Source organism: Humulus lupulus, chromosome 9, assembly GCF_963169125.1.
Source record: "Humulus lupulus chromosome 9, drHumLupu1.1, whole genome shotgun sequence".
NCBI lineage: Eukaryota > Viridiplantae > Streptophyta > Magnoliopsida > Rosales > Cannabaceae > Humulus > Humulus lupulus.
This window is the reverse complement of record NC_084801.1, coordinates 48,307,137-48,379,225: the sequence shown is the minus strand read 5'-3', so window position 1 is coordinate 48,379,225 and position 72,089 is coordinate 48,307,137. Positions and strand designations below refer to the sequence as shown.

The 72,089-nt window shown below is 39.6% G+C and overlaps 1 protein-coding gene across 1 annotated transcript; it reads left to right on the top strand.

Moving 5' to 3' along the window:
• The first annotated feature begins 35,590 nt into the window (after window positions 1–35,590).
• On the top strand, window positions 35,591–42,616 carry LOC133799682 (uncharacterized). Its single transcript, XM_062237681.1, has 4 exons — window positions 35,591–37,938; window positions 38,090–38,429; window positions 42,079–42,103; window positions 42,195–42,616. The coding sequence occupies exons 1-4, from the start codon at window positions 35,591–35,593 to the stop codon at window positions 42,614–42,616; spliced, it is 3,135 nt and encodes a 1,044-aa protein (XP_062093665.1).
• The last annotated feature ends 29,473 nt before the right edge of the window (window positions 42,617–72,089 follow it).

Here is a 72,089-nt window from a genome sequence, read left to right as displayed (position 1 = left end):
TGCACATGTCCGACCAGCAAATGCTTGTCCTACCAGCACTTGCATATGTCCAACATGCATGTGTCCGACCAGCACTTGCATGAGTGGTCAGTAGGAGATATGGGTCGACCAGATAGAGAGGTCTAAGTCAAGATTCCCAGAAACAGCTTCAACAAGAACCGGTCTTGGCGCGCGGGAATCTCTCATTCTTCCCACAAATTGGGGGTTTTGTTACATTTTGAATGTATTTTTTGTAATTTAAATGTAATAAATATAATAAAATATCCCGATTCTAGGGGATATCAGATGTATGATCCTAAGCCTATAAATATATGGCTTATGGGATTAGAAAAGGGGGCTTCTGCTTCTTCTTTTTAGACTTTTTGGGAAAATTTGGGTCTGAGTATTCTAGAGAGAGAAAGTGCTGGTATTTGAAAGAATTCTTGTATTTTTGCAATCTGTACTGAAGAAACTTAGTTGGCTCAGTCCATCTGATCTTGAGTACAGATCTATAATCACAACTCTAAGTGGATTAGGCTATTATCGACTGATCGGGGCTGAACCAATATAAAAATCTTGTGTGTTATTTACTTTTCTTGATAAAACTGTCTGTGTCGTTTAAATTCTCTTGAAGGTTTATCGTTTTTGACGTTCTCACGTCGTTGACTAAAAACACAGTCAACACCAGGGATCCCAAAACAATTACAATTAGTTACAAGAATCAGACAAGTGTGGTCGAATGGTGAAGAAGTATTAGCGCTAAACCAGATGAGTGTATATGCTTTTTTATCACTACAACATAGATTACACAAGTGTGGTTGGAGACGTTCTACCCCCAATATGACTCACTCAATTGGTTGAACCAATTTTTCATGCAATTGAAAATAAAAAAAAAATTTCCTCATCCACTAAGCTGCCATTGTGGTCTTCACTTTAAACCTATGTATTAAGAATATTTCAACTAAACTTATGATATTGTATTATGTAAACACAAGTTGCAAGATATTAACATGTTTGTATCAAACATATATCAATCAAACAAGTACTGACTCTTCTAATTAATCAACCATCTAAATAATATTTTCCCATACCTAATTGAGTTAGTGATTCAATCATCCCAATATTGAACAAATAAAATCTCTCCAGGGAAAAAAATATTAAAAATCTCATATAAAACAACTACAAAAATATATGTGAGTTACTTACGTGGTTATTGTTGCGTCTTACTCAACATAATATAAAAATCACTTAGCAGAAACACAATGTTTACGTTACTAAAATTGTAAATATCTCTCAAATTCATATTAAGTTTATGATCAAGTCCTCAACTGTACATATTTTTGGACAAAGAATTACTTTTTTGTCATACCTTTTAAACCTATATCACCAACAACTTTCCAAACGATCCACACAACCAGTGATTGCAAGTAAAAAAAAAAGTGAAAAAAAGAAAAAAAAATACCATAAAATTTTGACACTTGACAAAATGCTGGGACCCACATTGAATGACCGAGTCCTACAACTAAAGAATTCACCATATATATATATATTTATATATTTATAGTCTCACCAATATTCCCACATAATTTTGGTCATAAACATCATTCAAAACTAGAGATTCTATTTGGCATTGTACGATCAATCCAAAAGAATGAATCATGTCGATAGTAAATATTATTATTTTAAAGAAGAGACAATCAAAGAAATCTAATTATATCTACACTTTGGTATAGAGGTTGTAGATTGTGAGATATGTTAAAATTAAGCTAGCCATGTATACAATAATTTGATTTTTAAAGCAAATAAAACGTTTATAAAACTCGTAACAAAATAATTGTGACGTACACTATTTTCATCTTTAGGAGATTAATTATGAATTATGAATACTATACGATCTGCCTTTGAATGATTTGTGATGTTTAAAATTCATCTCGAATTATACACATTATTAAAACATGAGACTTCTATTATATTTCATCTTAGTGGCCAACAGAATATGACGTGACATTTTGGCCACTGATATAACATTACCACATCAATATTATGTGTAGAATAATTAGCAATTCTCCCGAACTTTGACTACTACCAAATCGTGCCACTTTTATTAAAATAATTAATTAAAAATAAAAAAAGATGATTAAAACCCTAAAAAATATTTTAAAATATTTAGAAAATTTGATCGTCTCCGTCGAGTCCTCCGAACGTCCATCTCGCTGTAGAATCTGGGGTGGTTGGGAAGGATGGAGCAAATCTAGAAGAAGAAGAAGAAGAAGAAGAAGAAGAAGGGGAGGAGGAGGAGAAGGAGGAAGTTGTAAAAACTTAGGTTTAGAATTTATATTTAATTTTAAGTTTAAAATATATTTATTTTATATTGTAAAAGAAAAGAAAAAGTAAATTTTTTTATTAATTAAATTTTCAACTTTCTTAATATTTGCAAATTTATTCAATTAATTTAAAAAATTTAGTATTTTTTTATATTCTTAATCTTTTAGAATGATTTTTTTTTTAATTTTGTAAGGTTTTAATTATTATTTTTTTCAAGAAAAAAATTAGATATATTTTTTTAAAAAATTTAATAAAAGAGGCACGATTTGGTAATGGTCAAAGTTCCTGAGGTAATATTGCCACATTAGCGACCAAAATGCTATGCCTTCATTTTGTTAGTCACCTAAGATGAAATCTAATCGAATTCCTACATTTCAATAACTTATATAGTTTGTGGGAAATTTTTAATATCGTGAATCATTCGAAGGGCACAATTTAAATCAGTTACAGTTTAAGGGGCGAAAATACTATTTATTATATATTTTTATATGAGAAATGATGTTTCGACGTGAAAATATTATGCGAGAAATATTATTTTCGAAATTGTCTCCTCTAGAAAAAATGATCGAATAATAATAATAATAATAATAATAATAATAATAATAATAATAATAATAATAATAATGAAAAGTTTGATCGAAATCAGGTTCAAGGTATTCTTTTTGTTCCATTTTGCTAAACGTAGGATTCGAATTGTCATTTAACAAAATGGAGCGATAACATTTGCACAATATAAGGTCCAAAATTGTATTTACTCTTCTTTAAATGATAAACATTTATAAGGTGATTTTCTTTAACTAATGAATAATTTTGTACTAATTTTTTTTAGAATGTGTATAAAAATATTAAAATTTCTGTCAAATTATTTATAAAATAATAGATAGAGGAAAAAAGAGATATGTATATAGTGAGCTTCTTAAGTACGGACATCACTTTTGTCCCTACCGGTAGAGGTAATCTTTGTTTTCGTCATATTGAGAAATTAATTATAACCAATTTTTTTTTTATATGACATGATACATTATAGTTATAGCATGTATTCAATTTGAATAATTTATGGTGTCAAAAATATACTTCAAATAATCAATACACATACTTATTTTTTTTCATACGCGTGTAAAACAGATTATTTGAATAATGATTTCGGTACCATCAAGTATTCAGAAATTATCTACAATATACACTGTTATATAAAAAAAAATATTATAATTTTAGAGATAATCTCCCACCACATAGGGACGCCCTGTTTAAAAAAAATGAAAATCAATTTTTACCAATCTTATTTACATTTATATATATATATATAACTAGAGATAGATTTGTCTCAAAATTCTAACATCTACAGAATGCAACACAAAATTTGGACGGAGAATGTTTTAGAAGTATAGTAGACAATCAAAGATGTATAGGTGCTTTTGAAATCTTGATGTATCATGAGGATATATCTAATCAATCCATGCCGACTTTGATTGGATTGGATTTGAATTTATTAAGTCATATATCGAATTTCAGTTTGAAGTATACAAATTCAAAATAGACATTTTGGGTTGATATATTTAGGGCTGTGACCTAGTTTCACAATTCAAATATTACTATAGTGAATATGTTTTTTTAATAGAATCAAAGTATATGTTTTTTCCTCCAAACATATGAATGTGTATACACATGTATATATATATTTCTATATTAATGATTTTTTTTAATAAGATAATAAAACAATACATCGCATGTAGAACACGGCCGTATTAACTACGTAGTACTTTAGTTTACATTTAAAAATAGTTCACATGCACTCACGGGTGATCAATAAATATATACCTAGGTAAAAGTATATATACCTAGGTAAAAGTACGTTGATGGGATTTTTTTTCACTATATGTACACAACTAGTAGACATTTTTAACGTGCATGAACAGTTAATTTACTGTACTTTTGATCAGAATTTTATTTTCTTGGCAGTCAATTATTAAATATTATTTTTCGCCTTATCACTAAGATATAAGATATTTGTAGATTTACTCTCACCACAAATATGAATATTATTATTGTATATGTCTCATAAGCAAAACATTTAGTCAAAGTGGCAGAACAGAAGAAAAAGATATTGTCTGAAACGTAGCCTTACAACACCGAGAGTTCTATTGGCGTCACATACAAACATACCTGCGCGATTTTTTTTTATGACCGTGTATATTGTAGCTATTTAGAGCATCTTGCAAATTTTCAGAAAATTTTGAATAGTTTACAGTACCGAAAACTAGGTTCAAACATGTTGTTTTCCATGCGCATAAAAAAAATTAGTCGCGCATATGTAACAACATGTTTGAACCTAGTTTTCAGTACTGCAAACTATTCAGAATTTTCTGAAAAATTTGCAGGATGCTCTAAATAGCTACAATATACACGGTCATAAAAAAAATCGCAGCAAAAACTGTTCACGGGTTGAGAACACTGAGAGCCCTACCGGTAGGGCTTAAAGTGAAGCCCCTTTAGGAGAATTATATAGGGGAATTCTCCTATAGGGGATTCACTTTAAGCCCTACCGGTAGGGCTCTCAGTGTTCTCAACCCGTGAACAGTTTTTGGCGCGATTTTTTTATGACCGTGTATATTGTAGCTATTTAGAGTATCCTGCAAATTTTTAGAAAATTCCGAATAGTTTGCAGTACCGAAAACTAGGTTCAAACATGTTGCTTTCCACGCGCATAAAAAAAATTAGTCACGCGTGCAACAACATATTTGAACCTAGTTTTCGGTACTGTAAACTATTCATAATTTTCTGAAAATTTGCAGGATACCCTGAATAGCTACAATATACACAGTCATAAAAAAGGTCGTGCCGAAAACTGTTCATGGGTCGAGAACACTGAGAGCCCCACCGGTAGGACTTAAAGTGAAACTCCTATAGGAGAATTTCTATATATATATATATTTATATAACCTGAAACAGTGAAAGCCTAAAGTGAAACTCCTATAGGAGAATTTTACTTTATATATATATGAGAATTATGCTGTAAGACTTCACTTTAAGCCCTACCGGTAGGGCTTCACTTTAAGCCCTATCGGTAGGGCTCTCAGTGTTCTCAACTCGTGAACAGTTTTCGGCGTGAATTTTTTTATGACTATGTATATTGTAGGTATTTAGAGCATCCTGCAAATTTTTAGAAAATTCCGAATAGTTATAGTACCGAAAACTAGGTTCAAACATGTTGCACGTGTGACTAATTTTTTTTATGCGTGTAGAAAACATGTTTGAACCTAGTTTTCGGTACTGTAAACTATTCGGAATTTTCAAAAAATTTGCAGGATGCTCTAAATAGCTACAATATACACGGTCATAAAAAAAATCGCCTCAAAAACTATTCACATGTCAAAAAAGACTGAGAGCCCTACCGGTAAGGCTTAAAGTGAAACCCCTGTAGAATAATTGTTATATATATATATTATTATTTATATATTATTATTTTGTGTGATATGTAAAAAGGATTTTGTTTTCTCTTGAAGAGTAGTCATGCTTATAAACAAACATTTTATTAATTGTGTGTTATTGCCTATATTATTTATTGTGAATTATTGTATACCTTTGAGAGAGAAGATTTAAGTGTGGAAAGTAGAGTATCGATTTTTGGGTTATAGCTAGGGTGTAGGGTTATTTCATATGTGCTCTTTTCTAGTATGTTAGGGAAAAAAAACAAGAAAAGGTCGATAATATGATATCATCTACTTTTGCACTACAATAATAGAAAATATATATGCATAGTGAAGTTTTAAAGTCTTTGATATTGCTTAGTAGTTAGTGAAGATATATATCTCTCTTATGTATAAAAGTGTGTAGGTAATGAAATTTTTCGGTTTTAGCATTTTTTTTTTTTTGTTAATTTTAGTTCAAAAAAAAATTAACAGAATATACTTTTAAAACTAATTAAAAATAGAAATAGATATTTGTGAATTATATTAATATAAATTTAAATTCAAATGTTATAAAATATCATTATTATAATAATATATAATAGAAGACTAGATATTTAATAATTATATTAATATAAATTTAAATATTATAAAATATTATTACGATAATAATATATATTTCTAATTTTTTATTAATTATATTAATATGAATTTAAATATTATTATGATAATAATATTTAATACAAGACTATATATTTAATACTTATATTAATATAAATTTAAATATTATAAAATATCATTATAATAATATATAATACATAATCTTAATTTTTATTAAAAAAATTATCATTTATGTTTAAAAAGTTATCATATTATATATATTTTAAAAATTATAATTAATATTTTGATTTAATTTTTCATTTAATATATTTATGTGATTATTTTATATATAGCTTTGTTTATTTATTTGACATTTATATGATAATGATATAAATTTAATAAAAATAATTAATAAATTTTATAAGTAAAACTAAACAAACGTGCATACCTTTTGTGACTTTTTGTGTTTCTCGGCTCGTGAATAGTTTTCGGCGCGATTTTTTTTATGACTGTGTTTATTGTAGTTATTTAGAGCATCCTACAAATTTTCAGGAAATTCCGAATAATTTACAATGCTGAAAACTATGCTCAAACAGGTTGTTGCACGCGTGATTAATATTCAGAATTTTCTGAAAATTTACAGGATGCTCTAAATAACTACAATAAATACAATCATAAAAAAAATTGCGACGAAAACTGTTAAGAAGCCGAGAAATACAAAAAATCACAAAAAATATGCACCAATATCTTTTAGGTATGCACCATAGCACTACCCTATATATTTTACCTATTATATAAATGGCTATCTAACGGTGTTTGGTATTTAACGGATTTTGGTATGGTTTAACAGAATTTGTTACGAATTTAACAGAATATGCTAAAAAAAAGTTAAATTTAGATAAGTCATCCAAACTGAACAATTGCTTCTATTCCCAAAAAATACAATAATTGGTTCTTTACACAATCAAATAATTAATGTTAAAAAAATTAAACAATACAACACTTCAGAAGTACACAACCCTTCAGAAGTACACATCCTTTCAAGAGTACACAACCATAAAAAATTTCCCTGATTTTGTTTTCATATATATATTTGGTGATTAGCAAGAAGTACTCAATTCATCAAAATCAAGAAGTATGGCCAAGTTGTTGATATTTACTACTGCTGATGATGAAGAGACTAGAAGAAACAATCGTGAAGAAGTGGTTAAGAAAATTATAAGAGATACAATGGTGGTTGTGAATGCATCGATTCGTAAAATACATATGAAACTTGATGAAGATGTTAGAGACGAATGGAATATGGAGGACATAATGAATGCATACACGTAAGTATATATATATGTAAATATAATATTCCCTTTTGATTTTCAAAGTTTAAACATATATTAATAATAGATTGCGTTAATTATATTTTAACATATTACCCATTTCCATGTTATACAGAGCTGTTTACAACGTTTTCTGTACGAAAGACATACATGGTTTTTGGCATTATGTAATTCGTGACTTTTATGATAAATATGAGAGCATTTTGACACAAATGATTTCAAACTATGTAAGCTCCGTGACTTAATTCATAGGTTTTTTTTTTACCTAGAATAAAAATGAAATCATATAGATTCTTTATTAAAAACATGATATTATTAAGTTTGTGTGTTGGTGTAGGTGATTCCTTCATTGGAAGATATGTACGGCAAAGAGTTCATGATTGAAATTGTGATACAATAGACATAGCTAGAACAATACAAAAGATATCTTCAGATAATATTTGCTCGTGTGGAGAAAGTTGCAGCGCATTTACATCTAGAAAATCATTCATTGATTGATATTTGTAAAACCCAATTCTGTGACAGGGTATATATATATGTGTTCCAATTATCTTAAAAGAAAAAGAAAAAGAAAAATTATTTGATTTTTTATTTTTTAAGTGTTGATGTTTTTTTTTCTTTTACTTTTCAGGTCTGGAATAGGTTCCACACTGAAATTGACTTTTCGGTAACTAAGATGGTAAAACAATCCTCGCCACCATTTCTTGTTTTTATTTAATTGTTTATATATTTTTAACAAGATAATAATTAATTATATGTGTTATATATAACACAGAAGGAGACATGGGTGTTTAGCAATGAAAATCCATTGAAGAATGACCTGATTCAATTCTTCACTGACATGGAGAAAGTACGTCCCAATGAACGATTTCAGACGACTTGTGATATTGTCAAACAGCAGTAGAATTTCGATCGTGCCCAAAATTATTGAAGATTTCGTTGGATTTTATATATGATTATGATAATTTTATAATGATAATGATTTTATAATGCTATAGCACATGCCTTGTATGTGCACATAACAAGGCACCAAATAGAGGCATCATGTTTTATATTTTGCTTCACCGAAATATAACGTGCATTGCACGTATTTTATACATAGTATATATATATATATATTTGAAAGTCTTTGTCAATGACACGTTGGATTCCGAAAGCATTGATCTCTATTTTTTATAGCAAAAGCATTTGTCGTTGCTAGTTGCTAATTGCTAATATTGACTATTGAGACACCAAACTTTGCTGTAAGTGAAATAGCAAGGATATTCTCAAAAAAAAAAAAAAAAAACAAACAAACAAAACAAAATAGCAATGATATACAGTAAAGATGTTAGTGAGAATATGTAATGTCATTATTGGAAATAGCTACGACTTTCAAGATTTTAGTGGCAATAAAATATTTAATAAAGCCTTTATTGTTGTAGTATGGTATGAAATCTTATTTTGCTCTCAAGTCTCAAATTTTGGTTTATTCATAAATATTTTGGTATCCTTCATATGGTCCATGGAGAAGACTGTATATTAAATTATTAATATTATAATTTCATGATAGATACAAACTGAAAATTATTACGTTTAAATTGGTTTTGTTTTGTTGTGTTTCATTTTTTACTATTTATTTAATTAGAATATACTCTCTCGACCTCTCGTTTGTCGATGTGGCTCTCTCTCTCTCTTGTGTCGTTTTCACGACCAAGTTGGCTTTTGTTTTCTTTCTTTAGTTGCCTGACATGGCCTACTCAAACACTGTTAGTGATTTTAAAGCCCAAAAGAATACAAGGCCAATACTTTCCCGGCTCGACTTTATACCTAAAAGATCAATCTCACTAAATTTTGTGAGAGTTAGCTTTTCGTGCTAGTGCAATAATGACTCAAATCTGTACAGAATTTCTATTATGTCTCAATAATTTGTGTACTTTATAATTCCTTTTGTCTATTTTTGTTAATATATATACTTTGCAGTGAAATGAAAAGAACTAGCTAAGTTTCCCCAAGAAAACTATAGTTTGTCGTAGTGTCACTCGACATTAAGACATGCTCTATATAATATTTATATCCACATTCTTCATAAGTTTAATAAAAAAAATTAAAGGAGAATTGGAAGAAATATATTTTAATTTACCTTACAATTTTTTAAAAAGAAAATTATATCTCACTTTCTAAATATTGGAAAAACTAATTTTTGGAACATAAAATAACAACGATATAGATTTCTAAATTTTCGAAATTTTAGTTTAGACTTTTTGATTGAGATAATCTGAAAAGATCTCTTTGTTTTGTAACTCCTTCAAAAATGTTTTCTAAGTTTAAATTTTTTCAAAATATTTCCAAATTATACTAAAGTACCTTCAAATTTCGCAAGTTAATTAATTTTAATTATATCGGCTCATTTTAATAATTAGAAAAGATATTAAAATTTGAAATATAAATGTATTATAATTAATTTTTTTTTAATAATTCTCTCCTTATTTACTTCTCTATATTGTTGAACAGCCCTCCATAACTACAGATACCCAAATATCAAACTGAAAAACCAAAATCCATATGAAAATTTCAAATTAGAAATCGAATAAATAAATAAATAAAAATCCCAAATCTATAATTCAAAACCGTTTCTAAAATCTAAAAACAAACACCAAAATGATTTTTATTCAAAATAAACATATCAAACCCAAAATAAAAAAATTAAATTAAAATACATTTCATAGACAAATATCAATCAAACAATAAGCTGCAAAAAAAAAAATCATACACTAATTAAGAACATATTCACAAAAGTTACATAGTTTTGTAGGTAGCTTTCGTTGGAAGTGATTAAAACAATAACCAAAAGCCATGCATCGTATGCATGAGATTCAAAGCTATCTTCAATCGGACCCTTTGAATGTGGAGAAAATTAATGAAGAGTTTGCAACCCGTTCTCACTATAGAAATTCCCAGGACAATTACTTGGCCTTTTTGAAACAAAAGGCTAAAGTTAGTTGGCTCAAGGAAGGTGATGACAATACAAAGCTTTTTCATCAAAGCTTGAAACAAAGAAGGTCCCTCAATATAGTTTATTCCATTCAGGACATGCATGAGAATTCGGTAGATTCTAAGGATGGGGTTTCTGAGGCTTTCCTCTCTTTTTTATAAAGATCTCTTAGGTTCTCAACTATGTAATAGAAGGAAGGTGATAGATCCATGATTAACATGGGGCCACTACTTTCTAACGATCAACAACAATTGTTCCTTTAAGACTATACGCCTAATGCAGTTAAGCGAGCTATATTTTCCATTCCTAATAAGAAGGCTCCGGGTCCGGATGGATATGGTAGTGGTTTCTATAAATCTAGTTGAGATTTTATTGGAGCTGATGTTAGTAAGGCTATTTTATTCTTTCCCCATTCAGGTCACTTACTTAAAGAGGTAAATAATACTGCCATTACACTTATTCCAAAAACTCAATTTCCAGCCACTGTTAGTGATTTTCGGCCTATTGCCTGTTGTAATGTGTTGTATAAAGCGACTACAAAATTGATTTGTGAGAGACTTCGAATTATTTTGCCATATTTAATTGCTCAGAATTAGGGGGGGTTTCATTCATGGCTGTTTCATTACCCATAATATCATGATTTGTCAGGATATAGTTCGTCATTATGGGAGGAAAAATGTGCATCCCAACTGGATGATCAAATTGGACTTGAAAAAAGCTTATGATATAGTTGATTGGGATTTTTTTAGAGGAAATGCATGTGGCGTTAAAATTTATAATTAAATTTGTGAAGCTGATCATGATTTGTGTGCGTACTCCTCGCTTCTCCTTGCTTTTAGATGGCTCTCTTCATGGTTTCTTTGAGTCTAAGAGGGGTTTAAGACAAGGGGACCCTTTATCTCTCCTTCTTTTTGTCATCTGTATGGAATACTTATCTAGAATCTTAACTAAGATTGCTTGTCAGTTTGATTTTCACTTCCATTACAGGTGTAAAGAGCTTAAATTAACCCATCTGTGCTTTGCAGATGATGTTATTTTGTTTTGTAGAGGAGACTATAAATCAATAGTTCGCTTACTGCAAGGTTTTAAACGATTTTCTGATTCTTCTGGTTTACAAGCTAATGTGAGTAAGTCAGCGATTTATTGTCATGGTATGATTGATGAAGAAGTGAACCGTACCCTCCGAGTATCGGGTTTTATCAAAAGTCGTCTTCCTTTTCGCTATCTTGGGATCCCGATCTGCTCCAAACGAATTAGTATGGCTGAGTGTAGTGTTTTGGCCGAGAAGATGATTCACAAAATTAGAATTTGGAGTTCTAGACATTTTTCCCTCGCTGGCAGGCTTACTCTTGTGAATGTTGTTCTAATGTCTCTTCAAATATATTGGGCTCAAATTATGATCCTTCCGAAGGTCTTGCTAGATAGAATTAATCAAATTTGTCATGATTTCCTTTGGCACGGTTTTTCTGAGTATGCTGGGCCTGGTTCGGTTTCTTAGGGGAGTTGTATGTAAGAGGAAGATTGAAGGTGGTTTGGGTTTGAGGAATATTGCTTATTGGAATTTGGCAGCTATTGGGAAGCATGTTTGGCATATTTCAATGAACAAGGAGAACCTTTGGGTGAAATAGGTTCATTCTGTTTATCTCAAAGGCCAAGATTGGTGGGAGTACACAACTCTTAGTGATAGTAGATGGTACTGGCAGCAGGTTGTGAGAATTAAAGGGATAATCAAAAGAAATTTTTCCAAGAAAAGGTTTGAGCAAAATTCTTATTCCATTTCCGAAATCTATAAAATCTTAATCAATGCAAATCACACCATATTTGTATATGCTGATATTTGGAGCAGAGCTATTGTCCTTAAGCACATAATTTTCTCTTGGCTTTACTTTTTACGGAGATTGAAAACTAAGGATCGAATGAGAAAGTTTGGTGTGGACATTGATCCTTACTGTTGCCTTTGTGGTTTGAAGGAAGAGTCTCATAATAATCTTTTCTTTGAATGTTTGTTTAGTGCTCAGTGTGTTCATCACATTCTGCTGTGGTTGAAAGTTCGGACTAGATTTTATACAGTTGAAGGCATCTTTAAATGGATAAAAAGAAGCAAGCTGAGTAGATTCAAGAAACTAATGAGCTGGGCTATTCTTTCAAGCCTTGTTTATCATATATGGAGAGTTAGAAATTTAGCTTATTAGGATGATATAGTTTGGTCTATTCTGTATACGATCAAAATGATCAAATTGACTGTTTATAATAGATTTTTTATATTGGTTTATTAGGTGTGAATATTGATGAGTTAGTTTGGTTCCATTCCATGTTTGAGTTGTAATTAGTCCATCTGAGTTGCTGTTTAGTTTGCTTCAGCTGCTGTATCTTTGGTTTTTTTTTTGCAATACAATTGACTCAATTACAAAAAAAATTGACAAATTATTGTAATTTAAGGAATTAATTACAATATTAACAAATATAAAGAAGAAAACTCAAAGAAAAATTTATGAAGAAAAAAATGTAACCCTAGAGCATGAATTTGATTTAGAAAAATCAAATTTGAGAACCAAATGTTTGACATAATTAAGATTGTTTTCCAAAATCTCTATTCCAAAGCCTTCCCCTTTGAATTGCTTGAGGCTACAACAATAGTGGAATGGGAATAATGAGATTTACAAGCCTTGGAATTCAACAAGTCAAGCAATTTTGATGAATTTCTTGGAGAAAATTAGTAATCTTGGAGAGCTAGAGAGAGAGAGAGGGAGAGTATAGAGAGAGAAAAAGAGGTGTGATCAATTCCCCCAAAATTCTAAATGACCCCTTATATATTGTAGGCATCGTCATTAGAGTTAACCAATGAGATTAGAGCATTTTAAAATTAATTTTGGAGCCAAAAAATGCACATGTACGGACGCCCCAGGTGATGTGTTGCCATTTAGTGGGTGATGCATCGCTTGGTAGGCGATGTGTCACCCTTTGGGTGGCGATGCATCGCCTGTTTCAGATTTTGGCATTTTTCACCTTCTAGGGACACAACATTTGAGAGCCTGTCCCAAGCCTCCAAAAAGTGTCTTAAACACATCCAAATGTTTCCAAAATTTTAGGGCACTCTTATATACCCCAAAGTATCACTTTAGACCTAATAATACAATTTTTAAACACTTACACTAAAACCTCAAATTTCACATCTTCATTATGTGAAATCGTTAGGATTTTGTACCACTTTGTGCAAAACCATTTTCATGATGTATTCTACCAATCCTAACATTCCCCTACTTGGTTAAATACAACCTCCATCTCTTTCTTAAAAAGTATTGGCGAATAAAATAAAGTATATTTCGTTTGAACTTTATCTTTGTGAAAACACTATGAAGCTTTATCGAAATACTTTGTTGTCTTAAAAGATTTAAGCAAATGTCCCTCTAGTTGTAGAATTAATTAAATCTTTCCTAAGAGATTTGGTAAACGGATTCACTAAGTTCTCACATGATTTGACATAAGAGAGTGATATGATTTCTCCTTGAATCAACTGTCTCACATAGTCATGTCTTAGACTTATATGTCTAGACTTCCCATTATACTCTTTACTATATGCTTTATTCATTATGGCTTGATTATCACAATGCAATGTTATGGAATTTCGATACGCAAGTATATGTGATTGTAAACAAGTAATAATAATTAAAGTAATGTTCGTTCCCACGAGTATTGATTATTAATTACCATTTTTCATCTTTAATTCTATTTGGTAAACAAATATTAGGCTTGAGAAATTTAAGTAATCAAATAAAGAAATAAAATAAAAATTTCAATAAAATAAATAAAGATAACACTCAATGGATGAAAAACTTGAAAGTGTGAAAAATGTAGAAGGACAGGGGTATTTGAATTCAAGCCCCAAAAGGTCGCTTGATCCCTGGCTGTTGATCACCTAGGGATAAGCACTCGAGTGTGATCCAACAGTCATAAAAAACGAGGTGAAAACAATATTCGAGTAATGGAAAGACTTCTCAGGTACGAAAAATACATCTCATTTAATGTTACTGATTGACTACCACGACAATAGGGAGTCGACACACGATACCCCTCTCCAGTGGTGTTAGTTCCTAAGCCCATTGATGGTCACTTCCCGAAGACAACGGCCTCAAGAGAGGATCCATCTGATTAATTAAGTCTCCATTGCCCCCGATAACGAGTGAAGACTTGGAGAGAAAATGTTGTCCATGTGTTCTTCATACAACAACATGCTCTTATTCTATTATGTTGTTTAAGTCCTCCTCAAAGCTTAAGGCCCAATAAAGTGAAGGGTCATTTCATCATAGCCTGTAACGACCCAAATTCGCTAATAAGGCTTACAGGTCTTGATTAGTGTGCCGGGAGGGCATAAATGAGATTAGAGTGAATACTATTGACTTAAATGTGTGAATATGTGATTGATGATGATTATATGATAGTTAATGATATTATGTGATAATATGAAATATTTATGTGATATATGTGAGAACCACATTATTATGTGGGCAGGTTCATAGGGAGAAACTCAAGACGATCATAGGGTCAGATAGCGGGAAAAGTCACAACGAGACTTAAAATATGACTTTGGATAAGTCAGAGGTATTTTAGGTATCGGGTAGCTGTTAGGACTATTGGGTCATGAAAATAAATATATGGAGATATATTTGAGGTTAGGATGTCTAGGCGGGAATATTGGGGGATTTTACCGTTTTGGGCTCGGGGACGGTTCCGGCACCCCGAGCCTTGGGATTAACTTAGCAATAAGATAAACTTAAGGAAACTTTTGGAAGAAAAAGATAAATCGACCAAAACACTTTTCCTCAGCTCTCTCTCTCTCAAGGAAAACAAAGGGAAGAAAAAACACTGAAATTCTAAGGGAAAATCAGCTGAAGCTTGGTGGATTGAGGGAATAATCTAGAGGCTTAGCTCAGGAATTAATCAAGACTAAGGTAAGGGTTAACCCATGTGTTTTCCAGAAGTTTGACTTTGTGTATCAACTGGTTAATAAGGTAAGCTCTTCTTCATGAATTAGAGGTTTGAGTTTGAGTTCTTGACTGGTTAGTTTTAGATGTTTATGTTCTTAGGTTTCAGAAATTAAAAAGAGAATTCTAGTGTGTGTTGGGCTGAGTTTTCTGTGGAATTGTGTTGTTTAAGTCATGTTAAAAGTGTTGGGATTGTTGGGTGTTGAAGTAGGGAGATTAAGGGTGGTTTTGGCTGAGGTTTTGAGCCTTGAAATGGAGGATTTTTTGGGTTCGAAGGGAAGGGCCGTGACTCTGTTCTAGAGCGCTGCGGTCTTAGGATGAAAAAGGGCCAAGGAGGCTCGGCCAAGGGAGGGCGCCGCGGCGCGTGTCTTTGCTTAGGATATTCTTGGTTCTGTTTTGAGGCTAGGGCCACGGCCCTTGGTTGTGCACATGAAATTTTGAGTGTTTTAGGCATGGGGATGTGGTCTAGTATGCTCGGGATTGATTTCTCCACCGTGCTTGGTGGAATTTGGATTCCCGGGAGTTAGTTTTGTAACCGGAAACCTATATTCGAGTATTAATGGAACCCTATACTTTGGTTGTGACTAGGTGATAAAGGCTTAGGCTCGGGAACGGATCGTGCTTGAGGGGCGTTGCTCGTCAATAACTGCAAAGATTAAAGGTAAGAAAACTACACCCAGCAGAATATTTGAGTGGGACTAAGGGCTCCCCTGATATATATATGATTGAAAGAATGGTATTATGCCATGTAAATTGTAAACCAATGGCCTAAGCGTGCCACGGTTAACTTGTGCAATTGGCATGGCTCGGACACTGGTATCCGAGGACAGCTTATTATGCACTGAGCTCGGTTTAAGCGGGCCGGAGTCAGTGGGTTAAACAGGGGGTACGGCCTAAGGTGTCGGCCCTAGTATTTGTGTAAATTGAATGTTGTATTTGGCTATAAATAAGATTTTTGTATAATCTAAGTGTAGATAAGGTTGTTTGAACCTTGGAGTATGATGTTTGCTATGGATTGAATAATTGAACATGCTTACTAGAATACCTGTTTGAGATTGCTATATATGTTGTGTATGTTGTTTTCTTGCTGGGCCTCGGCTCATGGGTGCTGCGTGGTGCAGGTAAAGGCAAAGGCAAGGTCGATCAACCTTGCTTGGAGAGCTCTGCAGGGTGAATGTACATGGCAGGCCGCTCAGCTGCCACGACTGAGGAGGTTACAGGGACAAGAGGACTAGAACTTTGTATTTTGCCTTAGTATGGCTAATGTATACTTTTAACTGTTGAGTTTTTCAAACCAGCTTTTAAACACTGATCTTTTGGGGATCCCTTCTGTAAACTGTTTATTAATCTATAAAATGTATCTTTTGAGACCAAAATGTCTTTTAATCCTAGAACACTTAAACTAATGACACGTTTTCAAATTAATGACTTGATTAGCAAGTCTTGCACTTTACAAGTACACAGTGTAGCGGTCTTGGCTATCCAGGGTGTTACATAGCCGGAGAGCCTGCTCGGGGGTCCATTTGTAGTGCTAACCCTTGAGAACCCCGGACGGGAAGTGATCTCACTAGTAGCTTCATGATTCAAGTGGACCTCCTTAGAATGTGATCTGTCTACCAAGATCCAAGGAGCTTCTTATCGCGGGAAGCAAACTCTCACGCTAGGTGTCAACCAGAGAGAGAATCGGGACTGCAAACACGTGCCTGACATTCGGTGGCTGCAGAGATCGTGCTGTCGATTTCGTACGACTGAAAAAGTGGATGTCCCAAGACACCGCCTAAACGTAGGGATACGTGAAACTAACCCCTGACAGTTCCTAAGTATCATCTTTTCCTAGGAGATCATGGGCTTGTAACCCCCGCGGTGGGCTCGTTGATAGGAAATTGGGGCCCAAAAGAGTAAATAGTGGGAAAAAGGCTTCAATTTTTACATGTAATCTTGGCCAATTAGGGAAATTTTATTGTAATCAGCTCCAATTAGTGAGCTTAATCTCCCTTAACCGCTTGTAAGTAGGGTTGGGGTATCACTTGTAAAAAGGATTCTAATTTTAGAGCATGCAAAAACGTTGCCTAAATATTTAGAGAGCTTGAACTTTACAAGTTCTTATTTCTAATACAATTCACTTGTGGACTAGGGTTAATTAATAACCTGAACCATGTAAAAATATTGTGCTTAATTCTTCTTTTCTTTAAGCTTTACCTATTTATTGGTAGTTGACGAAAAAACTAGTCAACAATTTTCATAAACATTCCCCACTATAAATCTTTCCCAGTACAAACATTCATATATGCTCATGGTATCACTTAAGGGGAGAAAAGATAACAAAGTCTTAAATAAGCTCTTTTACGTGGTTTCAAACAAATAAAAGAATCACATTAAGCTTAAAAGGGGTAATTAGGAATAATATTCATCAAGGTCGGCTTGAAAGGCTTAATCATTCCAAAAATTGACTGAATCATCTCCCTAAGCATGCATTGTCTAGGATTTCTTAAAATAATTTCATCAAGCATAAATATTCTCCAAGAAACAACCACCTAAAAATCATGATTAAGTGCTCAAGATGTGTAGTGAACCCAAGAAAATCAGAAGAACATTTATACGAAGCACACAGACAAGAATGACAACACATTTTCATCGGATTATACAACAAAATATTCACATGTTCTCTGCGGCTAAATCATCATCAGCTTGATTCACATAAACACCCTAAACAACACTTCACCAATAACATAAACTAGCAAGCAACAAACATAACTAACAAAATATATACACTAAGCATAACAACAAAATGGAGTCTCTTCCCTAAAACTAAAATTAAAAATTGTCGCCAATGTTTAAACAAAAGCCAAGGAAATGAAAACTTACCCGAAAGCATAAGCTACTTAAGAGGAAGGACCCTAATCCCCGTCCCCATCAAGTGGTGGATGACCAAAGTATAGTGGCTGTGGAAAATGAGGCAATTGACTCATATCTATGCCAAAGTGAGACACAAAGGCTTGTTGATACCCATGATGATAAATGCCCATGTCCACACTCCACTAATATTACTTCTGGAATGGGAGCTCCAATCTATCCATCCTAGTCACTAAGGAAAGTAGATGAGGTGGTCTAGACCGAGCTTGTGAAGTACTAGTACCTACAAGATCTGCACTAGAAGAACCGTCAGTAGACTTTGATTTCTTAATCAAAGCATTGTTAAGACACCATAAAGTAGAATTGCCTTATCAGTGTTGACAATAGTAATATATGAAGAAGGATTCAAATTAGAACAAATAAAATTCAACCATATGCAACCCTCGCGATTCAACAATTTAAAATGAAATCATAAACGAACCTATCATTGAAAGACTATTGACTCCCAGATGGAATCAAAGCTTATAAAATAGTATCATATGTACTCTCCTCACACAGTTGATCCCTAAGGTCCATATACTCATCACTCTTCAATGTAGGCAGCCCAAAGAGAATGTTAATGGTCTTTCTATCTAAAGGAACTTTATTCCCTCTAACTATGGTAACCCAAGAATTCTTATGCTCAAAAGCATTAGCATAAAACTCTAACACTAAGGGAACTATGGCAGGCACTGGTGGGACACTAAAGTGTATCCAATGGTGATTATCAATGATAGTCTTGTATTCTTATGGTACAGTAAACTCACCCTCCTTGTTGGTTTCAAACTCATTCTCTAGTATAGGGTTCCTATTCTTCCATGACAAAAACCTATATTGAGCATTGTGGGACATAAATATAGGGATAGTACTAGGGTCTAGTTGTGGTTCGATGTTCTTGTTCCTCTTCCTAGATGGGGCTATTTTCTCAAAGAATATTCATAAACACTAACTCAGCCACAAGAACAAAATTCCAAAACAAAATCACAAAATATATCAAAAAATCGACAAATCAAATCAATAATTTCAAAGCTATGAAAAAGTCCCTCAATAATCAATCAAACAACACTATAGCACATAAACCACTTTCAATGAACAATTTGGGGACAATACTAAACCACACTTTTTTTTTCTTAAGATGCAAATTTATACCCCAATGTGAAATATATCCTCTAAAATCAACTATACAATGACCACATGATCAACACACATTCAGAGGTATTAAATCCTAACAAACTCAACTTAGCACAAATTTCTAAAGATTTTCTCTAAACTCTTAATAATCATAAAATCAAGTGAATGCCCATAGCATGTGAACAAATCTTCATAACCAATAACAAGGAATCTGAATATTTCATCACACAATCAATACTGGCAGAAGAAATATTCAGAATTTCAAAAACTAGGGCAACAATTCCCAAATTGAAGAGAAAAAGTGAGAAATATTTACAATGTGGTAGCAAAGAGAAAAGAGAAGAATAAATCCAAACATAAAGGGAAAGAACGTACCAAAATCGGACTAAGGGGCTCAGATCCAAATGGAGGAGAAGAAATAAATTGTGGAGGAGAAAATAGGTTTGTGAAAAAATTGGAAAAAATTCGACTTTGAAATGTGTTTAAAATCTCCCTGTTCATTCAAGCGAGGGCGCGATACCCTATGGTCGCAATCACCTTACTCCTCCCAAAAGTCTATGTCAAACAACGTCTGGCACGATCATAGAACCCCTCACCACACTCGTGCTACTCTGCTACAAATTCCTTTCGTGACTGTGGCCATGGTCGCACTACCTGTATGGTAAGACTATGCCACTAGCTCCAAAGTATTTTTTTTTCATTCTTTTTCACACTTTGCACGGTTCTAATTACAAGAAAAATAGCTAAAACTAAAATACAATGTATAGTTCTTTGGTTAATGTCATTAGCTTAACTTGAATAGGATGTATCCCAAGGGCGATGTTGTTAACATCATTTAGCTAAACAATTACCTCCTCCCTTGACAAGTGTCAAGAGGATGATAAACTTAAACTAAATGTCTACCTACAAATCCACGACTGCTAGCCTTTCATCGCCTGCTATTTCACACCATGCACGATACCCCATTGTTGCGAACTGAACAAAATCCACGGCTGCCGCCTACTTCATTGTCGTCAACTGAACCATGTTCCACAACTGAGTACAAAAAGAGGTAGAGAGATATGAAAGACGTGAGATGAGATGATATGGGAGCTTAACTTCTTTTAGTGGGGCAAAAGAAAGAGACCCAGGTAGAATAGTGGAGGGGAGAGAGCCTTGGTAGAGTGAGGGAGAGATCTCAAAGTTAACAAAAAATAGAAAAGAGATAATGGATTGGTGTGGGTGATGGCGGTTGGGAAGGAACAGAGGAGAGAAAAATGTGTGTTACATTTAGGTTTAGGGTTAGGGTAAAATATCATGTCCTATTACTTTATATATATATATATATAAACAAAACTAAGTGTTTCAAATTTTTACATTTTACCCAAAATCCAAAAATATTTAAATATCAATCGAAGCCCAATTTGAAATATATTTGGATTGGACAGGCTTCAGATTGAAGGTTTTGGGCAGCGGGATGAACATATTCATTAGATAGGCTAGATTTTTCAGGCATGCTGTGCAATCCTAGATCTGGGTGCCAAAATTTGTACTCCATGAGCCACCAAGGCCTTTGTTCAAGCCTGTCACTGTCACTACTAACATTGTCCTACACTGAGGGCATAACTTAGATCGCATTGCCCCATGCCTCAATGTCGCCGCACACCATCACTATTGTTTCGTTCTTGCCACTAGCCATCGAAGCTAAAGCCCCTGCTGAGAGGGAGAGGGAACATGGTGATTAAGTGAGTGAGAGCAAGTGGGTGAGGGAAAGGGAGAGAGGGTGAGCAAGAGAGGGAAGACATAAATTGTGGGAAAGAGAAAAAGGGTGGTAGGCAGCTGTTTTGAGAGAAAGAGATAGAGAGGGTGGGTGTGTATAGGATTAGGGTAAAAGGGCATAAAAGGTTTTGGGTTGGGCTGCTTTGTTTTTTTGTTTGCTTTATTTTATTTTTAATAATTTTACATTTTACTAATGCCTATAGTATTTTTTTAGCGTCAATGATCTATTGATGGTTGTTGACCCTGATTTTGGTCAACGACACGGAGTCTAGAAAATGACAGAAAAGTAATATAGGGCTTGAGAAAATGATCTAATGGAAAAATAAAGAACACAAAGAATTATAGTGGTTCGGCCCCAGTGATTGGTAATAACCTACGTCCACTTGACACTATTCTTAGTATTGAGCTTCAAAGGTGTGATCAAAGAACTAGGGTTCCTCAGTTTCACAGACCTTCAAAGAAGAAAACAATACAACGATGGATAATAGTAATATAATTCTAAAAGAAAAAGATCGATCCCCTTCCTTGAGCTATTTCTTTAGTATTTATAGGCTCAGGAAGAGTTACATGAATTAGGAAATAATATCTATCCTTAATAAATGGATCTGCAGGTCATAATGAAGAGATATTCTCGGATATCATCACAACTATACAGATCTTTACATAAATGAACAGAGTATACGACCAGTCTAGTCATATATAAAACGTGATATCTCCATGTGGAAATAATCCTGGTCGATAGGCGAGCAATATCTGTGCCACGTGCCGGCCACGTGTTGAAAATCCTTGCCACGTCATCAACATCTATTTTTTGGATAAACATTTGCCCCCAAGTTTATTTATTGTGACCAGCAATAAGTAAACTTAGAAGACTAACTTTTCGTATGCCCCACGAAATCTGTCAGAGCCTCTCGTGCATTCTTGAAAACTGTGACCTAATCACGTCCAATCATGCCTTTTCAGTTTTCAAGAAACCTTTCCGACGGATGTTATACTCCTCCATGCCTTGAAAAAGGTAAGTCATGATTATCCTTTTTCAACACACCTCAGCTTCTATAAATAATCCCCACATTCTTCTTTTAACTCTTTACATGCCATCTCTTTGCCAAGAACTCTCAAGAACTATTTAAGAACCCGGAACTTCAAAGGTCTTCAGTCGCTTTGCTAAGGGTCCTTCGCTTGCAAACCCAAAGTCATTCCTTTTTAGAATCTTCAATCTTTATCCAGGTAAATTTCTTCGACGTTTAAACCCTTTGAGATGCCATGCATACTGTTTCTGTGCTCTGAAATTTTTTATGTTCTTGGGTAGAAATTTGTGAAGATTTTGTATATACCGTTTGATGCTTGATAGGGTAGTGTAGTTTTGCTCTGTAGAAGTTAGGAATCAATTTGATAGTCAGGATCATGGGTTTAGGGCATAAAATTGAAGTAAAAATTCAATTTAGGCTAGCTAAAAAACTGGGTTTTTCCCGACCCTTTGGAGTTGAAAAAGCTTTTTCCAGAAAAACTTTTTACTTTCACTTTTTGATCCATTTTTCAAAATGTTCGCATAAAACTTAGTGTTTCAGTTAGAATGCTGCTGGTCATAGATGCCAGCAACGTTATTCCAACTTTCAACATAAGCTCCCAGGCTGTGCGTCTTATCTCCTCCTTTGTCTGTTTGCAGTTTACATGCAAGACCCGTGGGGAGGAGAAAGACCCATCAACGACGATCTGCTAGCTCAACTGATCAAGGACGAAGAACAACCCTCGTCATTAATACCTGAAATTCCCTTTTCTCGTACTAATCCAAACGCTTCCCCAGTCTTGACCCAAAATATGGCTCGCACCAAAACCAAGGCCCAGAAAAGGAAAACCTCCGACCCTTCTCATCAGCCTGCTGTTTCGGCTGATGTTCCCTCGACCAGTGGTCGAGATGAAAATGCTCCCAACCCAAACATCTAAAGACATGCCCACCCTCGACACGCCATTCAGCCGGATGTTGAGTGGTATGTAGTTTCTGAAAGTAGGGTGATGATCAGAATGATCGCCAACTACTTAAGGAAATATAGTCTCTCAGGGGTGACCTTAGTCAAACCTAACCCAGACCAAAGGGCAAATCTGCCTGGAGGTGCCTGGTCGCGGTTTCACATTGAGGAAGGGGCCACCTTGCCTCTTCAATCATTCTTTCAAGGGGTGGCCAACTATTTTGGAGTTGCCCTCTTTCAAATAACCCCGAATGGATATAGAATGCTTGCTGCACTCTATATTCTATATAGCTAGAAGAAATGGCCCGTGCCATCGCCTCATGAGGTCAACTACCTATTCGACCTCAAATCTAACCCTAACCAAGAAGGCACGGGGTTCTTCCACCTTTGTCATCAGGAAACCAAGTGTACTTTCCTGATCGACACAACTCATATCTCAAACGTGGGGAGATACTACCAAGAGTACTTTCTCACGGCTGACATGGTCGCGGACAACCTGGCTTTCACACGAGGAGGTAAAATTTTCGTATTGCTAGCTGACTTCTTTATTTAGCGTTTTCCTCCACGATGTCTTAAAATTTTGATGTCTTCTAGGCCCATGGTTGCGACCGAACCCAACTCCGGACATAGAGTTGAGATCGGCACTCCTAGCCAGCATGGCTAATGCTGAAAAGAGTGTCAAGAATCTGGTTACAGAGGATAACCTTAGGATGGTTGGCCTCTGGGCCCCTCAACCAGACACGAGGGGGCCCTCGGCAGGGAGTGCTTGTGCGGAAGAGGAACCTGAGCAGCAACCTCAAGCGTCACCTCCATGGAGGAGACCGACTGGGGTTACGATCAGGGAACCTGCTGGCACTCCTCGAGCAGAGAGGCCCTCGACCCCTTGGGGAAAGGAAAGAAGAAGGCTACCAAGCCTGTCGATCTCTCTGACGATTCATCGAACGACAATGGTATAGTTATTTCGCTTTTAGACAATTTTCCAATTCCCTGTCATCTTTTTGACGGGGATGACAATTTAAATATGCTCCAAATTTAGGGCCAGACTTCTTCATGTCAAAGAATGAGTATAAGACTAGTAGAGTCTGTAGTGTAGTGACTAGTAATAATAGCTCGAGTATTTGACTTTGCAATCCTGTTTTGCTTCTTTTTCTGATGTAATGTACTTAGTCATTTATGCTATCTCACTTGTTCGACTCTGTTTTTGCTTTTCAAACATGGACTCCACCAATGTATTTGACCTCTACAGCGCTCCAGAGGCTGCCGCGGCTCCTCCGAGCAAGAAGAAAACCAATAAGAGACATCCCGGGGAGAGCAGCAAAGCTCCTCAGGCGAAGAAGGCCCGGAACGCAGGCCCTTTGGAGGATACACCTTCTACCACCACGACTCCACCTTCTCCCCGCGAGCAGCAGACTCCATCTGCCGCAGCCGGGTCGAATCCTTCTCCCACGGCCCCGACTGACCAACCTCAACAGGCTAACCCTGCCTCAACTGGGAACGAGATGGTTGGTCGCGCCTTCAAGATGATCAAGGAGAGGGTCACCAAGATTGCGAAGCATGAACGCTGCTGAGAGGCAATGACTGCTACAGAGGCGATGGGTGTTGACCCAATTCTGAACCGTGCCCTAAACGAGTTCACTAGTGTAAGTCATCTCTTTTTGTGAAAATAGGTCTTCGTTAGTTTACTGTTTGTCTAACTTTTGTTATGACTGCAGGCCATGCTAACCCTTACTGCCGGCCGCATCCGCCTGGGTGTTGTCACTGAGCAGGCCAGGACATCGGAGCAACAACACGAGGATGAACTCAAAGATGTTGAGGCCAGACATGCTGATCAGCTGGCGGCGGTGGTTGAGGAAAAGGCCCAACTGGCTAAGTAGTTGGAGGAGAAACTGAAGTCTCTGGAGAAAGCCCACGAGCAGAGAGACCAATACAAGGAGTCCAACTGCTTTAACTACAAAGTGGCCAAAAAACTTGAGCTGGACTTGATTGCGAGCAGGTAGGAGACCAAAACTCTGGAGGGCCGGGTCGAGGAGTTGGAGAAGACCAATGCTGGCAACTTGGAAAGGCACAAGAATGCCACTCTGAGATGCTTCTATGATTTCTGGAAGCACAACCAGGGGGCCAACTTTGACTATCTTCCCGAGAATGCGAGGGATGCCGAGCTTGCTCGCTGTGTGGCTCAGCTGGCTGAGGAAGAAAGATTGAGGGTCCCTGCTTCCCCCGAAATCTCACTGGCTGCTGGGATGGATGGTGCAGACACCGAGGCTGCGGGTGCTGTCGATCAGAACCTTCCTCAGGATCCTCCAGCTCCTCAAGCACCTTAGTCTTTCTCCCTTTATGTTTTCTTTTTTTTCTTTTTAACTACACGACCTACGGGTCATGATGTAAAGGCTATAATTTTTTGGTTTGCTGCACGGGCAACTTTTACTTTTATTTAAACAATTACATCTAAGCAGTTATTGCTTGCGGTGTAAAAGGATTCACTTTGATATTATAATATATTTGCATATTATTATAACATCTAATTGTTCGCATGACCGAACTTAGCATAGCACTTTGGTTTGATTTGACAAAATATCAAAATTTTGAAAAATACTCTAAGTGCCCTAGCATGCTTTCACTTATTTTGCTCATGTGTTTACATACCTTTTAATGGTATGCTTGGCTTACTTGTACTTGGTATGTCCCCCAAGTGATCGGGGAGCTTTAGGTCCTTGGTCACTTGTCTTGACTAGAACCTGCTCGAACATTACTGCTCGTAGCAATATGATTAGAATTATAATACAGCAAAACAACACACGTAATGAGCAAATACTTGTAATAAATACAATAGTTGGCAAGAAATGACTGGCTAAGCACAATCCCTTTTATTCTCATAGTAAATGGACTAAACATGTCTTTACGAGTGATCAATAAGATCTTACACGAAACTTGTAAAAAGTAAAATTTATACAAGCCAATTCTTTGAGAAGAATTGTTAACTGATAATACTTGCGCATGTTTTCTCCATTCCAATATCGAGGAACGAGATCTCCGTTTAAGCGTGCAAGTTTATATGTGCCTGGGTGAAGGACTTCATCAATCTGGTAAGGCCCTTCCCAATTTAGGCCGAGTACTCCAGAAGCCTGGTCGCGGGAGTTAAGGAAAACTCTTCGGGGCACAAGGTCTCCAACATTGAATTTTCTTTCTCGCACTTTAGAGTTGAAATACCAGGCGACCTTCTGCTGGTATGCAGCTACTCGGAGCTGGGCTTGTTCACGCCTTTGATCAATCGAGTCCAAGGATTCCATCAGTAGCTAGCTGTTAGAGTCTTGGTCGTATGTTAATCTGCGGTGTGAGGGTGGATCCAACTCAACAGGCAACATGGCTTCATACCCGTATGCTAATGAAAATGGGGTATGACCAGTTGTTGTTCGGTGGGAAGTTCTGTACGAGCACAGGACTTCAGGCAACTATTCTGGCCATGCTCCCTTAGCTTCTTCGAGTCTTTTCTTTAGGGTATCCTTCAGCGTCTTGTTAACTACTTCGAATTTCCCATTCGCCTGGGGATGAGCGACTGAAGAAAAGCTTTTGATAATATCGTGACGTTTGCAGAAATCCGTGAATAGATCACTGTCGAATTGGGTGCCGTTATCTGAGACTATCTTCCTTGGTAATCCATAGCGATAGATGATGTTTTTGACTACGAAATCAAGCACTTTCTTAGTCGTTATGGTCGCGAGTGGCTCAGCTTCGGCCCATTTGGTGAAGTAGTCGACGGCAACCAATGCATACTTTACACCACCCTTTCCTGTAGGCAAAGATCCAATTAGATTTATTCCCCAAACTGCGAAAGGCCATGGACTCTGCATTTGCTTTAACTCGTTGGGAGCTGCTCGTGGGATTTTAGAAAATCTCTGACACTTGTCACATCTTCGCACAAACTCCATTGAGTCTTCATTCATGGTTGGCCTGAAATATCCCTGCCTTAGGATCTTTTTTGATAGGCTTTGCCCCCTAGCGTGGTCCCTACAAAAACCTTCATGTACCTCCTTTATCAACTCTTTGGCTTTCTCCTTTGTAATACACCTAAGAAGTGGCAGTGAGTATCCTCTTCGGTGCAGGATTCCATCAACCAGGATATACCTACCAGCTTGCCGCTGAAGGGTCCTAGTTTTGTTTCTGTCCGCTGGTAGCATGCCGCTTGATAGATACTCTACATATGGCGCCATCCGTGTATCCGTCATCTGGATGACCAGAGTGGTTTCTGTTGCTTGGATGATGGGCATGGATAGTCGCTCGACGGACACTATGTTCAGATTGTCAGCGTCCTTTGCACTTGCCAACTTTGCCAAAGCGTCCGCGTTGGAATTCTGATCGTGAGGTACTTGCTGAAGAGTGTATCTTTCGAACTGGGCTAACAGATCCTTTGCTTTGTTCAAATAGGCGACCATCTTCAATCCTCGCGCCTGATACTCTCCCAAGATTTGATTTATGACTAGCTGAGAATCACTATAGATGTCCAGCGCTTTTATGTTCATATCCTTGGCTAATCGTAGTCCAGTGAGTAATGCTTCATATTCAGCCTCATTGTTAGAGGCAGTGAAGTTAAATCTTATTGCACAGTGAAATCGATGCCCTTCCGGTGTTATCAATATCACTCTTGCTCTTGCGTGGGATTCGTTAAAAGAACCGTCTTTGAAAAATTTCCACGAGGGTGCTTGGGTTTGACATTCAGGCGCGCTGGGCTCCTTAATCTGGTCGCCACCCGCGGGCTCCGTGAACTCGGCGATGAAGTCAGCTAAGGGTTGTCCTTTCATTGCTGCTCGCGGCAGGTAAGATATGTCGAATTACCCGAGCTTGACTGCCCACTTTAGTAATCTTCTGGCAGCCTCTGGCTTCTACAGGACTTGCCGAAGAGGCTGGTCGGTCAATACCATAATCGGATGAGCTTGGAAGTAAGGCCGCAGCTTCCTAGAGGCCAATACTAAGCAGTAGGCTAACCTTTCGATGGGGGGATATCTCAATTCTGCTCCGATTAGCCTTTTGCTTATGTAATAGACAACCTTCTGCACACCTTCTTCTTCTCTCACCAGAATAGCACTAGCAACGTAATCCGTGATTGCCAGGTAGATGAACAGAGTCTCTTTATCGACCAGCTTTGACAGGATGGGTGGCTATGCCATATGCATTTTTAGTGCTTGAAAGGCTTGTTCGCACTCATCTATCCATTCAAATTTCTTATTACCTCTTAGTAGATTGAAAAATGGGACGCACTTGTTTGTTGAGGCTTTGGACATCCTTAATCTTCACTGGGGACTTCATCTCGATCAGGGCTTTTATCTTCTCGGGATTAGCTTCAATTCCTCTTGAGTTAACTATGAATCCCAAGAACTTCCCTGATCCTACCCCGAAGGAGCATTTAAGGGGATTTAGCTTCATTCTATATTTATTAAGGACGTTGAAGCATTCCTGAAAATCTCATACATGCCCTTCTGCTTTCTTCGACTTAACCAGGATGTCATCGACGTAAACCTCCATGTTTGCACCGATCAGCTCCTTAAACATGTGGTTGACGAATCTCTGGTAAGTCGCACCAGCGTTTTTTAAACCAAAGGGCATCACTTTGTAACAGTATAGCCCTGTATCGGTTCGAAAGCTAGTGTGATCCTCATCAGGGGGATGCATATTGATTTGATTATACCCCAAGTATGCATCCATGAATGAGAGGATCTCGTGTCCTGCAGTGGCATTGACCAGCTGGTCGATCCTCGGGAGTAGGAAGCAGTCTTTGGGGCAGGCTTTATTTAGGTTTGTAAAATCCACGCACGTACGCCACTTGTCGTTCAGCTTGGGCACGGGTACGGGATTGGAGATCCACGAAGGATAAAATGCCACCCTGATGAACCCATTCTCCTTCAACTTCTCGACTTCCTCTTTCAAAGCCTTCAATCTGTCTTTGTCGAGCAGCCTTCTTTTTTGTTGCACATGCGGAAAGCTTTTGTCAATGTTCAGGACATGGCTGATGATTGCAGGATCTATCCCGACCATGTCTTTATGCGACCAGGCAAAGACATCATGGTTCCTCCTTAAGAACTCCACTAGTGCGTGTTTTGTTGTTGTTTCTAAGTTTTTACCGACTTTCACAACTCTGGTCGCATTTTCCTCATCGAGTTGGACCTCTTCAAGGTCCTCGATGGGGCCCACTTCTTCTTCAAAATCCCCAAAGCGAGGATCTAGGTCTCTATCCTCACTTTGGGCAATGCCCTATTTGGTGAGATTATCACCTGACCGGGCTTGAACATCAGTTGCCATTTGCAACTCTTTCCCAGTGGCATATCTCGATACACCCTTCTTTGCCTTGGTGATCGAGGTGTTGTAGCACTCCCTCGCTTCCCTTTGGTTTCCCAACACGCATCCTATCTCTGCGCCCGTTGGGAATTTCATGGCGAGGTGCCATATAGAAGTGACGGCTCGAAGGTCGACTAGAATTGGTCTCCCTATCACAACATTGTACGCTGAAGGACAATCAACTACTATGAAAGTGGTGAGTAATGTCCTGTTAGTAGGTGCAGTGCCGGCTGTGACTGGGAGTCTAATTGACCCCACTGGGGCGAGCCCTTCTCCGGAGAAACCATAAATGGTTTGGTTGCATGGCTCCAGGTCCTTAACGAACAATTTCATCCTTTCCAGCGAGGACTTATATAGGATGTTCATCGAACTTCCCGTATCGACCAACACCATTTTCACCATCATATTTGCGATTTGTACATCCACGAACAGCGAATCGGAGTGCGGGAATCGCACATGCTGGGCGTCATCGTCAGAGAAGGTGATTAGTTCCTCCTCTATTCAAGCCTTTTTTGGTGCACGATCCTCGACACTCATCATCTCGATGTCCTGGTCGGGGCATAGGGTTCGAGCATATCGTTCCCTTTCTTTTCCACTATCTCCTGCAAGATGCGGGCCTCCGCAGATGATGAGTAGGATAATTGCCACGGGAGCTGGCTGTAAAGGTGGCTAGCGTTGGCGTGCAGGCGCCGACTCGTTGCCAACCGGAGCCTCTCACTGAGAACCTTCCGTGGCTCGTACATATCTTCTTAAATGTCCCTGTCTTATCAGGAACTCAATCTCGTCCTTCAGCTGGTTACACTCATTGGTGTCGTGCCCATAGTCGTTATGATAACGACAGAACTTTGTTGAATCTCTCTTGGAGATATCTTTTCTTATTGGTGTGGGTCGTTTGTAGGGCACGCTCGAGTTGGTCGTATGGTAAACCTCAGCTCGGCTTTCAACAAGGGCGGTGTAGTTGGTGAATTTCGGTTCATACCGATTATTTTTGGGGCATTTACTCTCGGAGGTCGAGAGTTCGTTGCTCGCCCTCTTTCCACCATTCTTACCATTGCCATTCTCCTTGCCTTTGCCATTGCCATTAGGCTTAGACCAGTTGGCGGCTTTGGCGGGTTCTTCTTTAGGCCCCTTGTCCTTTGCTGGCGATTTCCCTTCATTGGAAATCGCGTCCTCGAGCTTGATGTACCGATTAGCTCTATCTAAAAACTCTTGGGTACTCTTAACCCCATGCTTCCTGAGGCTACTCCAGAGGGGAGAATGGCGCCTAACCCTAGTGGTTAGAGCCATCATCTTGCCTTCATCACCCACAGTCTTGGCTCCTGCTGCGGCTCGCATGAAGCGCTGAACATATTCTTTCAAGGGCTCCCCCTCTTTCTGGTGTATCTTGAGAAGTTGGTTCGCCTCGGTCGGGTGCACATGACCCACGTAGAACTGTCCGTAAAACTCCTTAACGAACATCTCCCAGGATACTATACTTGCAGGAGGGAACTTAAAGAACCACTCCTGGGCGGCATCAGAAAGGGTCACTGGGAAGATCCTCCAGTGAGCATCTTCAGAGACTTTCTGAATGTCCATCTGTATCTCAAAAATTGTTTACATGAGATACTGGGTCTCCATACCCGTCGAAATTTGGCAGAGTCGACATCTTGAACTTGCTGGGGGTTTCTGCCACAGCAATCCTTTGTACGAAAGGGGTGCCTCTCCTCCGATCTTACTCGATGTGCGATGTCCTCCCCCCGATCAGCTGCTGCACAGCCTGGTTCAGGGCATCGATTTGAGCGTAAACAGCTTCAGGAATTGCTGGGGCCTCTGGTGTCGGGGGAATGTACTCATCGTGCCTTTCTCGGTGGTTGTTGAGTACATCCCTCAAGTCATCGTCTCTTCGTCGCTGCTCGCTGGCTCCGAGCCAGCTAAAGACGTTATTTTGTCTGGGCTGCCCCCCAACATTATGGCCTTCTTGTCGGTCTTCTCTAGTTGGGGGGCTCCTGCCTCCACCTCTCTCTTCGTTCCTCCGACCAGCATTTCCTCTGCCTGAGTCAACCTCATTGTAGCCCTGGCCATCTCTGAACCTTGACTAGCTATGGTGGGACCGACTGTTTCCCCTGTTGCCTCCTTGGGCTGGCATTTCCCGAGTGTTAGGGGGAGGCATGCGTTGGTCGGTGGGTCCCCGTGCATTGTCATGCCGTGGGGGGCCCTTGACCGCAGAGCCTGTCTCTGAGTTCCTTATGTTTGCAGAAGGACGCTGCCCCCTGCTCGGTGGATGCGGCTCTTCACCCCCTCGACGTCTAGGTCTGCGGGGCTATTGCCCGGCCCTATTCTGCCTCGGGTGCGGGGGATTTCCTCGACCAGCCTGAGATAGAGGCTGCGTCTCAGGATCCCTAGGTGGGATATCATCCTGAGGCATAGGTGGCTGCTCCGGCCTCTGAGGGCTTGTTGGCTGGTATGGAGGGCTAGGATTGGGACCCCTTTGAGGTGGCCCGCTTGGGGGTTGATCAGGATGCGAGGCTGGCACAGTTTGATTCCTAGCCAACTGGAGGGCTGCTTCATGGGCTGCCATGGCATCCCTTTGCCGACAGTCCATCTCCGCCTGTCGCTCTCTTAGCTCTTGGCACTGGCGCTCTGTCTCCCTTTGTTGTGACGCCATTATCTTAGCGGCACTCTCCTGATTGGCCCTCAGAGCGACCAACTCATCTTGCAATACCCCCAGTGTTGTCTTCAGGGTCTCAGAGTCCACCTCCTCCTCATCGAACTCCAAATGAGGTTCGTCTTCAGCCATATTTGGGGGAGGAGGCTGGGATGGTGCAGCGGCAGCCTGTCCAGTCTTCTTGGTAGTCTTTGCCATTAGATTTTCTTGAATTCAAGTCTCTCAACGAAAGCACCAGAATGTTGACCCTGATTTTGGTCAACAACACGGAGTCTAGAAAACGACAGAAAAGTAAGATAGAGCTTGAGAAAATGATCTAATGGAAAAATAAAGAACACAAAGAATTATAGTGGTTCGGCCCCAGTGATTGGTAATAACCTACGTCCACTTGACACTATTCTTAGTATTGAGCTTCAAAGGTGTGATCAAAGAACTACGGTTCTTGAGTTTCACAGACCTTCGAAGAAGAAAACAATACAACGATGGATAATAGTAATATAATTCCGAAAGAAAAAGATCGATCCCCTTCCTTGAACTATTACTTGAGTATTTATAGGCTCAGGAAGAGTTACATGAATTAGGAAATAATATCTATCCTTAATAAACAGATCTGCGGGTCATAATGAAGAGATATTCTCGGATATCATCACAACTGTACATATCTTTACATAAATGAACGGAGTATACGACCAGTCTGGTCATATATAAAACGTGATATTTCCATGTGGAAATAATTTTGGTCGATAGGCGAGCAATATCTATGCCACGTGTCGGCCACATGTTGAAAATTCTGTCAACGTCATCAACAACTCTTTTTTGGATAAACAATGGTAAAACTCAATATATAGAGTATTTTTAGCGTCAGTGATCTACTGACATTAAAACTCAAAATATAGGAGTAATTTTGTTGTCACGTGTTCACTGACGCTTATAATTCTCACATTATAAAAAAATGTCAGTCAATATTTTTGAGCAACGAAAACGGATGACGCCTTAGGCTAGTTTTATAGTAGTGGATATTTAATTTTAGTTTATGAAAGAATATGCCTTGGTTGTATTTTTTTTGTTTATTAAGAACATTTGTTGATATTACTTTTTAGTTGCAGTTATATATATATTTTAATAGTTATGCTTTAGTTGATATTTTGATAATATTTAACTATTTCTTAGTAAACATCAACTTTTTTCTAGAAAATTTTAACATAAACTTCAATGATATTATTTTTGTTCCATTAATATCATTTTTATTTTGGCCAACTGTAAAATTGGAAAGAAAAAAAATTATGAAGACAATATCTTATAAAAGTATTGGACTATTAACAATTTTTTTCACCAGGCGTGCGGGTTCTCTCTAGCTTCTCCATGGCGAGGCGCAAGAAAGTTATCTAGAAGCCGGTTTCGATAGACAAGGAGAAGGTTGATTCAGGGACTGAGAATTTGGGTGAAGGGGATTTAGCTATCGATGGTGATATCCCTGCGTGTGAGGTGGAGGAAATATTCAAGGATTCAATGGATGATTTCCCTGAAATTGGAGGTTCGATGGCTAAAGATCTGAATGGGATTGCCACTGGGGATTGTGTTTCGGGATTGAAATGGAGTGCGCAGGAAGAGGGAGGCACTGAATTTCTCAATCAGGCCAAAGAAAAGTGGTCCTCGTTTAAGGATTTGTTGCCGAATCAAGGTGGTGCCCGTCTGTAATTTGCAGAGCCCATAGTTCAAAATGGGCATCGTGTTGCTCAGGTGGATCTTGAGGAAATTGCTGCTGAAGCAGCTATTTGGAATTCAGCTGTGGTATGCATGGTTTTAGGAGCTAATCCCCCTTTTGCAGTTTTTGAAGGTTTCATAAAAAGAATGTGGGGTAAACTAGGTATTGAGAGGATTACGAGATTGAATGCAGGGCAATACTCTTGTTCAATTCAGAGATGAAGTTACTAGAGACCTGGTTTTAGAGAATGGGGTTCTGCACTTTGATAGGAAGCCTGTCATTGTGAGACCATGGACCACTGAATTAGATCACATGAGGTTAGTCAAATCTGTTCCTGTTTGGGTTAGATTACCTGGTTTGAGTTTGCAATATTGGGGTTCCAAATGTTTGAGTGCTTTGGTGAGTACCATTGGGAAACCGATTCTTGTGGACAAGGTTACTAAGGACAGGTCTATGATGCAATTTGCTTGGGTCTTAGTGGAGATTGGTATAGCAGATGAAATTCCTAAGTCTATTCAGTTTTTGAATGAACGAGGGCAGTTAATGGAGAAATTTATTGAGTTTGAATGGTTGCCAACACAATGGAAGAATTGTAAGGTGTTTGGCCATACTGAGGCATTATGTACCAGGAAAAAGGTGGAGATCTGGAGACCCAAAGATCAGAAAATTGAAGGTGAAATTTTGGGCAAACCGTCTGCAGTGCTTATTGGTTCAACTAGCTCAGCTTCAGTGAAGGATTCAGATAGCATGGCTCAGCAGGGGGATGGTGGGCTGATGACTGCAAGTGTCCAGGCGCAAAAGGATGAGGACGTTGTGCTCATTGATCAACGGTCCAAGTCAGATCAGGTCGATGGGGAAAAAAAGTCAGAAGTCAGGGATATAACCATGGAGAAAGACTGGATCACGCCTAAGAAATTGGGTGGGGGGAAGAGATTGGTTACTAAGGCTAAGAACAAATTGCAAAATACCTAGTGTGTTACAGGATAGACAGTTGGAGGGTTTAAAATTGACTGGATCTGTAGGACAAAAATCAAATGGGGGAATTCCAAATCCTTAGCTGGAATGTTAGAGGAATGAATAAGAGGGATAAACAAAGATCCCTTAGTGCTTTTTGTAGGCTTAATAAAATTGGGCTGGGAGCTTTCCTTGAGACCAAGATAAGGGGAGAAAAGTTGGAAGAGTCGATGAGTTGTTATTTTGGTAATTGGACTTATTATAGAGGCAATAAGAGTGAGGGTCGAATTTTACTATTTTGGAAGAGTGATCTTTTCACTGTGGAAGTTTTGCAAGAAAGTGACCAATATGTTCATACCGTTGTTAAGGAGTTAAGGTCAGTTAGAGAGTATTGTGTGACTTTTGTTTATGGCAGGAACACAATTTTGGAAAGAGTTCCGTTATGGCAAGATCTCTCTTGCCTGAGTTTTCCAGTGAAACCTTGGTTATTGGTAGGGGACTTTAACTCAGTTTTTGAAGTTGATGATAGAATTGGGGGTCGTACTGTGTCTGCAGCTGAGTTGATAGATGCGCAAAGGTAGAAGTCTTTAGGATTGGTGGATGCTCTTAGGTCTATGGGATCTCATTATACTTGGACTAACAATCAATCTGAAGGGGCTCGAATTTATTCCAAGTTTGATCGCATCTTTAAGAATGAAGATTGGGTGGATTTGTTTCCTGACTCGGTAGCTGTTGTTAATTGGGATATTTGTTCTGATCATTGTTTCTGTATTGTTAAGACTATGACTGAGATGAATTCTGGTACTAAGCCGTTTCGATATTTTAACATGTGGGCTGATCATGATGAATTTAAAGCTACTGTTTTGCAGAGTTGGACCAAACCAGTAACAGCTCAAGGGCTTGACAGAATCATGGTTAAACTGAGGAGATTAAGGCCTATTCTGCGACATTTTAATAAGTTTGTGATTGGTGATATTGACCATAAGTTTCAGGTTGCTAAAGACACTTATAATATGGCTCAGATTCAGCTTCAGCAGGATATTCATTCGGCTATGTTCCAAGTTGAGGAACAACAGGCCTTGAGTAACCTGGTTCAGACTTCTAGGCTCTATGACAGCTATCTTAGACAGAGGAGTAAAGTTAATTGGCTTAGGTTGGGGGATGATAATACAACTTTTTTTCATGCTTATTTGAAAAAGCGGAAGGAGGTAAATCGTATCACTTCTTTTCTTACTGAAACCGGTCAGATTATTGATAATTATGAGGAAGTTGTGGATCATTTCTTAAGTCATTTTAGAAGTTTGTTGGGCAGTCGGAGTAAGGCTTCGGGGACCATTCACAGGGAGTGCTTCAGGCATGGTAATATTCTTTCTTTAGAGCAACAGCTGGATTTAATAAGACCATTTACTAAGAAGGATGTTAAGAGTGCTATGTTTAGTATTGGTTCAATTAAGAGTCCGGGTCCGGATGGTTATGGTGCGGGTTTTTTTAAAGCTTTGTGGAATGAGATTGGTGATGAAATTTCATATGCTATTTTGAGTTTTTTTCAGTTGGGTAAACTTCCTCAAGGTTTTAACGATGCTATGTTGTCATTGATTCCTAAAGTTGAGCACCCGACTAAGGCGGTGGAGTACGGGCCTATTGCTTGTTGTAATACTCTGTATAAGTGTATTTCCAAGCTGATCTGCAATAGATTGAATGTGGTTCTTCCTTGGTTAATTCACCAAAATCAAGGAGCTTTTGTCAAGGATAGGATTTTAGCTCATAATATCCTTATTTTTCAAGATATTCTTAAAGGGTATAAGAGGAAGAATATCTCTCCTAGGTGTATGATGAAAGTGGATTTGAGTAAGGCCTATGATTCCATAGATTGGCATTGTCTTGAAGATATTCTTGCTGCATTCTGTATTCCGGCTCAGTTTATTAATTGGATTAATATTTGTTTAAAGGACTCGGATTACTCTATCTTGATGAATGGGAGAGTTCAAGGTTGTTTTACTGGTAGGAAGGGTTTGAAACAAGGGGACCCGATGTCTCCTTTGTTGTTTGTTCTTGTGATGGAATACTTTACTAGACTTCTCATCCAAGCCTCTCAGAATAAGGAGTTTCGGTTTCATCCTAGATGTAAGAAGCTTGAATTGGTGAGCCTGTGCTTTGCTGATGATTTGGTGCTGTTTTGCAAGGGCACGAATAGGTCTGTTCAGATTATTACAGAGTGTTTCAAGTCCTTTAGCAGTGTTTCTGGTTTGACAGCTAATGTGGAGAAATCTAGAGTTTATTTTGGGGGTATGAATGCGGCTGAAACCAAGGAAATTCTGAAGGATATTCGGTTCTCTGAAGGTGAGTTTCCTCTCAAATATTTAGGGGTTCCTTTGAGACCTACGAAGTGGAAAGCAGGAGATTGTGCTGCTATTATAAAGAAAATCCAGCTGAAGCTACATCATTGGTCAAATCGTCACTTATCTTTTGCTGGAAAAACTCAACTTATTCAATCTGTTTTAATGGGGTTAAGAGCTTTTTGGATGAGTATTTTCCTTCTCCCAAAGAGTGTAATCTCTGAGATTGATCATTTGTGTAGGAAATTCCTTTGGGGTGCCAGCAAAGGTAATGATAACAGGAGTAAAATTCACTTTACAAGCTGGGATCAGGTTTGCCTTCCGAAGCAACTTGGGGGTCTTGGGTTTAAAGAAGGGGCAAAATGGAATATGGTCCTCTTAGCTAAATATTTGTGGGTGGTTTCCTCTAAACAGGATATCCTGTGGGTGAAGTGGGTTGATGCTATCTATCTTAAAGGGCAGAGTGTTTGGGATTATAAGCTTCAGTCTGATGTCAGTTGGTACTGGCGAAAACTTATAAACTTGAAGGCTATTCTTAATAGTGAGCTGCTGGGAAGAGCTGTTCAAAACAACAAACTGAAAGTCAGTAACTTGTATAACCTGCTCCTTCACAAGGACAAAGTTCAGTATGCTTCTGTGATCTAGTGTAATCTATCTGTGCCCAAACATCGCTTTATTATTTGGCAAGCCACTTTGAGGCATTTATTGACTAGGGACAATTTATTAAAGTGCCAGATTTGTCTTCCATCTGTTTTGTGTCCTATCTGTGAATTGCAGCAAGAGAGTCACGAACATCTCTTCTTTCAGTGTAAGTTTTCTCAGCTGCTGCGGAGCAAAGTTACTGCTTGGTTTGGGATGTGAGATCTGGCCAGTTCATCTTAATGATTGGGTCACTTGGATGGTGGGGAAGCCGAAGTGTCTGCAGCAAAAATTGTTAGCTGCTGGGCTTGCTGCTTCAGTTTATCTCATCTGGTGGAATAGAAACAATTGCTTTTTTAATCTTTGTTCTGTTTCAGTTAATGCAGTGTTTGCTTTATTGCAAAATTGCTTGAAAGCCAGACTTGAGAACTTACATAGATTTAAGTTGCATAGAAAAGATGTAGCTTTCTTAGAGAAAGTTAATTTTTTGTAATCCTCGGCTTGAGGGGCTATTTTTGAGCTTGTTTTTGTATTTGGTTTGTGGTTCAATATAATTTCCTTTTCATCAAAAAAAAAAAAAGTATTGGACTATTGTGTTCCACATGGAATAAGTGTAAGAATATTAAACTATTAATAAGAAAATGTGTAACTCCACTAATTACCAATTGGTTTTTAGATGGAGTCTCATGATTCTTGTCATGGTATCAAGAGCCAATTCCCTAGCGGGCATTCGATCCACACCGATCCAAAAGAGTGAGCCAAGCCGCACAAGATCCACATAGTGCAAAAAGACACTTGAGATCCAAAAAAAATAAGCGAGTTGAAAAAAAATGGGCCACTTGTAATCAGGTGAGTCAAGATTGATGAGCGAAAAATCGCCACCATCTTGAGAGGGAATATTAGACTATTGTGTCCCACATGGAATAAGTGTAAGAATATTAAACCATTAATAAGAACATGTGTAACTCCACTAATTACCAATTGGTTTTTAGATGGAGCCTTATTATTCTTGTCAAAAAGAAGTCCTATCTTTTGTTATGCATTTATAGATGAATAAAGGGGGGAAACATAATGAATTGGGACTATATGCTCATTAAATTTTCAACAAATTTATGGGGTGTTTGATGTACGGGGTAGGGAATGGATGAGTGTGAGTCTTTTAATATTAATTTATTTGGGAGGAAGTTTTTGGTTTTTAATAGTTAACTAGTGGGATCCAACAATGATAAACTTTGATGAACGAAATAAATAAGAAAGAAAGACGAGTGTAGTCTCAGTATTGAATTATGTTGGTCACCATCTAAGAACTTTGATTCAATTGATCTAATTAGAAATTTTACAGACTTTATTTCAAGTTTGAATGGATATTAATCTTTAGTTTGATGGGATCCAACAATGATAAACTAACTAACTAATGGTAGCGATTCATTACAATTAGACTAATCATATCATAAGTCATTTTCAGATTGTGAGATATTTAAAACGGTGAAATGATATTCATGTTTAGATTTTAAAAAAAAATAAGTCTTAAATTAATTAGACATTAATTTTTAGGAGACATAGTCTTAATTATTGGAATAATACTAGCAATTTTTTAAAAATAAAACTTCCATTAAGACGAAACAAGAAGTACAAAAAGTTTAACAAAGATAGAGAAAGAAATATTACCATTCCATACAAGTTCACATTCTAACCCTAGAGCTATTTTAGCTAGAGAATGAGCTAAATAATTAGCTTATCTAACCACATGAGAAATACAAATCCACAGGGAAAGGAAGATAGGGAACAAATGATATATGAAATTATATCACTAAAAGGAGAAAAATTCTTATGATAAAATTTAATTTGATCTACAACCACTTTACAATTCATTTCAATATAAAAGAAAGGGAAAGAAACAGCCGCACACCATTGAAGAGCATGTAACAAACATCTAGCCTCCATCAACAAAGGATAAATGGATCCTTGGACAAGAACCATAAGACCAGCAACTACAACCCTTGTAAACTCGCTAACAACTGCAGCAAAAATGGAATGCCGTGAGTAGGAGGAGACCATTTAACAGTCTTCCTATTTATTTTATGGTGCCCACAAGTTGGCTTAATTAAAGCTTCCTTATAATTGCTAACATAAGATGAAATCCAAGCAAATATATCCTGAGCAGGTAACACAAATTTCTTGTGGAAAAATAACACAGTCCTATTGTTCCAAGAAGCCCAAAGTAAATAAAGGAAAATTTCAAATTGATCATTAGTGAATTCTTTCCAAGCACCCAATATAAGATCAAGAATATCCATATGAGCATGAGTAGACACCAAACTAGAAAACTCTGAATATTTTCAAATTTTCTTAGCTCTGGAACAATACAATAGTGAATGAGAAAAAGTTTCAACATGAAAATGACAATAAAAACAATGGGGAGAATCAATAATGCATCTAGAAACAAGATTAGCAGCTGCAGGAAGTATATGCTTACATACTCTCCAAATGAAATGTTTTATTTTTGGAGGCAACTTGAGATGCCAAAGATAAGACCACCACTTTTTCAAGGCATGGGGATTTGAAGAAGAAGAAGAGAATGCTAATTGATATCTTGATTTAACATAATACTTTTCAAAAGTAGTATGCTCTCAGACTAGTGTCATCGGTTTGAATTAACTAGAGGAAGAGCAAAAATAGTTTGAACTAAGTGTGGATGGAAATAGCTCCTAAACTTATCAACATCTCATTCGCCCCAATGAGTTAAAGAAAAAAGGCACTCTATCTGTTGAAGGAGAAGATTGAGACTGAAAGGAGATGAATAAAAAATTAGGGATCCAATAATCCTAAAGAGTTTTAATAGTGGTACCATTTCCATAACATATTCCATATCATATGACAAAGACTAACAAGTAACCTAAAGCATGTCATAACATAAGAGGGAATAGCTTGAACAACAGCCTTGAGAAGAACTTCCTTACCTGCACGAGAGAAATATTGCTCAACACAATAATTAAGAAAAGAAAGGACCTTATCCTTATTAAAAGAAAATGAACCCTTTTTTTATCTCTCAAAACACTGAGGAAGACCTAAATATTTATTTGATATTTGCCTATTGCAATCATGATGACTAACCTCATTAACTCAGCCATATTAAATAAAAATATAGAAAAATTATATGTATATTGTGAATAAGGGTAATTTTTTTGTATATTATTGATAGAGAAAAGGAGCCTTTAAAAAGGCTAATACAAGCTATAAACAAATCTGTACAAATCTACTATTAACTATCAAATATTCTAGGTCAACACTAAACCTTAGAATCAGGAAAATAAAAAAAGAAACAAATTATTTGGTTTCTCTAAAGGAAGATATCAGGTAATTGTACAAAATATCTACAAAGATATAATAATCAGTAATATTATATTACTGATTTTCCCCCTTCTTCAACATTCCCCCTCAAGTCGGTTTGAAAATATCCTTCATGGCCAGCTTGCCCATCAATTTGTCAAACTGTCTTGTAGGAAGTCCCTTTGTAAGTATGTCAGCTATTTGTTTGATACACCCAAATTTCGAGAAAATATACAACGTTGAAATGTAAGCTCGTAAGGTGTGAGCTTGTATTTAATAAGTATTAACGTTATACTTGTACAAGTATAAGTGAAGTTCCAGAGCTATGTCATTTGCACTTGAGCATGAGTTGCAGGCTCGAAGGCAACAAGAGTGTCCTCCAAAAGATGCGTTCGAAAGACCAATAAAGCAATGAGGTAGCAATAACTGGAATGATGAGATCGAAGCTACATATGATATCGAAAGCCCATTGGATCAGTATTCAAGCTCAAAGACTCATTAAATTAATACATAGAGATGTTATTAGGAAATCCCTATAATCAAGAGATTTAAATCAAACTGTATAATCAACCCTATTGTTTAGGGATATTAATTTACAATAAATGTGATTGATTGTATTTAATCTATGAGATTTATTGCTCCAATCAACTGATATGGGTAGCGCAATATCCCTAAGATTAAGGGAGGATTCTTGTAACCAGACCTATAAATAGTTTGGGAATAGTCCTTTGTAAACACGTGTTATTTTGTATTGAGAAAAGTCTTAAAGAAATTTCTCTCAAAAAGCTTGAACACAGACCTCAATAAAAGTGACTCGTGAACGTAAGTAGATTCTAACTACTGAACTACGTAAAAATCTTTGTTCTTCTTTTCTTACTAAATTACACATTTGCTTAATTTCTCTTGTTTTTAGTTGATGAAAAACGTCATCAACACTTTGGTGCTTTCATTGAGAGCATTAAGTATTATTGTTCTTTCAAACCTTCCGTTGAACAAATGATGGAAGCACCCGCTAGCAACGTCCCGGAGCTTGGAAATGGTCCACCATTACCCAGAATCCCCGAGGAGAACACTCCTCAAACGGAAAAACCTCCTCATCATCTTGGCAAACAGCCAATGAATGAGGAAAATCCTCATGAAGGAAGTGCATCAGCAGCCTCGCAAGAACCAGGTCAGGGGTCTAAGCCACCTAACAAGGATTATTATAATCCTAAAATGTATGTGCCAATGGTGGAGTTGGAAAATCGGAGGTTGCGAGAAAGCCTGGATGAAGCCACGCGACTGAATGAAGAAATGATGAGGAGGGTCGCAGAATTGCAGGCGTCCCCACAATAGGCTAGGGTACGTCCTTGAGGTAGCACTACGACAAAGGTAGCCGAACAAAGAGTAGCCCAAAAAGGTCAAGCAACAAGGGCTGGAGCGAGTGCTATAATCAACAAGTCTGGGGTGTCATCTCAAAACCCCTTGCGAACCAACCAGCCAAGAGAGGTTTCGGTCTCCATTGGGAACAACCGAGCTGCCCCGCAAGCAGCCCGGAATCATAACCCAGCACTAGCGAGGCCAACTGCGAACAATGAGAGACCACCTCCATCTCCAATTAGGCATCCTCCATCACCCATTAGACATCCATCTCTGGATCGAGATGTACCCCAGAGAGCTCCTAGTGGAAACCGAGCTGGGGAAAGGTGTTGGGGTTTTATGCCCTAATTAAAACCCAAATTCTTTGTAATCTCATTTTATTATCAATAAAAGAATAGAAATCATTTTTTGACTTGGTCAATCACTTTGCTCACATGTTTTATTTTCATGATTATTTTTTTAATATAAACTTCTATTAAATCCCGAGCATATAGCTAATCTTATTTATAGTGACGTAATCACAGTGGAATATAAATATGGTTATATGTTCAAAATAAGTTAGTCTTAAGATTAGTCAGTGCACAGGATTTACACTGACTTGCCAATCTACGATATGATCTACTTACACATTACAGTGTTATGTTATTTCCAGAAGATTAGCAAAGTAGATAAGATCGGATGTATTTGTTACATCGGACAGGACCGATATTGACAGTTGATAAGATTAGTAAACATACCGTTATTATCTATTCTAGTCATATCATATAGTTGACCATATGTCAATTCAATCTCAATTCTGAGTGGTTAGTATTCTAACTGATTGTATTATTTGAGTTCTTTGACTTGTTCGTTACCAGCTTACCCTACGGACTAGCCCATACTTACATCTTGGGAACTCGGTAGTATAATTGAGTGGGAGTGTTAATCATAGATATGAACATCTATAGCTTCTGATGAAGAAGTGAAACGATGGTTTCCTTTTAGTTTGGTTCAAGGTGTTAAATGATAGAGATCTCATTTCAGTAATTAAATTAGTCTACTGAAATATCATTTACAAGGAACTAAGTGTTTTAAGGATAAAATACAATGAGGGGTAAAACGGTATTTTAGTCCTATCTCATTGTAGACCGTCTATAGAGGATTGAGTGACAATTAATGTTGTAACAATGGATAATTAATAGCGTATCTATATTTGTTAAAGAGCGTTCTATGAATTCAAGAGTGCGATTCCAATTCTATAGTGGAGTCACGAGAAATTAATAAGTTAGTACATTTATTTGTTAGATTTATGATAGCTTATTGGAGCTTGATTTCATAGGCCCATGGTCCCCATTGTACTTTGGATAAAATCATCTAGATAGTCTCAATTAATTGATTTAATTATTAATTAGAATTATCAAAGTTGACCAGGTCAATTTTGGATAGTTTCACAGAGTTGTGTAATTTTGAGAAGAAAAGAGAATTTATGGCAGATTTATTAATTAAGATAAATTGGTATCTAAATTAATAAATAAATTTAAATCAAGGTTCAAATTATAAATAATTAATTTGATAAAGGATTTAAATAATTATTTAATTAATTAAATCAATAGAAAATAATACAGGCCTTGATTTTAAGTCCAATGAGCTTATAATCAAATGGGAAATTTCACGGGCCTATAGCCCATGATAATTTCGACCTAGGGCTTCAAAATGGCTGTTATTTTATTGATTTTTTAATTAGATTAAATAGCCTAATTGAGTCTATAAAAGGAGTGCTTAGAGAGAAGTCAAAAGAAGAAATTTGATAAGTCACACGTCAGATTTTCTGATAGTTTTAGATTCTCTCTAAACACAAGTCATTTTCTAAACCTCTTTGTTATTTTCTCTTCTTCTCTCTATATCTATCTCATGTGTTGAGAATTGCCCACACTAGTCTAGGTGGTTCTAAGGATACATTGGAAGATCGTGAAGAAAATAGAAGAACGGTTCAGTTTCTTGATAATACTCTGTGACAGAGAGGATACAAGAGTTAGAGAAACTGAAGGAAGGACTCTTAATTCCGCTGCGTATACTGTAAGTATTATATTATTTGTTTCTCTTTGAATTCAATTTTAGAAACATGTTTTAGGCTATCTTGTATTAATTTGTTTAATATTAGATATACATGAAAATAAATAAAGATCCTATATAAGCTAATCCAACAAAAGGGTCCTCAGAGGCCTACCCAAAGTGATAGGAGTGGAAGTTGGGACAGAAGCCATCAGGCTCGGCCCGAGCAAAGGGGTGATCGTGAGGTCCGACCAAGGGCACATCAAGGACATAGACAGGCTAAACCACCCCATCCATCAGGAAGTTATGTGTCAAGGTCACATGCTACCAGAGTTAGGGTGCACGTGAATAATCCACCTCAGAGACATGCCCCACGACAGAAGCAACAGCTATAGAGGATTGTTAGCTCCCTTTAGGGAACCCACGATTATAGCAGGTTGGTGAGTGTCTATAACACCGAGCCTGGATATTACGAGAACTATTCGAATGATCATCCTGATCTTTGAGATCATTTGAAACAGAACCTGGGGCAATCCAACTAGCCAAACCTGAACCTAAGGGCACACTTAATTTCTCAAAGGGAGCCCTTATAGCCTGTGTACAGGAATTAGTAGAACCCTATACTGCAACAAGGAATTGGAGTTCCTGTGAACAATAACCAGTTCCCGGTAGTACAGGATCCCCCCAGTGGAATCAGTTCAAGAAAGAATTAACCAACTCGAGGAAGCGTTCAGGATTCTTCGAGAAAGGAAAAATAAGGATAAGGCTTATGACCAAATGAGGAGCTCGAACCCTTTGCTCCACATATCTCGAGCATGCCTTTCCCCAATGGATTCAAGATACCTCAAGTGGCACCCTACGACAGGACTACTGACCTAGGTAGTCACCTGATCACTTTTAACATGGTAATGAGGGCTAGCAATGTCAGATTCGTGTTCAGATGCATGCTCTTCCTAACCAAACTCACTTGACCAACAGATAGTTGGTTTGACAAATTTTGAAGGTACTCAATCTCATCATGGGAGTAACTATCTATGGAATTCAAGAAATGATTCCAGGCTGTGAAAAGCATCAAGTCTGAGACTTCCTCTTTGAGAAATATAAGGCAGCAGCTAGGGGAATCGTTAAAGAGTTACTTAGCGAGATTTAATATAGAAGTAGCCCGAGCTCGCAACGTTGATGACAGCGGTCACCTCATGGTAGTAGGAGTGAGAGTATTATTGGGAAGTCCCCTTTGGGATGATATGCAAAGGAAACCCATGAGAACAATAACCGAGTTCACCACTCGAGCTCATAGGTTCGCCAATGTAGAAGAGGCGAGGTTAGCACTTAAACTGGCTCCTATCCCCTCATCAATTACAATGACCAACATTTACTCAGCCATAAAATTGGCCATGCCACATGTGGCTCAACCTTTAGAAGACAACTCTTCTATGAGAAAGAAGAGTGAGGGAAATAACCCCGAGGTAGACAGGGTTAAAAAGAAGAAAAGAGATAAGCATTTCTCAATATACACCGTACTGTGTATACCGAGCCCACAGACACTCGTGATAACATATTTGTTCCAAATTAAAATCAGGTCCCATTTAGATGACCTGAAGGAATACGACATCAGCGTAGCAAGAAAGATTTGAATAAGTTCTGCAAATTCCACAGAGACATAGGTCATACAACTGAGGAATGTAGACAGTTGAAAGATGAGATCAAGGGGCTGATCTCGAGGGGTTACCTTGGACAATATTTCCGAAACCAGAATCAAGCCTAGGACCTAATCAAAGAGCAGCTCGAACTCAACCCGCTCAAAAATTCACGACACCAACTGCAAGGGAGGATAATCTGCTGGTATTAAATGATCAAATCGAAGGTACGCAACGAAATATATGGACCCAATTTAATAAATATTGATACTAGCCAGGATCATATACATATATTTTTGACGGTGAAATCTCGTCAACGAAATTAGGTCGGAAAACTCAAAGGTAAATGCGGCGATGTTTAGATAAGAACTTAGAATTAACTTATGAAAGGATAAACACAGATGAACAATGGAGTGAAAAATGTATATTGCTTAATAGCCTCTGCATACAATGAATTTTCCAACCCCCTTCTCTGTGGAAGTGGGGTTCATTTTATAGTAGGCTCTAATGGCCGTGGGTACATGGTGGTCCAGGGGACCAGATGGTACACGAGTACACTAACAGGAGAGTGGTTCCAGGGGTAGTGGTGTCGGCTCTGGTACAAGGTCAGAGATCATGGGAGCACCTCACCTTTTGTACCTGGTCATGCCTCCACTACCTGCCTGGTACGGGTGTCAGAGGAGTGGCTGGTGAGGACAACAGATGGTACTTTGTTCGTACCTCCATTACTTATCTGATGTGGGTACTATGTCCGTACTCTAACTCCTTTCAGTACGTCAGTGGACTCCGTACCTCATGAGATCAATGCCATGTGACCCTCATTTGCAAGGCATAGATGCGAGGCGGTAATGACCCATGCACTGGCCATGCCTTGCAAGGCTCCTAGTGGCGAGGGGCCTAGCTATACTTGTCTCCTTGCGGCATAGATCTAGACTAGTGACGTGATGGTGCAACGGCCTCCCGAGAAGATGGTGGCCCATGGGCCTCGCGGGGGCGCGCGCGCATGATGGCCTCGCTGGGGGCGCGCGCATGAGGGCCTTGTTGGGGGTGTGCACTTGACGGCCTCGCTGGGGGCGTGCGGATGATGGCCTCGCTGGGGGCGCGCGCATGAGGGCCTCGCTGGGGGCGCGTGCTTGATGGCCTCGCTAGGGGGCGCGCGCGCAGGAGGGCCTCGCTGGGGGCACGCGCGCAGGAGGGCCTCGCTGGGGGCTCGCGCGCATGAGGGCCTCGCTGGGGGCGTGTGCCTGATGGCCTCGCTAGGGGGCGCGCGCGCAGGAGGGCCTCGCTGGGGTCGCGCGCGCATGAGGGCCTCGTTGGGGGCGTGTGCCTGATGGCCTCGCTAGGGGGCGCGTGCCTGATGGCCTTGCTAGGGGGTGCGTGCCTAATGGCCCGAGGACCCAATGAGAGTGTAGGCATATGGGGGTCTAACTGCGTTCTTTGGGTCTTTTATACGCGTTGAATATTGAGCATCCACAGGTGTATGTCCCGGGTGTCTTTGGCAGCGTTTACGCGTATGAGTGCATCTTGACCCATGAGCACGTCAGCCTTGCGCGGGCACGTCGGACCTCACTATGTGAGGGCTTTGTGCACCTATCCTCTTGCAGTATTCATTGTGGCCCCTTAGCTTAGCAGGGCCAAACCTTGTGGCTCATAATGTGTTGTTTCTCATGAGATGATCTCCTGTATTCAACAAGGCCTTATGATTTTCGAACCCAATAGCATGAATAAGTGACCTTTATCCCTATGTTCCAACCAGGGACTAAAGAGTTTTTATTTGGTGCATTTTTGGTATCCACATATATAAATATTAAATCACATACAAATAGATCAGGGATTACCTCTTGTAGCCTATCAAGCTTCCTTGAGTCTTTTTGTATAAATCAATGATCTTTCTATCTAGTGTTCTGAGATCTCACACCCTAATCTTCCAAACCAATTCTCAAACCCACAAGGACGTGTGTTGGCTCGTAGGATTCAAAATGTTGATTTATGTGACTCCCTCGATGTACTCAACACATGAGATCTAGAGAGTTTTTTATAGAGAGGATGTTTAGAATAGTTTTCAGGTTTATAGAAAACTATCGTTTTTTAGAGAGAGAGTCTGATTCTTCATCATTTATGAATATCACATATATCAGATTTATAAAGATATTTAATCTAATTAAATAATCATTACTTAATTAAAATATAATTCAAATTAAAACTGATTAGATATTTTCATTTAATTATCTATTTAAAAAGAATAATTAAATAACTGATTAAACAAATTTATTTGAAATTCAAAATTCAAATCTCAGGGACAAAAATCCTTGATGCTAGGCACCACACACTATTCTGTACAGTGTGTGTCGCCTAGCCCTATTAGGGTTGCCCTAATTTTCTCATTTGTTTATTTAATCATCTTTTAAGACAATATATTTATCCCAATATAAATATCAGTTAATTCAAAATTAATTTTATCTTAAAATATCAGTTTTAAATTAAATAAATAAATATCATATTATAAATAAGATATTTATTATATCTCCTCTTTACATTAATCCAAACAAGATTAATATTAATTTTAACCTATAGTTTTTCAAAATAAAAACTATATAGTTAAATAATTAATGAATTCACAATTAATCAATTACCCATAATTATAAAATAATTATTTCCTTCCCCTCGAAAATTAATTCCTTTGCAATTTAGTCCTTTATCTTAACAAACCTTTCTTTTGACATCCTTACCCTTAACAATGTACGACAGAGGTGATTTGGGGACCATGGACCTATAATACGAAGCTCCAATAAACCAGATTATTAATTAAACTCTCTAATATAATAATCTTATTTATTAATTCCATGATTACTCCACTATAAATATGAAATTGCACTCTAAGTATTTATATAATTATATTTACAGAGCTTTCTCTAGTAGTCCATTGATATAATCAATATATGTAGTTCTGTCCTCCATTATTGGTTCGTTAATTAAAGCTGGTCAAAATTACCGTTTTACCCTTCTAATTACCTCTTGATCCTTAAGTATCATTAGTTCACTAGCGAATAATTAATCTACAATCTAATTATAGATTTGAGCTCAATAACTATTCAGTTCTAGAATCAACCCTTAAAGGAACCAATATTTGATTCGTCTGGAAAGCATGGATTCCAATATTGTAATTCATGTTCCCAGCCATCCATGATATTGAATCTCCAAAACAAAAGTCATTAGCCTCATTATTCTAAGAGACCTTAACGAGTGAATCAAAAGATCCAATAAACATAAACAGGAGTTCATGAATACTCAGGATTTAGACTGATCTACAAATGATCATCTATTATGACAAGAATTAAATCTTTACGTCAAACAACAAGTTTATAAAGATAATTAATTCTCATCGGCCCTATCATATATAATCTCTATTATATACAACACCTTTACTAAGATGTCTATCCACATAAGTAATCCGAATCTAGATTACTTGCATCTCGTATGCTTAGCAAACTATATTAGTAACCATTAATTAAAGATTCCTTACTTCAATATTGTAACACCCTGGGTCATAAACAATATTTAACCCTTTAGGACACCAAGACCGTTAGACTGTGTGTTTAAAGTAGTGCAAGACTTGCTAATCAATTCATTTAGTTGAAAACGTGCTCCTAAAGTCATAAACAAGTTAGGATTAAAAGATTTTGGACATAAACAGATAATTTTTCATTTAAATAAATGTTTAGTACATGGGATTCCAAAAACAAGGTTAAAGGACAAATTTACAAACTTCCAAAGGTCAAATACAAGGAAAGTCCACTCTAATGGAAAAATACACATTTTAAGTTTTCTGTCCCTGTACAATCCCTCGGCCGTGGTGAACGAGCAGCTAATAATGTACACCTCACCCCCAGAGCTCTCCAACTCATGATTGATCTATCTTACCCTTGCCTTTACCTGCACCACGTAGCACCCGTGAGCCGAGGCCCAGCAAGAGAACCATATAACATAACATAAACAACGATGTCAATCAAATGATCCATAAAACAGTTAACCAATTATTTAGCATGTCATAAAAGTTACCTAATCAGCGAGGACAATCAATGATTCACAAGCCATTCATCCCAGTATTTAACAAGCTATGAGCATCATTTAGCAATTGTAAACATATCAATACTCATTAGTTTATCATAATCATCATACAATACTCAGGGTCGACGCCCTTAGGCCGCACCCTCTATTTAACCCACTGACTCCGGCTCACTTAGGCCGAGCTCAGTGATTATTTAGCTGACCTCAACTCTCAGTGGCCGAGCCACGTCATGTACGAAAATATCAGTCCCGGTACTCTTAGGCCGTTTATTTCATGATCACATAACATATCATAATCATAAAACATCTGTATTCAAATATAGGGAACCTTAGTCTCAACACAGCCACACAAGGGTGAAATTTTCTTACCTTTAATTTCGAGCGGAGAAAGTGAAATGGTTCCGAGCATGATCCTTAGCCCTGAGCCTTGGGGATAAACCTACTCACAAGGGTCAATGGGTATCCATCAATTTCCAATCAAAATAAAATACCTAGGAGACAGAAACTAGCCTTTGGGACCTCAATTTTTACTAAACCAGGTAGTAGAAATTGTCCCGAGCACCTAGGTTCGAACCCCCAAGCCTTACCAATTCTAGAAACAATTCTAAGGCTAAAATCCTCAGACGGGTCGTGACTTGGCTTAGTGGGTTGCGACTTGCCCCAAGCCAGAGAGCAAAAAACCCAAGCCAAAGGGGGAGGCGGGCCGCGACTTGGACTAGTGGGTTGTGGTGCGCCCCCAAGTCAAAGGCCATGCCCAGGCCAAAATGGCCACACACGTTGCGGCGCCCCCAGGCTGGGTCGCGGCGTGCCCCCTTTGAACCCAGAAAATCTGGGTTTTCTCTTCTTCTTCCCAGTCAAGAACACCAAGACTCTACCCAGAATTTTCCCTATCAACTCCCCTCAATTCAACACTAAACCAACCACAAATTCAAGATTAAAATACCCTTTTTAGACACCAAAACCTCAGAAATTACTCCCCAATTAGTATCTTAATTCAACCAGAATTTATCACCCAAGAACCCAGTATTACACCTATTCTTAAGCGCTAGGATACTCAACTCCTTTCTATTCCATTAAACTAAAGTCATCAACTAATTTATACCTAGAAACCCAACAAAATACAAGGATGAAAACTAGAGCTCTTACCTTAAATATAACTGACTTCTCCTCTGTTTTCTAGCTCCAATTCCCAGCTTGATTCCTCTTCAATTCCTTATGTTTTCCTTCAAAGATCTCTAGCCCAAGCCTAGCTTATGCACCCCTTGGGTCCTTAGCTTCAAAATTCATTATGGGAGAGTGAGAGAGAGAGAGTGCGTGAGAGAGAAGAGAGAGGGTGAGCTGAGAGCTTTTCTTTCTTTCCTTAAGTTATTCTACCACTTTCTGTTTTGTTCTAATAATTTTGAGTATATCACTTAACCAAAAGACCTTTATGCCCCTCCAAGGTTTACTAACCATGTGGACTGTAATGCCCCAAATTTCCTAATAAGGTTTAGGACCTTGATTAGGAGGCCGGGAGGGCCATAATTGATTTATTATGATATTTAATGATTATATGCATGTTTATGTGGATTATATTATTATATGATGGTGAATGCATGCATATGGGTTCATATTTTAATTGCAAAGGGCATTTTGATAATTTGGCCATTGAGGGCGTGATTGTGTATTTTTATGCATGGGGGTGGATTATAAATAATACCACATGATATGTGGATTGGTTCGAGCCATTCGGCATGAGACGATCATGGAAATGCAAGTTTTTCGGTCTAGTCATAACATGATTAACTTCGGGGCTCAGGGTGAGTCTCGGGATGTTTAAATGATTAGAATGTTGCCGGGAATTAAAAGGGTAACGAGATAAGAATTATTGGCATTTGAGAATATTGTGAATAACGGGAAATGGAGGGTGTTAATTATAATTAACGAGATAGTCGGGAAAGGATGTTTTTACCCTTGGGATGACTTTAGAAACCTTAAGTGACCTAGGGGCATTTAGGTCATTTGGAAAAGGATATGTATCATTTAGATGGCTGTAGAAAACAGAAAAAACAGTGCATCATCATCCTCATCTCTTTCTCTCCCGTACACCATTTCCCTTCTTTCTCCCTTTGGAATTTTGAGAGCCAACTTGAGGTAACAAGCTAGGAAATCAAGGTTTGGGCTTAGGGACTTGATTCAGCTATTGAAGGGGATTGAAAACCAAGCTTAAGGTAAGGAAACTTAGCCATGAAAGTCTGGTTATACTCTGTTTTCTTTTAAGTTTCAGCTTGTGATTTCTTGGTGGTTAGTTGGAATTAATGGAAGTTTGGTTGGTGTCAAACTTGGGTTTTGATGAGGGTGAGTTGTAGATGATGTTTAGTGGTTGAATTGGGTGTTAGGTTGAGGTTTGGGACTGGTTTGAAGGTTTGGTTTCGAGGGAAACGCAGGGGAAGAAAATTTGACTGTTGCTGGTTTGCGTAATGTGCCGCGGCCTAGCTATGGTGTGCCGCGGCCTGAGTGTGTTTCTGGGAAGAATTATGCTTTTGTCTGAGGGTGAGCCGCGGCCCATCAGGGCATTTTTGGCCAGAAATGGGTTTTTGACTTGGGGATGCTAGCTTAAGGCCTCGGGGTCGGTCCTACTACCCGGTTAAGTGTGGATTGATGTCTCGGAGGCTAGATTTTGGTTTGGAAACCTTTGCTTTCATTTTCATTGATGAATCCTATATTTTCTTGGTTATGACTAGGTGACCGCTAAAGGACTAAAAGTTGATCGTTCTCAAGGGTTGTTTCTTTTATTAATTCTTGCTCGAACCCAAGGTAAGAAAACTGCACCCCATATGTGACATGCATGGCTGTGATTGATGCATGTTGGATGTTGAATGTGAACATTGATAGCATAATGTATGCTTGGAAATTTTGCCCATTTGCATATGGTTATTATTGAGGCATGCTGGATGATTAAGTGTGATGCATGTGATGCACGAGAAACATGTGATTAAAGCATGCCATGAATGATGAATATGTGATTGGTCAGAGCTTGAGTCTCTATGTTTGTGCATGATCATAATTATGCTAGCAACTGTTTAGTAAGCATGCTGAATGCCCTATTCTTGGATAATTGGCATATGATACACATTGATAACATTGCTTACCTGTGCATGGCACTGACTAATTAGTCAGATTTGGCAAAGGTGCTAGTATCAACTGTGAAGCTGTGACTCATTAATCAGGTTCGGCAGTGGTACTGGGCACTGGTCACGTTGCGCTGACTCATTAGTCAGAACGGCCTTAGTGTGTATCACGCAAGCCAACAGAGATTAGATCTAATCGACTATCAGCATTGAATGACTCAAAGAGCATTAATGCCAGACCGACCTCAAGGTCGATGAAGATTATAAGCGCTTGAAGGCTAGTGGCATACCCAACAGCCACTCTTCCACTTGAATTTGTGACTTGCTTGTCAGTCACTCAGTATGGTTTACCAGAACCTGTTGAAGGCTAGTGGCATACCCAATAGTCACTCTTCCACTTGAATTTGTGACTTGCTTGTTGGTCACTTAGCATGGTTTATTAGAACCTCAAGTGTTGCGACACTCATTTGATTAGTAAGCACTTGAAGGCTAGTGGCTTACCTAGCAGCCACTCTTCTATTTGAATTAGTGACTTGTTTGGCAGTCACTCATCTCATTAGGATTGACTTGATAGTCCTCCGATCAGAAGAGCAGGATTTCTTATCCTGGATACCCTAGCATCGTTTGAACTCATCTGCATGCTAAATAGAGCTATGTTTGCTAGGCATGCCAGATATGATTTGATATCGTGATTTGCTGTTTATGAGCATATGAGTTTTCTTGCTGGGCTTTGGCTCACGAGTGCTTTGTGGTGCAGGTAAAGGCAAAAGAAAGCTGGACCATCCTTGAGTTGGAGAGCTTAGGTGATGACGTGTACATATGCAGCTGCTCGACCAATACTTGGAACGACCTATTGTAAATATTCTTTTGTAATAGACTCTGAAATTATATTTTTGGGATCCTAATGTATATATTAAACGTTCTAGTGAAACGTTACATCCTAACCGAAATTTTTAATCCCTAAACCGCTAATCACACTTAGTTACACATTTATGGCCAAACGAATTGATTAACGGGTTTAGCACTGTTTGCAATGTGCACTGTAGCGGTCCCTGGAGTTGGGGCATTACATGGATGACCTTGAAGAGTGCTTTGCCGTGTTACAGAGGTACGACATGAAGCTCAACCCCCAGAAGTGCTCTTTTGGAGTGTCGTCAGGGAAGTTACTAGGTTTCATTGTGAATGCCCGAGGAATAGAGGCTAATCCAGACAAGATCCAGGCTCTAATTGATATGCCCTCACCTCGAAAGCATAAGGATGTCCAAAGTTTGACTGGACTAATGGCGGCATTGAGTATGTTTATCTCGAAATCTACGGACCGCTGTCTCCCATTTTTCAACATTTTGAGAGGAGGCAAAAAATTTGAGTGGACGGAGGAATGCGAGCTAGCTTTTCAGGAGCTAAAGAAGCACCTCGCGGAACTCCTTATCTTGTCGAAACCTATCATAGGAGAGATTTTTTACCTATATCTCGCTACGACCGAGCACGCCATTAGCGTCGTGCTCGTCCGAGCAGAATAGAAGGTGCAAAAGCCAGTATACTATGTCAGCAAAAGGTTACTGGGGGCAGAATCGAGATACCCCTTAATGGAGAAGTTGGATCTCAGCCTAATCCACTCATTTTGAAAGCTCCGACCTTACTTCCAGGCACACCCTATCCATGTGTTGACCGATCAACCACTACGACAAGTCTTGTCCAAGCTAGAAGGCTAGGGCTGATTACTAAAATGGGCCGTTGAACTCGAAAAATTCGAGATCACATACCATCCGAGGACAACCATAAGAGGACATGCCCTGGCAGACTTCATAGTGGAATGTACTGGAATGACTAACGACGAAGTTATAACCCCAGCCTGCGAGCTGTGGAAACTTTATGTTGATGGGTCTTCCAATGAAAATGGGTCGGGGGCAAGAATAATATTGATCACCCCAACAGGAAGTAGATTTCACTCCGCTTTGAGATTTGACTTTGAGGCGTCAAATAACGAGGCTGAATACGAAGCTCTACTGGCAGGACTTCAAATAGCCAAAGAACTCAAGGCTAAGGCGATACATTGCTACAGTGAATCCCAGTTGGTGGACAACCAAATCTTAGGGGAATACCAGGCTCGTGGGACAAGAATGGCTGCATATTTAAAAAAAGCAAAGGTAGCACTTGAGCATTTTGAGTTTTACACGATAGAGCAGGTTCCCCGAGAGTGAAATTCGAATGCAGACGCCCTAGCTAGGCTCTCCACATCCGCCGAGATCGACGAGCTGAAAGTCGTGCCAATCGAACATCTATCGACACCCAGTATATGTGAGCTTGAACAGGAAGATGTCTGCATGATTAACTCCGAGCCAACCTGGATGACCCCGATAATTGAGTACCTCGAAACTGGCATTCTCCCAGCAGAACGGACCAAGGCTCGAAAACTGATGTATCAGATTCCCAGGTACACCATTGTGGATGGAAGGCTATATAGAAGAGGATAATCTATGCCATTTCTCCGATGTGTGACTCCACCCGAGGCTAAGAAGAGCATGGAAGAGATTCATGAAGGATTCTGTGGAGACCACACTGGGGGGCATAGTCTATCCAAGAAAATCATACGCCAAGGGTACTTCTGGCCTACCATCAAAGCATATTCGTTTGATTACGTCATGAAATGCGATAAGTGTCAACGGTTCACCACAATCCCTCGAGGTCGACCTTCCGACTTAACTATGATGACCTCCCCATGGCCGTTTGTTGTCTGGGGAATCAACCTCATAGGCTCATTGCCAACTGGGAAAGGCGGAGTCAAGTACGCTGTAGTCGTAGTAGATTACTTTACCAAGTGGACTGAGGCCGAACCTCTGGCGAAAATTACCTCGAAGAAAGTCTTGGACTTCATGGTAAAGAACATCATTTGCTGATATGGGATGCCAAGGAAGATAGTGTCCGATAACGGTACCCAATTCGATAGCGATTTGTTTACCAGCTTTTGCGAGAAAAATGGGATAATAAAAAGCTTCTCTTCCGTGGCCCATCCCCAAGCGAATGGCCAAGTCGAGGCTGTAAATAAAACCCTAAAGAGTTTTATGAAGAAAAAGTTTTAAGAAGCTAAAGGGAAATGGCCCGAAGAGTTGCCCCAAGTTTTGTGGGCATATCGAACCACAGCCCGTACTTCAACGGGACAACCCCTTTTTCTCTGGCATATGGATGCGAGGCTATGCTACCAATCGAGGTCGAAATACCCAACATCCAAACCCACGCTTATGACCAAGCCTCGAACCAATACCAGTTCGAAGTAATTCTGGACCTGATTGAAGAAACAAGGGACGAGGCTCGGCTAAAAAATGCTGCATACCAGCACTGAGCTACCCAATATTTCAATAAGGACATAGAAAATTTGGTGCGGGAGATTTGGTGATGAGGCGTGTGTTCTTGGCTACACGGGACCCAGTTGCTGGCGTGCTCGGGCCTAATTGGGAAGGACCTTATCAAATCGAATCAGTTATTTGACCTGGCGTCTACAAATTTGCAAGATTGAATGGGGATTTGGTACCACGAGCATGGAATGGCGAACATCTGCGACCTAACTATTTACCTAAAAAATGGCTGCTGATGACATGGCAAGGATTTATCACACGTGGTTGACACGTGGCTGAAGTGATGTTCGACTATCGACCAGAGGCACATCACTTCGTCAGGCTTAACTGTTAGATTCGACCAACTTGGTTGTATAATTTGATTTATTTACTTCTAAGATTGTAATCCTATAATAATTGCATTGAATATTTCCTCTTTATCACCTTGATACGCAGTTATTAAGAAAAGTTAAAGGCCCAGGTAATCCTCCTTGAGCCTATAAATATGCATGAAATAGCTCAAGGAAGGGACTTTTTCACTTTTGAATCTTTTTCTGAATATTGAGAGAGAGCTATAATATGATTATCCATCATTTCATTGTAATTCTCTCAAGGTCTGTGAAACTCAAGAACCCTAGTTCTTTGATCACGTCTTTGAGATTCAATATTAATAATAACACTAAGTGGACGTAGGTCATTACCATTCTTTGGGGCCGAACCACTATAAATCATTGGTGTTTTCTTCTTTTCCATTAGATTGAATTCTTAATTGTCGTCTCGCTTCCTGTCGTATATTTGACTCCGTGTCGTTGGCCAAATTGAGGGTCAACATTCTGGTGCTTTCATTGAGAGATTGATAAAAAACTGTAAGAAAATCTAATGGCGAAAACATTCAAGAAGACTGGACAAGCCGCTGACACTGCACCATCCCGACCTCCTCCCCCAAATGTGGTTGAGAATGAACCACATTTGGAGTTTGAAGAGGAGGAGTTAGATTTTGAAACGTTGAGAGCAATGCTGGGGGTGTTGCAGGATGAGTTGGCTAATCTGAGGGCCAGTCAGGAGAATGTTGCGGAGACAATGGCGCTGCAGCAAAGAGAAGTAGAACGCCAGCTCTAGGAGCTGAGTGAGCGGTAGGCGGACATGAACCGTCGGTAGAGGGATGCCATGGCCGCTCTTGAAGCTGCCATCCAATTGGCTAGGAGTCAGGCTGCGCCAGCCTCTCAACCAGATCAGCCGCCGAGTACGCCACCTCAGAGGGCTCCCAATCCTAGCCCTCTGTTCCAGCCAGCAAGTCCTCAAAGGCCGGAGAAGTCTCTTGTGGCTCAGGATGATGTCCCACCTAGGGATCCTGAGTAGCAGCCTCCGTCTCAGGCTGGTCGAGGCAATCTCCAGCGCCCGAGGTAGAATAGGGCCGGGCAACCACCCTGCAACCCTAGACGCCCAGGGGATGAAGAGCCGAATCTACCGAGCAGGGGACATCGTCCTTCCACCAACAGAAGGAACATCGAGTCAGGCTCTGCGATCATGGCCCCCCCACGACATAGCAATTCACAGGGACCCAACGACCAGCACAGGCCTCCCCCTGACGCTTGGGAAGTGCCAACCCGAGGAGGAAATATCGTGAACAGCCGATCACGCCGTAGTTAGCCACAATTTAGAGATGGACATGACTATAATGAAGCCGATTCTGGTAGAGGAAATGTTGGTCAGAGAAATGAGGAAAGAGGTGGAGGCAGAAGCCCCCCACCTAGAGAAAATAGGCCAGCTAGCCATAACGCTGGGGGGCAACCCAGGCAGCAAAACGTCTTTGATCTGTTAGGAGTTAGCGAGCAAAGACGCAGGGATGATGATTTAAGGGACGTACTTAACGATCGTCGTGAAAGGCACGACGAGTACACTCCCCCAGCATTGGTTGCTCCAGCAGTCCCAGAAGCCGTTCAGGCTCAGATTGATTCCCTGAACCAGGCGGTATAACAACTGGTCGGGGGACGAATGTCCCATATTGAGTATGATAGGAGGAGGGGCACTCTCTTTGTGCAGAGGATTGCTGCGGCTGAAACCCCCAGTAAGTTCAAGATGCCAACATTGCCGAACTTTGACGGGTACGGAGACCCAGTATCTCACGTTAATAAGTTTGAGATACAAATGGATATACATAAAGTGTCGGAAGATGCCTGTTGCCGGATCTTCCCAGCGACACTGTCTGACACCGCCCAGGAGTGGTTCTTTAAGTTCCCTCCTGCTAGTATAGTATCTTGGGAGATGCTTGTAAAAGAATTTTACGAACAATTCTATGCGGGTCGCGTACACCCCACAGAGGCCAACCAACTGGTCGAGATGCGCCAGAAGGAGGGAGAGCCCTTAAAAGAATATGTCCAACGCTTCATGCGAGCAGCAGCTGGAGCCAAGACAGTGGGCGATGAAGGTAAGATGATGGCTCTAACTGCTGGGGTTAGGCGCCATTCACCCCTCTGGAGTAGCCTCAGAAAGAATGGGGTAAGAAGTATCCAAGAGTTTTTGGATTGGGCTGATCGATATATCAAGCTCGAAGACACGATTGCCAATGAAGGGAAATCACCAACAAAAGACAAGGGGTCGAAGGAAGAACCTGCCAAAGCCGCCAACGGGTCGGAAAAACCCAATGGCAATGGCAAGGGCAACGGGAATGGAAATGGCAGGAATGGTGGAAAACGGGCGAACAATGAACCCTCAGCTTCTGAGAATAAATGCCCCAAAGGCAGTCATTACGAGCCGAGATTCACCAACTACACGACCCTTGTCGAAAGCCGAGCGGAAGTCTACCAGGAAACCATCTCCAGTGTGCCTTACAAACGACCTGCACCTATAAGGAAAGATATCTCCAAGAGAGATAAGACGAAGTTCTGTCGTTTTCACCGACTATGGGCACGACACCAATGAAAGTAACCAGTTGAAATACGAGATTGATTTCCTGATTAGGCAGGGACATCTAAGGAGATATGTGCGAGCCACAGGAGGATCCCAGCAAGAGGCTCAAAGTGGCAACGAGCAGGCGCCTACACGCCAATGCCCGCCACCCCTACAGCCAACTCCTGTGGTAGGCACTTTACTCACCATTTGTGGAGGCCCACACCTTGCAGCGGACAGTGGGAAGGCGAGGGAACGATACACTCGAACCCTACGCCACGACCAGGACATCGAGATGATGAGTGTGGAGGATTGAGCACCAAAGAAACCTCGAACAGAGGTGGAATTAATAATCTTCTCTGAAGACGACGCCCAGCACGTACAATTCCTGCACTCTGATCCATTGGTCGTGAACGTTCAAATTGCCAACATGATGGTGAAGAGGGTGTTGGTTGACATAGGAAGCTCGGTCAACATCCTATACAAGTATTCGCTGGAGAGAATGAAACTATCCGTCAAGGATCTAGAGCCATGCAACCAATCCATCTATGGTTTTTCTGGCAAAGGGCTCGCCCCTACTGGGTCGATTAGGCTTCCAGTTACAGCAGGTACTGCGCCTGCTAACAGGACATTACTCACTACTTTCATAGTAGTTGATTGTCCTTCGGCATACAACTCTATAATTGGGAGGTCAATTCTGGTCGACCTACGAGTCGTCACATCAATATGGCACCTTGCCATGAAATTCCCAACAGATCAGGGGTAGGATGCGTATTGGGAAATCAGCAGGAAGCGAGAGAGTGCTACAACGCCTCGATAACCAAGGCTAAGAAAAGTGTATTGAGAGATGTTCCTGGAAAAGAGTTACAAATGGCAGTCGATGCTTAGTCCCAGTCGGGTGATAATGCCACCAAATAGGGCGTCATCAAAAGTGAGGATAGAGACTTGGATCCTCGCTTTGGGGATTTTGAGGAAGGAGTAGGACCCATCGAGGATCCTGAGGAGGTCCAATTCGATGAAGAAAATCTTACCAGGGTTGTGAAAGTCGGTAAAAACTTAGAGACAACAATAAAACAAGCACTGGTGGAATTTTTGAGGAGGAACCAGGAAGTCTTCGCCTGGTCGCACAAAGACATGGTTGGAATAAACCCCTCAGTCATCAGCCATGTCCTGAACATCGACAAGAGTTTTCCACCGGTGTAACAGAAAAGTAGGCTGCTCGACAAAGATAGATCAAAGGCCTTAAGAGAAGAAGTCGAGAAGCTGAAGGAGAATGGGTTCATCAGGGTGGCGTTTTATCCATCGTGGGTCTCTAATCCCGTACTAGTTCCTAAGCCGAATGGCAAATGGCAAACATGCGTGGATTTCACAAACCTTAATAAAGCCTGCCCCAAAGATTGTTTCCCACTCCCAAGAATCGACCAATTGGTCGATGCCATTGCAGGGCACGAGATTCTCTCATTCATGGATGCATACTTCGGGTATAATCAGATTAATATGCATCCTCCTGATAAGGATCACACTAGCTTTCGGACTGATACAGGGCTTTACTGTTACAAAGTAATGCCCTTCGGTTTGAAAAACGCTTGTGCAACTTACCAGCGATTAGTCAACCACATGTTTAAGGAGCTGATCGGGAAAAACATGGACGTATATGTCGACAACATGCTGGTTAAGTCGAAGAAGGCGGAAGGGCATATAGAGGATTTGAAGGAGTGCTTCAACATATTGAACAAATATCAGATGAAGCTGAATCCCCTCAAATGCTCCTTCGGAGTAGGATCTGGGAAGTTCTTGGGATTTATAGTTAACTCGAGAGGAATTGAAGCTAATCCCAAGAAGATCAAAGCCCTGATCGATATGAAATCGTCAGCAAAGATTAAGGATGTTCAAAGTTTGACCGGAAGAATTGCTGCTCTAAGTAGGTTTATTTCAAAATCAACAGACATGTGCGTTCCATTTTTTAATCTACTTAGAGGCAACAAAAAGTTTGAATGGACGAAGGAATGCGAGTAGGCTTTCCAAGCATTAAAGACTCACATGGCACAACCACCCATTCTATCAAAGCCGGTCAATAAAGAAACTTTGTTTGTCTATTTGTCGATTAAAGAGTACGATGCTAGTGCTGATTTAGTAAGAGAAGAAGAAGGAGTACAAAAGGCCGTTTACTATGTAAACAAAAGGCTAATTGGAGCAGAGTAGTGGTACCCGCCAATCGAAAAGCTAGCCTATTGCTTAATTTTGGCCTCAAGGAAACTGTGGTCTTACTTTCAAGCACACCCAATCACCATTTTGACCGACCAGCATTTGTCGCAAGTTCTGCAAAAGCCAGAGGCTGCGGGAAGATTGTTGAAATGGGCAGTCGAACTTGGGCAGTTTGATATCTCTTACTTACCGTGAGCAGTGATAAAAGGGCAAGCCCTGGCTGAGTTCATTGTAGAGTTCACTGAACTTACAGCTAGCGAGCAGACCAAAGAGCCTGAAGAGCCTGCGTTTCAAAATCAACCTCCCTCATGGAAGTTATTTATAGACGGCTCTTCCGATGAGCATCATGCAAGGGCAGGGGTGATCCTAATTACGCCTGAAGGGCATCGTTTTCATCATGCAATCAAGTTTGACTTCACTGGTTCCAACAACAAGGTTGAGTATGAAGCGTTGCTTGCTGGGTTACGATTAGCCAGGGACATGAATATAAAGATACTTGACATCTACAGTGACTCTCAGCTGGTGGTAAATCAGGTCATGGGAGAGTACCAAGCCAAAGGTTTAAAGATGGTCACCTATTTAAACAAAACAAAGGATCTATTAGCGCAGTTTGACAAGTACACCCTTCAGCAGGTACCTCGCGACCAGAATTCAAACGCGGACGCTTTAGCCAAATTAGCAAGTGCGAAGGATGCTGATACTTTGAACATAGTACCGGTTGAATGACTATCTGTGCCAAGCATTCAAGCAGAGGAGACCACTTTGGTGATCCAGGTGGCGGATACATGGATGGCACCATACGTAGAGTATCTGACGCAAGGCATGTTACCGATGGACAGAAACAAAGCTAGGACCCTTCAGTGAAAGGCTACTAGGTATATCCTGGTCGATGGAGTCTTGTACTGAAGGGGATACTCAATGCCACTCCTCAAATGTGTTTCGAAAGAGAAAGCCAAAGAATTGATGAAAGAGGTACACGAAGGCTTTTGTGGAGACCACGTTGGGGGGCAAAGCTTATAAAAAAAGATCCTGAGGCAAGGGTATTTCTGGCCAACAATGAATGAAGACTCGATGGAATTTGTACGGAGATGTGACAAGTGCAAGAGATTCTCAAAAATCCCGCAAGCATCCCCTAATGAACTAAAACAGGTGCAAAGTCCGTGGCCGTTTGCAGTATGGGGGATAGATTTGATAGGATCTTTACCTACGGGAAAAGGCGGCGTCAATAAGCTGTAGTTGCCGTCGAATACTTCACTAAATGGGCTGAAGCCGAGCCACTCACAACCATAACAACCAAGAAGGTGCTGGACTTTGTGGTTAAAAACATTGTTTGTCGCTATGGATTGCCAAGGGAAATCGTCTCAGACAACGACACATAGTTTGATAGTGATTTATTCACGGACTTTTGCGAACGACATGGGATTATCAAAAGCTTTTCTTCAGTCGCTCATCCCCAAGCAAATGGACAAGTCAAAGCAGTCAACAAAATGCTAAAGGATACCCCTGAAGAAAAGACTAGAAGAAGCTAAGGGTGCTTGGCCAGAGCAATTGCCTGAAGTCCTTTGGTCGTACGAAACTTATCATCGAACAGCAACAAACCATACTCCATTTTCTTTGGCTTATGGGTATGAGGCTATGTTTCCTGTGGAGTTAGATCCGCCCTCACATCGCAGAATAATGTACGATCAAGGCTCTAACAACCAACTACTGATGGAATCCCTAGACTTGATCGATGAGAAACGTGAACAAGCCCAACTCCGAGTAGCTGCGTACCAGCAAAAAGTTGCCCGGTATTTCAACTCTAAAGTACGCGAGAGAAAATTCAACGTCAGAGATTTAGTACTTCGAAGGGTTTTCCTAAATACCCGCGATCAGGCTGCCGGTGTACTCGGACCTAATTGGGAAGGACCATACCAGATTGAAGAAGTTCTCCATCCAGGCACCTACAATCTTGCTCGCTTAAATGGAGATCTCATTCCTCGCCATTGGAAAGGAGAACACATGCGCAAGTACTATCAATAAACAATTCTTCTTAAAGAATTGGCTTGTGTTAATTTTACTTTTTACAAGTTATGAAAAAGTGTTGGTCATTCTATGTGACTAATCGCTTATAAGTGTAAGATCTTATTGATCACTCGTACAGGCATGTTTTTGTCCATTTATTACGAGAAATATAAGGGACTGTGCGCAACCAGTCATTCTTGCCAATTAATGTATTTATTACAAGTATTTGCTCATTACGTGTGTTATTTTGCTGTATTATCATTTTAATTATTTTGCTCCGACGAATAATGTTCGAACAAGTTCTGGTCAAGGCAAGTGACTAAGGACCTAAAGCTCCTCAATCACTTGGGGGGCATATAAGGCATCTAGTAAGCAAAGCATATCGAAAGGTATGTAAACACATGAGAAAAATAAGTGAAAGCATGCTAAGGTACTTAGATTATTTTTCAAATTTTTTATATTTTATTAAATCAGTCCAAAGTACTATGCTAAGTTCGGTCATGCGAACAGATGTTATAATAAAAGGCAAATATTATAATATCGTAAGGAAACCTTTTACACCGTGAGTAGTTACTGCTCGGATGTAATTGTTCAATTAAAAGTAAAAGCTGCCCATGCAGCAATACAATTTTAACTAGAAAATTAAAGTGTCTTTACATCATGACCCGTAGGTCATGTAATTTAAAGATTAAAAGATAGAAAGGAAAAATACTAAGAGGCTGGAGGGTCTTGAGGAGCGTCCTGGTCGACAGCTGCGCCAGCTTCATTATTTGCACCATCTATCCCTGTTGCTAGGGGGATTTCTGGGGAAGCAGGAACTTTAGCCCTCTCTTCTTCCTCCAGGAGAATGGCACACTGAGACATTAGAGTCCGCCTCAAGCGATCTGACAGGTAGTTGAAGTTAGCCTTCCGGTTGTGCTTCCAAAACTCGTAGAGGCAAAGATGAGTGGCTTCCTTGTACTTCTCCAAGTTCTTGCCTTTGAGTTCCTCAAGCTCCTTCACGCGCTTTTCCAGATCCTTCGTCTCCTACCTACTAGCAATCAAATCAAGCTCGAGCCATTTGGATTGTTGGTAGTTGAGTTTGGCACTATCCATGAATTTTTCCTTGTCTTCATTGGATTTCTTCAAGACGTCCCGACTCTCCAGCAACTCCTCGGTTAGAGTGGCTTTTTGCTCGAGTAGTCCCTCATTCTGCTTAGATAGCTCCGCACTTTTCTCAAGCAACTCGCCATTTTTCTTGGTTAGCTCATTGTTCTTCTTGTGCATGTCAGCATTTTTCTCTTCAAGCGCTTTTTTAGCCTCAGCAAGCCTGGTGTCAAATTTTTTGGTCTTGGACACCATTTCACCCGCATGACGCCAGCCAGCGGTCGTGGTCAGCAATCTCTGCAATCAGATGAAAAGGGTAAGGCGATGGCAGAAAATCAAAAGCAAATTATTTAGCATCAGAAAATAACTTACGCTAACTATCTCATTCAGCCCCCGGTTGAGTATTTGGTCGGTCTCCATGGAAATAGTGTCGTCAATGCCCTCTTGACTGTGTTTATGTTTGGAGAGCTTGTATATCCTCTCCCTGGCTGAGCTGACCACAGAGCTGGACAGAGACCCTTCAAGATGAGAAGTCTGAGTGCGGTGTGTTCGGCTGGTAGGGTCCTGAGGTGTGGGGTGCTGGTCGATAGGTGTTGGAGGAGTAACGTCCTGGCCGACTAGAGAAGTTGAGGCTGACTATTCTAGTGGCGAGGGAGGTGGCTTGTTCTCCTTTGAAGGGACAGTGGCTGGAGGGTCCTCAGCTTGAGCCTTCTTTGAGTCAGTTTTACTGCTCTCCCCCCGAGTCCTTTTGCTGTCTTGCTTCCTGCCTGAAGATGCATCGACAGCTTTGTAATGCTCGAACACGTCTTCAGATGACATATCTGCACAAAAAGAAACAACACAAGCAGTGAGACAAGATATATAGGCGGAAATAAAAGTGAAAATAAAGAGATTATAAGTAAAGTACCCGTGCTACAACTACTGGTCGCTACATTACTTACTGCCTGGAAGAAAACTGAACTTAATTTTGGAGTATACTTAAAGTTACCGTCCCCATCAAATAAGTGACAGGGAATTGGCAAACTATCTAAGAGTGAGAGATCGGTACCGTTCTCATCTAAAGATTCGTCGATGGGAGCGGGAGGTTCGGTAGCTTTCCTTTTTCCCTTTCCCAGTGGGGCGGGGGGAACGGCAGCTCGCGGGATGCTAGAGGGTTCCCTGACTGTCACTCCAGCTGTCCTCCTCCTTTGAGGTTGTGACACGTCTGGGTGCTGCTCGGGAATCTCCTCGCCAGTGGCACTTCCCGTTGTTGACTCCCTCACATCCTGGTGAGGAGCCAAAAGCCCGACCAGCCTAAGGTTAGTCTCTGTGACCAGATGCTTGATGCTTTTCTCCACATCAGTCATACTGGCCAAGAGAGCTGATCGAACCTCCATGTCTGGAGTAGGGTCTGGTCGCAACCATGGGCCTGAAAGGCGCTAAAAATCTAAGGAAAGTGTAGGAAAAAATTAAAGAAAAATAACCGACCAGGGATGTTAAAGTATTACCTCCTTGGGTGAAGGCCAGATTGCTGGCAACCATGTCCATAGTTAGGAAGTACTCAAGGTGGTACCTCCCCACATTGGAAATAAAAGTTGTGTCACTCAGGAAAGTACATGACGTTTCCTGGTGACAGAAGTGGAAGAACCCCGTATTTTCCTGGTTGGGGGTGGATTTTAGGTCGAACAGATAGTTGGCCTCATGTGGTGTGGGGACAGACCATGTCTTATGGCTATAGAGGATATAGAGTGCCGAGAGCATTCTATATCCATTAGGGGTTATTTTAAAAGGAGCGACCCCGAAATAGTTGGCCACTCCTTGGAAGAAAGGGTACATAGACAGGATAGCTCTTGCCTCAATGTGATACCTCGACCAGGCGCTGAAAGCGCCTCCAGGCAAGTTTTCCCTTTGGTCTTTGGTGGGTTGGACTAAGGTTACCCCAGGAAGTCCGTATTTTTTAATATAATTCGCAATCATCCTAATTTTTACTCGGCTAGAAGGGGCGACATACCATTCAACATCTGGTTGAATGGAATTTCGAAGTTGATCGTGAGTTTGGATGCTAGATACGGGAATATTTCTTTCTCGACCGCTGGTCGAGGGAATTTCAGCCCGAGGAGTAGGCTGATTTGAAGGATTGGAAGGTTTCTTTTTTAGGGCTTTAGTTTTTCTCAACCCATATTTTGGATGAGGGTCGATGGAGTATTTGAAGTGGCACGAGAAAAGGAAATTTCAGGTATTAGTAACGACGATTGCTCCTCGTCCTCGAGCAATTGAGCTAGCAAGTCGTCGTCGATGGGTCTCTCACCTCCCCCACAGATCTTACATTAAAAGCTGCGAACAAAGAAAGGGGGAGATGAGAACATAAAGCCTAAAAATATGTGTTGAGAGTTAGAATAATGTTGCTCGCGTATAAAAGTTAAGCTTTTCTACAGTCAGCAACATTCTAGCAAAAACACTAAGTTTTATACGAGCAGTTTCAGAAACAGATTCAAAAGTGGAAGTAAAAAGTTTTTCAGAGAAAACTTTTTCAACTCCGAGAGGGTGGGAAAAACCCAGTTTTTCAACTAGCCTAAAAAGCAAATTTTTGCTTCGATTTTACGCCCTAAGTCTACGGTCTCGATTATCAAACTGGCTCTTAACTCCTATGCAACACTATTTCACTTCCCTATCAAGCATCGATCAATATGCCCATTACCCCAAAACAGTTTCAGTCAAGAACACAGATTTGAATACATAAAGAATAGTTTTGCATGGCATCTCAAACGTCCAAGAGGTTCGTAAAACTTACTTGGATGAAAAGAGGGGTCTGATACAACAGCTTTGAGCGTTCGTACGGTGAGTCCTTAGAACAGCAATGGAGGCTCCTCAAATCTTTTGGGCTCTGAAAGTCGAGGTTCTTAGGAGTTCTTGACAAGAAGATGGCAAGTGAAAAGTAAAAAGTAAAAATATGGATTTGGGGTATTATATATAGTGACTGTGACACGATAAAAGAGGTAATCATGAATTACTTTTTTCTGAGCATGAGGAAGTGTAATAGCCGTCAGACAAGTTTTTGGGAAACCAAAAGGGCTTGATTAGTCATGATTAATTGATTTTTCCAAGAGGGCATGGGCGGCTCTGATAGGTTTCATGGAGTAAGTGAAAGGTTGGTTTCCTAAGTTTACTTATTGCTGGTCGCAATAAATAAACTTGGGGGCAAATGTTTACCCAAAAAATGGCTGCTGATGACGTGGCAAAGAATTCTCACACGTGGTTGACACGTGGCGAAAGTGCTGTTCGACTATCGATCAGAGGCACATCACTTCGTCAGGCTTAACTATTAAATACGACCAGGCTGGTCGTATAATTTGATTTATTTACTTCTAAGATTGTAATCCTATAAATTGCATTGAATATTTCCTCTTTATGACCTTGATATGCGGTTATTAAGGAAAGTTAAAGGCCTATTGGCCCAGGTAATCCTCCTTGAGCCTATAAATATGCATGAAATAGCTCAAGGAGGGGACTTTTTGACTTTTGAATCTTTTTCGGAATATTGAGAGAGAGCTATAGTGTGATTATCCATCATTTCATTGTAATTCTCTCAAGGTTTGTGAAACTCAAGAACCCTAGTTCTTTGATCACGGCTTTGAGATTCAATATTAATAATAGCACTAAGTGGACGTAGGTCATTACCATTCTTTGGGGCCGAAACACTATAAATCATTGGTGTTTTCTTCTTTTCCATTAGATTGAATTCTTAATTGTCGTCTCATTTCCTGTGGTATATTTGACTCCGTGTCGTTGGCCAAATCGAGGGTCAACACGTACTGTCTATAGTGTAGGAACAATGACACCTGTAACCATGCTTGTTTATCTTTGCTATGTTTTTGTTATTGTTCAATTCCAAATAAAGTTCATTTTCGTTTCAATATGCTGTATTTTTCGCAAACTCTCTTGATTTAATAACCTATTGTCACACTCATAGGATATTAAGGAGGCATTAGTGGTATATATACCGTCAGCTTGAAAAAATAAAATAGCATATACGAAAAGCATAAAAGCTCTTGGATACAACCAAATACGCGAGCTAAGATAGTTTGGACATAACCAAATTATTAAAAATAAAAGTGTTTGGATATAACCAAATACGCGAGCTAAGATAGTTTGGACCTAACCAAATTATTAAAAGTATTTGGATATAACCAAATGCACGAGACAAAGTAATTTGGATAAAACCAAATGCGTGATCTAAGACAAAATTAGAACAAAAATAAAAGTGTAAGGACTATGAACCAAAAACACGACCTGAATAGGTTTGGAGCAAAACAGCTAAAACTAATCGAAAGTAATTTGGAACATAAATAAACCTACTTTAAGTTGAGTCAAGATCGATGCTGGAATATCTTGCAAAAAGATAGTTTCGACCTCATAACCTTGGGGAGCTACCCGAGGACGAGGAAAAGTAACTGAAAAAGCAAGATATAACTAAACCACCTACGTAACACGCCATATAAGTACTTTTGGGTGCATGGTAAAAGTAAGTTTCGACCTTGACAAATAACGAGATCGGATACGGATATATCGAGCAAAATGTGCATGAATGCATTGAAGCTCGAGCTTAAATCCACCATGTGTTTGTATGAATAAACAGACATAAGGACACTTAATATAAATTGCTTGAAATATTTCAATTTAAGAAATGAAAAGCAAAAATATTAATGTAAAGTAAAATATGAATATCATAAATAAAAGAAAGAATAGCTCTTACACGAGCTATAAATTGTCTTGGCCCCAGGGGCATAAAAAATAGAAGATAAAAGCTATTACAAAAGGTTCAAAGGGACGCAGCCCCAGGTCGAGATTTAGGAGGGATGAGCATTCTCCTTAGCCTTCTCAGCATCCTCCTTGGCTCTCTCAGCCTCATCCCGAAGAGCATCCTCAGCGTCGAGCCGAGCCTGCCATTTGGCTCTGAGTTCTGCCTCAAAAGAGCCTTGGAAGCTGGTATCGAGATTGGCATTACTAGCCCAGATCCTTTACATGGCCAGATCGACTGCCCGATCCTTCTTCTCCTTGAACTCTGCGAGAAGACGAGCCTTTTCACCCTTCATTATTTCGAAAGTGGCCGCTTTCTCTTCCCCAAGCTTGGCATTGATCCTCTCAAGATCTGCGAGCCAGGCATTCACCTTATCGAGCTCGGTTATCTTGGCCTTCATTTGTTCAGCTTCAGCCTCCTTCTTTGCCTTTGCGGCCTTGAACTCGTCAGTAAGCTTAAGTTGGAGGTCCTTTGACTCCTGGGCATAGGACATGCTCGAATGGACCTCATTGTTCAACTTATAATTAAGCTGAGCAGAGACATCAAGAGCCTGATACACAAAGAAATTGAATTAAAACATACACTAAGCACAAGTACAACTAAAAGTAAGATGAGAAGTTACCGCAGCAGTGAGCTCGATACTCTTGTCGTAAAGTGTGTTGCAATCCCGAGCATTGTTTAAAAACTACCACTGAGGAGCGTCAAAGCCGCCAAAGCTCTGGCCCACCCGGAACAAAATGTCCAAACCAAGTGTAGCCCCATGGGGCCCGGCAGCATTGTCGACTACATACTCATCGACGTGGGTAGAAATCGACAGCATGCGTGTTTTGGAGGTCGAGGGTTACTTCGAGGGTGGGTCGAGCATTGAGTGAACCATGATCGGAGGAGGCAAGGGAGGAACGACCGTAGTGGATGCTTCGACCCGAGGAGTCGAATCCACAGCTGGGCTCGTAACAGTGAGAGCTGGTGGAGGAGGAGAATTCTCACTCCTCTTAAGGACCTTGGCGGGTCGGTCTGACTTTCGGGAGCCCCTCGGGCGCTTGCTCCTTTGATCCCCCTCGCCACTGGCAAGCACGGTGTCAAGATCAGAGTCCATGGCACCTGCACAATTACACCACATTATAAGAAATTCCAAGACAAAAAGTTAGCATGATGCAGACAGGCAAGGAATAAAAGGACAAGTAAAGAGAAACCTAATTGGAACTCTCCCCCGAGCTTGAGCTCGACGACCACGTAATTCCCCCATCTTCAGAGGAGGCGGGGGGATTACCTTCCCTATACTTGGAAGTCAACCTTGAAAGGTCTCTATAATCATTTTTCCCATATTGAAAGACTATTTTGTTCCATACCTCATTCAGACTATACATAGTGTCATATTTCCCTAGCCAACTATCGAACCTATGTACTCTCTCATCTACCCAGGACCATACATAAAAATGGTCCCTATCATCTTCACACAAGACTAATTTGTCTGGCTTATGCTTAAGCAGTGAGGGAGACCATAAATCTGAGCTAAGGATGACTGTACCTTTGTCGCTCGAGCTCGAGGCCTCGTCATTGGCCTCGTTCCCTGATTGCGGGCTCCTGGGATGTCGAGCTGGGGGTTGTGTCTTAGAACTGCGCCTTGGAGGGAGGCTGCCAATTGGGAGAGGCACAAACTCCCACGTGGTATATTTCTTGTTGGACCAGTCATTTGTAGAGTGATCCTTTTCCATAAGGCCGCAAGCTCGAAGCATATCTTCATGAAGAAGATAGGAAAGGGAGCGCCTACCATAAGGTAATTGGAGTAAGGTCTCCTTGTGCTCTTTCATCTTATTGGAGGGAGAAGGCCGATGATAATTGGCTGAGGAAACAAATATATCATGAGTAATTCGAGCCTAAAAACAATATTCGAGCACAAAAAGAAGAGATTTTTTATGCTTATGAATTCGTCTGAACGAATAGTATCTGGAAGGAGCCAGGCCATCTGTCCAAAAGAAAGCCTTCTTGAAATTGGGGGGATGGTTGGGTAAATCCTCAAAGATTTTCTTCTCCTTAGGATAACTCGAAAGGTAGTAGAATTTGTCTCCTTCCAGAGCTCAAGAGGGATTGCTTTCCAAGCAAAAGAGATACAGAATCTCCTTTGGTGAAGGTCCCTCCCACTTTAGCTCGTGGAAGAGCGACCTCAGGGTCGACAAAATCCTGTATGAATTGGTGTTGAGATGGAAAGGGGCGAGCCCGAAAAAGTCTAAAAAGTCCTTGAAAAAGGACTTTAAGGGCAGTAAAGCCTCTGCCTTCATGTGCTCCTAGCTCTAGGCCGCATACTTCAAC

What these genes read in the sequence shown, in the direction of transcription:
- LOC133799682 (XM_062237681.1), top strand. Translation starts at nt 35,591, where the DNA reads ATGGGATCTCATTATACTTGGACTAACAATCAATCTGAAGGGGCTCGA. An exon ending in CTTCACAAGGACAAAGTTCA is followed by an intron (nt 37,939 to 38,089) that starts GTATGCTTCTGT and finishes TGTGAATTGCAG; the next exon opens with CAAGAGAGTCACGAACATCT. An exon ending in AATAAAAGTGACTCGTGAAC is followed by an intron (nt 42,104 to 42,194) that starts GTAAGTAGATTC and finishes TCTTGTTTTTAG; the next exon opens with TTGATGAAAAACGTCATCAA.